This window comes from Crocodylus siamensis, chromosome 7 (genome assembly GCF_052110815.1).
Source record: "Crocodylus siamensis isolate JL-2025a chromosome 7, ASM5211081v1, whole genome shotgun sequence".
Lineage (NCBI taxonomy): Eukaryota > Metazoa > Chordata > Crocodylia > Crocodylidae > Crocodylus > Crocodylus siamensis.
Genome location: NC_143401.1, coordinates 35,473,130 through 35,534,077, shown reverse-complemented (window position 1 = coordinate 35,534,077; position 60,948 = coordinate 35,473,130). Strand labels below are relative to the sequence as shown.

The following is a 60,948-nucleotide window of genomic DNA, read 5'->3' as shown; positions in this document are numbered from 1 at the left end:
ACTGCTGCTGGAAGTGGTTCAAGCACCCAGTTTGAACGCCTTCAAGAGACATTTGGATGTTTATTTTGCTGGGATCCTATGATCCTTGCTGACTTCCTGCCCCTGGGCATGGGGATGGACTTGATGAACCTCCAGGGTCCCTTCCAGCCTGAATGTCTATGGAATCTATGAAATCTATGAAATGTGACATCACATCACCATTTTGTACTGGGCCAGCTACAGGCATTCAGTTTCTCCTGGGAGAGTTGCTGCTCTCCCAGAAGAAACCACAGGTGTTCAGGATTTTTCTCCCAGAGTAAAAATGGCTGCTCCAGGACAAAAATAACACCAGAGCAATCAGGGTGAGGCCAAGAGCAAATGTCTGTACATTCTTTTCTGAGAGGAGCAACAGCATCTTCTTTCAGCATCCCAAGGTGCTTTGCTCCAGGATCCCTCCTCCCAGGAAACAGTGTGCTTACGCCCCTGAAGACAGTGTGTAATTTGCTGGACTCTGCTACTCCAGCTGAACAGGGAGCAGAAGATGCCCCCTTTACAATCTGCACATTGTGCTGCAGGGAGACACAGACTGACTCAGCAATCTGGATCAGTTAATGAGGGCTGCCCTGTAAACTGCTGCCATAGAGCATGCCAAGATATTTAGGTGGCTGCACAGAATCAGCACTGCAAACTCTATTCTTCAGGGGCTCAGTATTTGAATGTCTCTAGGTTAGTATTTCTACCAAGAGAACAAACTGGGGAGAATTTTCCCAGGTTATTTGAACATACGTACAGAGCTTTATTCAGTGCTGTGTGTGGCAGGGCACTGTTGATGCCTGCCACTTTAAGGGCCTGAACCCAGCAGCCAGCAGATGCCTGATTAGGGCAGCCATTTTGGAGTCAGGGCTGCCTATATAAGCAGGGCATTTTGCTGCCTGGAAGGCCAGGCTGCTGGTATCAACTGGAGGTAAGGGCAGGAGCTGTGGGGGATGGATCTGAGGCTCCTGGTCCCAGGCATGACCTAAAACTGCACTCTGCCGAGAGTGGGTGGTCTGGTGGGTCTCTCAGTGGTGCAGGAGCCCCTGGGAAATGCCAGGCCAGTTACCACCCTGGTGAAAGGGAGGTTGGTGCACCTTAACCTCAGCTTCCACCTTCAGGTGGGTCAGGTAACACTAGAGGTAGTGGGGCCAGGCATGGCTGTGGCCACCTGAGCCCACCGAGGAGCAAGGCCCAGTGAGGTGGCGATCGAGTGAAGGGGGTGGGGTGGAGCCCTGAGTGAAGGGGGAGAAGAATCAGAGGGCTAAGGACCCAGTACACATACATACACATAGTGTTACCCTGAAAGTGGCCAGAGTATGCTTGCACCTGGTCAGGTTATTGGCTGGCCACTACCCTGGTGAGGTCATGGGAGGGGCCCAACAGACAGTACATCTGCCACCCAGGGAATGGACTAGCTAGGGTCCACTACATAATTGTCAATGTGAGAAAGAGACCCTGTGAAAGGGGGTGGAGTGAGTGAGTCCTGAGTGAGAGGTGGGTGGTATGAATGTGTGTGTGACTGAGGCCTGGAAGCTGGCCTAAGCATGTTCTGGCTGTAGGTCAGGGGCACTGTAACATCTGGATGCCATCTGTGAGGCTTGGGAGCTGCAGAAACCCCCAAATATTAGGATGCAATAATGGTCAGCCTCCTGCCTTATTTAACAGCTTGTTATTAACCAACAAGGCATGGCAGGTGAGACGGGTAGGCAGCATGCCCAGAGGCAGGTGGGGCGCTAGCTGCGGCTAGCGGGGATGCCCACCTTGCTACACTGAGCATTCACCTGTGTGAGTTGTCACATTTGTTAAATCATAACACCACATTTGCAATAATGACCAAGTTCAAGGGTCTCATCAACTATATTAAGGTTATGCATGTGTGTTTTTTCCATTTTATTTTTTTTACAAGTGTTTCCAGTCATCATTTTTCATGCACTGTAACAAATTTGTTTTTGAAATAGGCTTCCACTAAATTCAGAAATGTTATGGATGAGTGCTTGAAGTCAAAAAAGGTTGAAAACTATTGCTTTAAAGTGTCTTCATTCCCTCCTGCTTGGTTTCATCTGTAGACTGACTAAATAGTCATTCCATTCTAACTGTCACATCATTAATGAAGACAGTGAATGGGACCTGATCCAGGACAGGCTTGGGGAACCTGCGCTTTCCCAATTTTACATTAAGCCGCTGATGACTTCTCTGAGCATCATTATCTAACCAGTTATGTACCTACCTTTCAGTAGTTTCATTTAGACCATATTTTCTTAGCTTTTTTATAAGAATATCATAGGAGAAATAGCCGAGCAATTCTTCACTACTTCTTGAACACTCTAGGATGAATCTCATCAGGCCCCACTGATTTGAAAATACCAGTTTATATAAATCATCTCTAACTTGTTTTCCCTTACTCTTAAGTTGAGTAATTCACCCCCACTCTTACTGCTAACTATGTTAGTAATTTGATAGTTGAACTTTAGCTTTCATTAAAATACATAAATAAATACATTTCTACTTTCTCTTTTTATTTTATTAGCTTTTCTTCTCTATTCAGGAAGAGATTTTGCTTTTCTTAGACTTCCTCTTTGTTCTAATATGTATATGTAAGAAAACGAAGCCTTAGAAGTCTTACAGCCACCTCTGAAAATGTATATAATTGTCTTAAGAATGCTATAATCAATTCAGTATTTTGTAGGAACAAGTAGATGATATATTTTCCAGCTATAACAATCCCAGGATTGATCATTTCTGATGGGAGACAGGGTAGTGAAGAACTTGCCAAAATGGATGATGAAAGCAAGGAAGCACACTTTCCTCCAGCTATGAGTAAAACAAGTAATTAAGGAAACCTATAGTATCAGTTTTAATCGGGATTTAAGAAAGCATGAAGTCAGTTTTGCCTAAAATATAGATTTTGTTAAAATAAGGAAGAGGAAAGACATACAAGTTAGGGAGCAGAGGCAACAAAAGATGTATGAAGATACCATTAGAAATATTGTTTCACTAAACACAACAGTTTGGGGAAAAGAGCAAAATATCTCCTTTCATTTCAGGAAGTTGTAATGTAGAAATTTTCTAACAAGATCGTAGATAATACTGTAGAAATCAACTACAAAGCAAGACTCAGCCTTTCACAAACAGCCTGATAAGACTCTGGAATGACTAAACCTTAGTCATCTTAAAGTCTGAAGCAATCAAGGATTAGTTAGCATTTCAAAAAAAGCACATAGCCAAAAACCAGTTTGAACCAATTAAGGGTCTCTCAAACTGACCTGATATTTTGTTTGCTTTCACAGTGGAAAATTCCCACCTGCATGCGCATCTTGTCTGTAAACTATAAAATGCCTCTAACAGTTTTATTCAGGGCCTCTGAGTTCGCTCAGGGTGCCCAGCATGCTGAATAAATTTTGAGACAGACAGCAACTCTGTGTCTTTGGGAATAGCTCTGCAAGGGGTCACGAACTCCTCAACAGTAACTCAACAGCATTATAATAATGGAGGCACTGTAGCCTAGAGCAGGGGTGCTCAACATCCAGCCTGCAGCACCATCTTATCTGGCCCCATGTCTCCTCACAGTTTTCTGTAAATTTGGTGGCAGGGGATTAGTAGCAATTAACACTGCCACCATACCCCCACTGAGACATTTCCAAGATCTACACAGCTAGACAGGGGCCCTAGCTGGAACTGGGACTCAGGATTCCTGCAACCTTTTCATGGCTCAGCTAGTGGCCTTCCCAGTGATTCAAACTGTGCCTTTTCATGCCTCAGCTTCCCCATCTGTAATTGATATTGGCCTCCTTAAGAAAGTGCTTTGAGATCTACTGCTAGTGTTCCATAAGAGCAGGTGGTAATTCATTCTTTTGAAAACTGATCATCTCATGATCCACATTAACATGTACCCTCAATCTCTACAGCTGAGTGTGTCTTATGTGAAAAAGACTATATTGCAGATATGAAAATAAACTGGTTTTAAATGGATGGATGCACCACTTGACTAAAGTTCCTGTTCTGTATCTGTTCTGTTCCTTTTTTCCTACTCTTGTCTGAGTGTAAGCCCTTACTTTAATCAGGACTTAATCTCCTCACCCTATCTGGAGCCAAGAGTTCTTTAATTACTCTTGACAGCAGTTTTCTATTCTTGTTTGCTCATTAACCCACCATTTTAATAGCATATTAAAAGCTAAGGGGCATTTAAAATGTGTGCGTGCTTATGTGCATGCATCCATACATATGCACACAGTCTATTTAGTCCTCCTATTAAGAGGATTAAATAGGGCTTTTCTTTCTTCAATAACAGCATCAACAACAAACATTTGCAACACTGACAATATACACATGGGCATAAGATCACAATTGTTACATGCATATGCACACACACAGAGTATTTAAGCAGGATGGACAGAATATGCTAGTGTCTCATAGACAAGATCTATTTTTTGGAAGGCCCGATTTGAGCAACAATGATTAGGGTCACTGAGTGGATAAGCCACCTGCTTTGCTTTACAGACAGAAGAAACTCCACAGCCCAAAACCGTAAGAACCACTACACTCACGCAAAAGAACCAGAAAATGTTGATAAACTAAAAGGACAAAATACCATGCAGCATAAAGAATTGTAATTCCTTATTTGACTGACTGAATGCACTGATGTTGGATTGTGAAAAAACGAAGTCACTTCTACAGTTGTCAGGACTTGTAAAATAATAGGGTTGCTGGTTTGGGGACCTGGCTTCCTTTTAAATTCTTAAATCATAATGCCTTAGGAAGGCCACAAAGAAAGCAATTTAAGATCTTCACCATACTATACCTCTATATAAAATAAAGGACTTAGTCCATCTGTCTGTGTTTCTGTCTGTAATGTTCTTGTGGGATGTGGCTCCCAGAGGGGCATGGCTCCAGCCAGTGCTGCATCAAGAATGCCCATCAAGAATGATGGGTGGGGCGTGGCTCCAACAGAGTGGGCCAGGTGGATGCAGAGTTGGGGGGGGAGGGGGCTGGCATGCAGCCGGACACAGTAGGGGGTGGAATGGGGCCAGACACAGAGCGGCAGGAGCATGGGGTGGTGGGTGGTAACAGCTCTGTGTCTGCAGGGGGGTGGTGGTGGCACCCAGGTGGATGCAGAGTGGCGGCAGCGTGGGGTGGTGGGTGGCAGTGCTCTGTCCCCGCCCACTCCTCCCCAATCATTCTTGATGAGCAATTCATTAGTTCTATGTATAAAAGAAAACTACAGAAGTTAAAGGGCTGGTTACCAACCAATTAAGACAGTCAAACTAGTTGACAGTTTTATTCAAGAGCAGTGACAATAGAGTTAAGATATTCTCTGTTTGTCCCTTGAGTTTTACTTCCTACGGAAACATTTAGCTATCCACAAGTTTTGCTTCTAAACTACTCACTCCATTTTTAAAAATATGGAACAGATACAGAGAGAAAGATCAAAAAGAAAAAAAAAACAATTGGAAAATTAATGGCATTTACATTTGGGGAATATTTTGAGCTAATGCATTATGAGTTCAAGCCAATAAATCCTTATAATCGAGGATCCTGTCTTTTTCTTTTTAAAAATTGCAAATTCTCTGATAAAAACTCAAACTCTCCCATTAATCAAGGGTTTGGGATTTTCTTAAAGTGAAACACCACTAAATATTTAGGTATCAGTTGAACACAATGTTTCACTGTTATATTTACAATTTAAAAGCAATTTGGAAGCCTACCATTGCCTCAATCACTATAGTAAAACCGATTCTAAATACCTATAAACTTTAGTGTTTCATTTTGGGTTTTTCACCATTGAAAATCAGAGCTCTCTCCCTGCCCCCTTCACTCACCAGGACACAGGTCCAGCTGTAGCTGTTCCCCCCACCTCACTGCTTTGTGGCACTGAGCAGCCTTGATATGCTGGTCTCCTGCCCCTGTCATTGCCCCTCACTCCCCATGCACAGTCCCCTGCCCTTACCCCCCCCCCAGCCCCGCCAGAGGGGGTCCCCAGCTGCCAGTGCTACTGGGCCAGGGACACAGGTCTGCAGCCCTTCTAGGACTGTTTACATGTGTGTGAGAGTTGGCTGGCAAAGCTAGGAAAGAGATAGGTTTGGTAAAAACCCTAAGGGATAAAATCATAGGGCTCCAACAATGTAGACAGGATGACACTGAGCGTCGACAGGCAGAGGTCCAAACTCTGCAGGGCTCTGCCTGGAGGGACACTAAGGAAATCATAGAACTTAAGGAAGCTTTAGAGGTGGCTAAAAAGGAGATTACAGCCAGATGCAAAAGAGCATTGGAGACAAGAAGCAAAAGATCTGGAAGCTGCATTCTGTGTAATGCAAAGGCAGCATATACAGGAGTTGTCAGAGTGTACGGCTGTTGTTACACAGGAAACTCCAGTGTGCCATGATCTATGCAAGAAAAGGATTTCGGACTTCAAAGGCCAGTTTCGGACTTATGAAAAGAATGTTGTTGAATTAGAGGGGCAGCTGAGAGTGTACGAGAGAAAGTATTGAGCCCGTGCAGGGCCGAGGAAAAAGATAGAGAGTTCCAGTGATTTGAGTTCTTCGTGTGACAGCACCTTTAGCTTGAAAAGTGGAAATAGTGTATTGAAAGTTGCTGAGATGCTGCCTGAACCTGCTGCTTCAGAGGAGAGGGTGCCACTGGCCCCTATTTGATTCAAAGAGGTGGTTAGGACAGGAGTAAGGGGGAGTAATATGGTGAAGACAGCCATCATACCTTTTACGCCCAAACAGGTTAGAGCAGCAGGGAAGCGGATTGGACTACTTCAAAAAGATAATGCTGTTGGGTTGGCTGAAATGGCCATGATGGGAGAGAGTGCTGGTTACACCTTGGTTGATTTAGTGGAGGTCATACAAGAATGTATGGAAAGCAAGGCTTTCGCAGCATTCCTTTTGGCCATCAGGAATAGGCAAGCCCTGAACAGTGTGGCTATGAGAGGTGAAATTTTAAAGTTATTCTTTCCTATGGAGCCAGCTATTGTGCTGTTTCATAGTGAAAAATAGATGAATGGGGAATGTCCCAAGGCCTGTGTGGAGAAGAAAAAATTATTGTTCATAGTAGCACGTCTAGCAAGCATGAATCAGGGCAGATATGACTTTGACATATCTGAATTTAGGCACCCATTAGTTAAGGGTTTCATGGCTTGATTGAAAACTTACTTAGGAGATGGCATTAAAAATACTCCTTTAGATGAAACTATGAACCAAGCTAGTAAGGGATATGAGCTTGAAGCAAGCAGGGGTCTGGAAATGAGACAAGGAAAGGTGGTGTTGGTGTTGCCAGAAAGTGCATACCAGAAAGAAAAGTTGTTTAGGAAGCGACCGCACGGAGTGTGTTTTTATTGACACGGGTGACAGCACAGGCAGTAAGAGAGTGCTGCAGGGACGGCAGTCACATGTTAGTGCCGTGAGAGCATCCGATAGATTTAAGCAGCAGCTGCCAGCCAGAAATAGGGAAGTTGGGAAAGTGCAGAGTAGCAAAGTGCATCACAAAGAGATGGAAGAAGGAAAAACAGAAGTTTTGTCTCTCTCGCTCGGACTTTAGAGACTCAATATGGAAGGAATTGTTGAAATATACCAGTCGAGAGGTTATTCATGGCCTTCCCACCATCCGACTGCTAAAGCTACTCACCAAGTATAAAAAGCAGGATGTTTCTAATGGCAAAAGCAACAAAAGTCTGCCCCCACCTTTGAAGGCAGACAATCAGAGTTCAGACTAAGACAGCCCGGTGCTCCCTGATTCCCAGCTTACTGAATATAATTTGGCACCAATGCATTATGATAGCTGGGGATGTCCTACTGTTCTAGTTTATTTTGAGAATGATTTTAATAAAGGAGTGCTGTGGTACAACCAACATATGCTAATTGACACAGGTGCCACGTATAGTTTGGTCAGTAATGAAAGAGAACCGTTCTCTAAGTGGATACCAGTTTGAGATATCATATCAAGGCTTTGATGGCTCAGAACAGAGGGTAGGTTCACTAGTTCGAGAAGAGAAAAGATTTGATCCCAAATTGGAGAATTCTGTTTTGGTTTGTTCAAACTGGGTGAAGCGGGCATCTTGGGAAGTGATATTATGAGGAAGTGGGGAATGCTTGTGGATTTTCCTAATAAGGTCCTCAGGATTACAGGAAGCCCGAATCAAATGATGGTTGTCCTGACCCGACACAGGTAGGCAGCTGTGAAGGCTGCAGAAGTGTTGACTTTCCCAGAGTGGGAGGGGGATATAAAGATGTTGGCATTAAATTTTAAGCAGGTATGGGCAACACACAAGCTCCAATGTGGTAAAATTGATGCCTGTGTGGAGGTGAAAGGAGAGGACCCGAGGCCACAGCAGCAATACAGGTTACCTTGGGAAGTAGAGCCGAGTAATTGGGAAATGATCGAGGCCCTCATGAAGCAGGGAGTGTTGATAGAGACCCACTGTATGGTAAACAGTCCAATATGGCCAGTGACAAAGGCTGACAGAGTGACTTGGCAGTTGACTGTAGACTACTGGCAGTTAAACTGAAGCACTCCAGCCCTGGCACCTATTGTGGCCAAATATCCGGAGGTGCTGGCGAGTATTGCCCATGGGACGACTTGGTTCACTGTGTTTGATTTTGCCAATGCTTTCTTTGCAATTCCTGTAAACCCTAATCACTGGTATAAATTTGCTTTTATGGTTTGTTCCAAGCAACTCACTTTCACTAGGTTCCTTCAAGAGTATCATAACAGCCTGATGTTGTGAGGTAGCACAGACGTGGGAACGGCTGCCAGAGAATGACAAAGGAAACGTCATCCCCTATGTCGACAACATCCTGGTAACTGTAGCATCAAGGGAGGAATGCATGGACAGGACAAGGATGGTACTGGGTAATATAGAACCAACAGGTTTTAATGTGAACCTGAAGAAGGCTCAAATGTGTCAACAAAGCATGCAATATTTAGGTTTGAAACTTGAACGTGATGGACATAGTCCAGATATAAATATAGGTAAATTAATATGTGATTTGCCTGCACTCACCAACCAGAGCACCCTGAGGTCACTTATGGGTTTAATGGGTTTCCTGTGGGAATTCATTGAGAATTTTGTCAGTGTTGCTGTGCCATTGTATATACTTCTAACAAAAGGAGTTCCTTGGCAGTGGGGCCAGGAACAAAAGCAAGCCTTCATGCCACTGAAGAGAGCTATGGTCCAGGCTCCAGCGCTAGCTTACCCTCACATGGGAAAACCATTTTACTTGGAGCTGGCTACCACCCACGCTCATGTTGGAGCTATCCTGTACCACCAGTTAGGAACAACTAGGAAACCAGTAGCATGCAGTAGTAGGGAATTATCCGAAGTTGAAATGAATTTTAGTCCATGCAAGCGTGAGGTTTTGGCTTTAGTTTGGGCCCTGGGTCATTGGGACTATTTGATAGGTATGTCCCCTGTAGTATTAAGATTGATACACTCACCAGCTAAATATGTAGTCTCATGAAAAGCCAGAGATGCAGGGGTATCGACTCCGCATCTGGCACATTGGACAATTGCCCTGTCCAACCGGAACATCACATGGGAAACTGTTCCTAACCCCTGTGGCACCTTATGCCTTGGTAATTACAGGTAGTGAGCATGAGTGCCTAATAGCCAAGGTATGCTCAGAACCTCTGAAAGGTATTTTTAAGGGCAAGACTCAGCTGAGCAAACAAGTGTTCAAGGAAGCTGACATGATTTGGTTTGTGGACAGCAGTTGTTTTTACAGTGAAGGTTGGGCTATGACCGGTTTTGCTGCCATACAAGTGACCCCAAAGGAGAAAACTGCCCAGAAGATAATAGGCCAGTGTAGACCGCATTCGGCACAGGATGCATACACCTGGGTGCCCTCAGAGTTCAGGCCTCATTGAGAGAAGCAATAGGACAATTAAGAATGCATTGTGCAAAGTGGTCAACGCATATGGGACTGATTGGGATGAGAGGCTGCCCCGCATCCTTATGGCTTTGAAAAGGTTTAAGACTAGCCAGGGGGTAACACCTCCTCTGGCTATGACCAGAAGAAATGTGAGGCTACCCAAGAGATGGTGGGTAGACCTAGATGTCCCAAATGATTGGCAGCCCAAGGTTCTAACTGAGTCCTGGGTAAATGAGCTGATGGAAAAGATCAAAAATGTACCCATGTAACACACATCCTGGGTATAAACAAAACCCAGATGGACAAGTACTTTGTCTGACAAAAAGACCTTATTGCACGGGAGACTGGGGACCTCATGATGTACAGAGCTTTTTCAGAGCAAAAGCATGCTTTTTTGCCTCTATGGTTAGGGTCCTGTTCAGATCATGGACAAAGCTAGTCCTACGGTCTATGTGCTGAAAATAAAGCGAAATAAGAAAAAGATTAAAAAATTGTTCCACTCATCCCAACTAAAGGAGTGCAAGGGACAACAAATAAAGAAACAGTTTGATATGTCTTTTGTTATATGGCTTCACAGGAAAAAATGCAGACAACTATGGTGATGGTGATCATCCTGGAGATGTGCCTGATAACGTGGCAGCAATGAGGTGGCAGTGGTTGGTGGTTATCAGCTTGCCGATGAACAGAGGAGCCCACTGTGGCTACAATCCAGGAAAAGGCATCTGTGATTATGATATCTCAGACATCAAGACTAGACAAAACAGAGATCCTCATGACTATGCAATGGAATCTGAGGCTGTAGTCTATGGTACAACACTCTGGAGTGAATATTATGCAGTTGGGTATCCCAGAGATTACGATACCAACAGGAATGACAGTCATTATTACCTGTCAGGTGGACTGCCCAGAAAATAACATTTTAGTAATTGGTTTAAATATAAGATATATTGGTATAATGCCACTTTTTGTGTATGCAATGTAAAAGAGCAGCCAAGGGTGTGACTGAGTTAAATCTTTGCGATTGGCTATGTATGTAAAGAGTTCATTGGACTATGTTTGAAGCTTTGGAAACAGTTCCTCTAAGAACATCAATATGAGTAGTCCAGGAATTGTTATAGCATCCAGGGTTGGTCAACATGCTGAAAGAAAATTAGATGCAGGTGTAGCAGTGGACATAGTATTTCTGGACTTCAGAAAGGCCTTCAACACTGTCTCTCACCCCATTCTCATTAAAAAACTAGGGGACTGTGGCATTGACACCTACATAGTCAATTGGGTCACTAACTGGCTGGAGGGCTGCACCCAGAGAGCGATGGTGGATGGGTCCTATTCTACCTGGAGGGATGTGGGCAGTGGGGTCCCCCCAGGGCTCGGTCCTCAGGCCCACACTGTTCAACATCTTCATCAGCTACTTGGACGAGGGGGTTTTTACCTGTTCAAATTCGCAGATGACACTAAGATGTGGGGAGAAGTAGGCATGCTAGAAGGGAGGAATAGGTTGCAATCAGACCTAGACAGGTTACAGGGATGGGTGGATGAGAATAGGATGGGTTTCAACACTGACAAGTGCAAGGTGATGCACCTGGGGAGGAAGAACCAGCACCATACCTACAGGCTGGGGAACTCCCTTCTCATCAGTACAGAGGCAGAAAAGGATCTTGGAGTCATTATTGGTGCCAGAATGAACATGGGCCAACAGTGTGGGGACGTGGTCAGGAAGGCCAATCGTACTTTGTCATGCGTCCACAGATGCATCTCAAGCAGGCTCAAGGAGGTGATCCTCCCCCTCTATGCAACACTGGTCAGGCCCTAGTTGGAGTACTGCGTCCAGTTCTGAGCGCTGCACTTCAGGAGGGATGTGGACAGCATGGAGAGGGTCCAGAGGAGGGCCACCTGCATGATCAGGGGACACCAGGGCAGGCCCGACAAGGAGAGGCTACGGGACCTGAACCTGTTCAGCCTCCACAAGAGAAGGCTGAGGGGGGATCTAGTGGCCATTTACAAACTAGTCAGAGGGGACCAGCAGGCACTGGGGGAGTCCCTGTTCCCCCGAGCGCTACCAGGAGTGACAAGAAATAAGGGTCACAAGCTGGCAGAGGGTAGATTCAATCTAGACATCAGGAGGCGCTACTTCACAGTCAGGGCGGCTAGGCTCTGGAACCAACTTCCAAGAAACGTGGTGCTGGCTCCTACGCTAGGGGTCTTTAAGAAGAGGCTGGATGAACACTTTGCCAGAGACATTTGACCCCAATGCTCTTTCTTGCCATGGCAGGGGATCAGTCTTGATGATCTGCTCAGGTCCCTTCCGACCCTACCAACTATGAAACTATGAGAAAAGAGCCAGACAATTGATCGAGGACTCCCATGACAACGAACAAATTACGAGAATTTTGAATAAGGGTTGAAAAACTAGGGAGACACATGTGGTGGGAGCCACTCCTGGGGTGGTCTCCCACAGAACAAAGGTGTTTTAAATTTGATGCTACACCCCGTAATAACATCAATTGTATGTGAAATTATAATGTTCATCTGTATGATTGGGGTGTGGTGTGCCTGGCATAGACTCTATAGGAGAATGAAAGCATTAGTGAAAGACGAATGAACAGATATGACACACCCTGACTTCCCTGGAATCGATGCGGCATATAGACTTGGATTGCTAACCAAATGAACCATATGCATGCAACATAAGGAAAGCTGTAGGTCTGAGGACAGTACTGTCCTCAGTCACCCTCTGCCAGGTGTTGCTCACCTGGGCATTGAGCTAAAAGGAAGCCTGCAGCCCAAGATACCACCCTCTGATCCTTATATTGATGCGATAGGATCTGTACACAATGCCCAGAACCCATCAAGGAGGGGATCTGTTGGATGTGGTCCATAACATGAGATCCCTCCTGAGCATGTGCACACTGATTAGACGTTGAAAGGTTCTAGAATAGCTGACCTTTCCACCTTGATGATGTCAGTGACCCACTTACATCTGGGGAGCACATGCAGTAGCTTGTGTGGCGCTAGAGTGCCATGTGCTACATTTGAGTGCCGAGGGCACAATAGTAGGATGTTGTGTGTACATGAGTATGACTGGTGAGAATGACTGACACATGATGTGATTTTGGTGAGCATTTCAGGAATTCTGAGGAGTGATTCAGCATGCAAATGGAATATGGATGCTTCAGAGTAGAGGTTTGAATGGTGTGAGAGTCTACACGGATGGTGATCATACCTGCGTGTCTGAGGTGTACGAGCAGCGACCGTAGCAGTGAGAGAGAGGGGTGACCTATTGGACCGGGTATAATTGGATACTTACCAGTAGAAGTGTTATTGGGTCAGGACCTCCACCATCCGTTAGACTGGTAATTATCATCCTTCCCTCACTCTTGGTCTGAGAACCTCTTAAGGGAAAAACCCGAGGGCCTGACTGGCACTCCAGCTCTGAGCCTGTGAAGGCCCCGACGCTGCCCTTCACTGCCCCCTGGCAGGCCTGCTTATGGTGTATGGCAATTAACCAATGTATATAGTTAATGCTTGAAGTTAATCTTGTTTTGTTATGATCTTGAGTTTATAACATACTTTTGAACTTTCCTGGAGCCTTGGTTTATTTATAGGGAATATAAGGTGTGGATTTTGGGGTCAGGGATATACATAGAGCTACAGCCCACCCTAACAGAGATAATGCACAAAAGGCCCTGGCTGTCTGAGGAGGCCTAACAACCCTCTGCCCCTTGGATTTCTCATAGGTGGTCAGTGTCCAGGACACCCGGCAGTGTCCGCCTTTCAGGAGAGCAAGATGACGATAGAGAGGACGTCCAGAGATGAGGGGAGGAACTAACCCCAGGGCTTAAAGGAAAGCCCCAGTTCTCAGATTTGGGGAAAAGAGCTAGCAAAGAGATGGAGACCACTCTGTTAGTGAATCCAGTCCTGAGGGGTGGAGATAACCTCTCTGGGATCCTAAAAGACCGAGACACGGACGAGATTACAGGCCAAGGAGGGGTAAATCCATCCCAACCCTGGAGGTAAGAGTAGGGTTAGAATTAAGAGGCAGCTGTCTTGGGACTCGTGCAGGGAAGAATGGGGTAAGCAGCCAGCCTAGAGGAGGACCACTTGACAAAGGAGTCCATAAGACTAGGACTGGACCCTTAGTCCAGCAGGCAAGCAACAAGAAGCTGGGAACATCTGATGTGGTTAAGGCAGGGAATGGGGATGGTGGAGCCCTGCAAAGATAAGCAGACCTCCTGAGCCTTTAATCGATCCTTTTGTCTCCCCAAAGGTGTTTGGTATCTCTCTCTCTCATTAACACCAAGACATGGCAGGTGATTTTTTGGAAGGACAGAATACTACAATTCCATCAGGGAAACAGCTCTATTCCAGGAGGTAAGACACCACCACTTACAGTAGCGTTGGTAAGGTTAGACAATGGATTTGTCCAGGCTAGTCTGGATAAAGGTGATCCTGCTTCAGGCAGAGTGACGGAATACGATCACCACTAAAGGTGCCTTCCAGCCCTACTTCTCTATGATTCTATAATGTATAGCTCATCCAGTAAATTTTGTTGCAAACAACATCAAATGTTTTTGAAAACTCCCAGTTAACATGTAGAGTGACAAGGCCTCTTGCTATTTTTGCTGCTGGATATTTTCATTTCTTGACAGGTCACTCTATTACACATTCCACTTTGTATTAAGTCCTCTGATAAAAATGAAATTATATTTTCTATCAAGAAACAAGCAGGTAACAGCACATGCTGGCAGTGAGAGAGAACCTAGACCTAGATTTTTGGAAAAGAATTTCCAAAAAATAGGAAGATGGAAGTCTGCTTCCTGCAGCATGGAAGCAGTTAATGCCCTTAGACTCAGCATATTTCTTCCCAAGATCAAGGTGAAAGAACCAAAGAATTGTGAAACTCAGCCTGTAATTCTATCAGTTCTAGAATCAATTCCACCTATGAGGCAGGTTAACAAGAACCTTCACGGGTCAGGAAGAGAAACTGCTCAAACACCATCCCTCTCCAAACAAGAGCATGGAAAGAAGCCAATAAGATTCTCTTTTCATAGAGAATAAAAGCTGCAGGTCTCATCTTTCAACCTGGAAAAATAGTTAAGCTCTTTATAATGGGGCTTTAAGCAATTTTGAAAACACATTCCTCTCTTTTGGAATCAGGCAGGAATTTATGAATACAGCATGATTTCTATACAGCATGCTGCTGCACACATTGCCTTAGGCCAGAGATGACTACGGTCTCAAACCAGAACGCTAGCATGTAGAAGCACCAATGATGGCAATTTGAGTGAACTAGCTAATCCGAATTTCTAGGAGCCGTCAACTGTTGAAGAATAAGTAAGGTTCTGAAGTGCTGATATACCCTACATTCCTTTTAGTCTTAAATCCACCCTCACTATTAGTGAGAGGGAAGTAGGTGAAACTAAAGTGAAGTAATATCAGTGAGTGTTCTCTCAGGTAACAAGTAAGTCTCCCATTCAATGGCAAGCAAATTTAGTACATAAAAAGGGTGTATAACATTCTTTACAAATGTCTGAACTTATAATTCTGACACAAGCAGTTTCAATTTACTAGGTCATTTCCAGTGCCTCACTTTTGCTTATTTCAGTGACATGAACTTCCATCCTTATCCCTCCTCTATGCTGCTTTAGTATCTGATCGAGGTCATCTTGATCCTTTGTTATGAAACACAGACAAAGCAGACTTCTTGAAAGTTAATGTAAAATAGAAACTATAGACCAACTTGAAAAACAAGAAAAAGGCATACATATATTATTGTAAAAAATACTTTAAAAGCCAAAACATATGCAAGTGAAAAATGGAGCCCTCCTTTCTTTCTTGATGAAAGATCTGGTGCTACCACTCAGTTTTGATTTGCAAAAATAAACGGGTTGATAAGAAGTAAAAACCATTGCAATGATTTAAAGAGGAGCTTAACAAGGCTACTGAGAAACGTGAGAAAAATCATGAGTATATTAGAACCAGACTTAAGCATTAGGAAAAGAGGGACCAATTGACAAAAGAAAGTGAAAAACTGAAATTTTAAAAAAAAGTTATTGAATATAGACCTTAATACAAAAATACAAGCATCTCAGTCTAAAACAGACCCCTGAAGTTTTCTTTACTTCAACTCTCTGACAATTTGGCAAGTGCTTGCTTTCTTTGTTCTGATGTCATATGTTCACAGGCTTCCAAGATATTTGCCACAATTAAAGTCTGTTGAACTGTTTTTGCCTTTACCCATATTCTTCCATTCATTCCAAGCACTATTTCAAAAGGGTAAAGTTGTCCCAATTCCTGGATGATTTCACAATTAGGAGCTAAAAGTCTGCAAGCAAGGTAAAAAAAGGACATTAGAAGAAAAAACCCCCCCAGCAATATATAGAATGAATATACCCTAGTGTTAAGTCAATACCATACCCACTAATAATTGCAACACTATTTTAAAGGACCTCTGTACCAACTGTAAGGTTTAATACTGGGTTGAGCTAAACCAAAACTAGAGATTTAACTTTTATTCTGGATGAAAGATTTACTTCATCTGTTAATTTAGGAATGAAAATTTAAAATATAAACCAGGCAAGTCAGAGTTAAAACATTAAGAGTCAATGCAAGAACACTAAATGATGAAATTGTGCTTAATAATGTTATATAGAGTGAAAAAACAGCTTTTATAAAAGTTCATTCAAGTGTCATATGTTAAAAACTGACAAAAGTACAGTTTTTCTGTCATTCTTGGAACACTTACTTTCTTATTAGCCCTAAGGAAACTTTGAATAGTAGGCCTTCATGTCCAATTATACCCATTCCATTTGCTCTTCCACTGCTATCTATGCAGACCATTTCTGGTTCCATATCTTTATTTGCTACAGTAAATTGACCGTATATAAGATCTCCCACCTAAAATAAGTAAAAGATAATAGAGAAACTGTTATCACATTTGTGTTAATGTCTTTGCGAGACAGACAAATCCAGTAATTATAAAAGAATAAAAGAAAACTGCGTAACTAATTTATTCATCAACATTTATCCCTTCATTCAGTGCAGCTATCTCCAAAGAATCCTATAACTGTAACGGGCCTAGCAATTCTATATAAATTAATTACAGACTAAGATCCAAATAATTAAAAACCAGGCACTGGAATCTCAAAAATACAAAGTAAAAGAAGCCCAGTAACTTTTTCCTTTAAGGCACCACACACCTCAAGTTTAATACACTGTGGCTACTTGCAGGCATAGGAAAAAACAAAACAAAATGGCACTTTACTTTAAATTCAGTGAACCCTACAGAGCCCAGTGGATGCCCAGAAGAAGCATTGTATTAGCTGGATCTGGCTCACCCTATGTCTGTATTGATAGGGCACTTTAAGTGGGGCTTTTTCGGTGCTTTTATCCAACAGCTGATTAAATCAGCTATTAAAATGAAAGTGCCAAAAGTTGCGCTTAAGCATCTGATCTATAGAGATGCTGCAGAGGAAGGTCAAAGTAACATGCTGCTGCTTCTGGTAAAGTACCTTTCCCGCCCCCCCGGCAAGCACCCTGTATTTTTTTTTAAAGTCTTGAAATCTTCCAAGCTGAAAGTTAAGAGGCAAGGAAAAAGTAGGATAACTGACTTTTCAGAATGAGACAATTTACTTTTGCATTTCACTCATTATAGACAGTGAAAATAGTCTGGTCTTTCATTTTGCTTCTACCACCTGTTGTATTTACTTAACAGATAGGTCAGGTATGTAAACAAAATGTAGCATATACAATTCCCCCACCAAACCGCTTAAAAAAAACAAACCCTATTAGTCCTGAAAAGTTAAAAAGGAAATTTTTCTACTGCCTGACTTTGTAAGAGGCTGTTTTTCAATATGTAACTATTAGGCCTGAATGGACGTCAGACTCAATCTAAGGAACAGGCCTGAGATATCATGAGGCTGTATCAGTGTCAGTGTAAACAAACATTCAATTCCAATTACAGTGGGATCCAGTGGCAATAAATGGAAAGAAAATCCACAGCTATTTAGAAACACATTACTTTAAAAAACAAACAAACAAAAAAAACACACAACTCCAAAAACAAGCAAATAATTCAAATTTTCATTACTATCAACTACAGAAATCTTACCTGAACATTTGGCCTGTTTCTTTTGGTTGCACCCTCAAATGCTAAGAATGACAAAGATGCTTGCTCACTTCCACCAACATCTACCTTGAAGATGTCGCCTGCCTTGGCAGTCACTATGCCTATTACAGGATCTCCCTTCACTGGGACATACTGTGAATGAAAACAAGCTTTAGGATAAGAGATCAAAGGTGCATACAAAGGAAATTAACACACTTTACATACATCTGCACCAGAAGAAAGATCTTGTACAAGAAAAATAAATCATCTAGCATGCCTTTTTTCTGCAAAGAATCATGGGAAATTGGGGTTGGAAGGGGCCCTCAGAGGGTCATCTAATGTAATCCCCTGCTCAAAGCAGGACCATCCCCAACTAGATCATCTTGGCCAAGCCTTTATCTAGCCAGGTCTTAAAAACCTCCACGGACAGAGATTCCACAACCTCTCTAGTTTGCCTGTTCCGGTGCTTTATTACCCTCCTCATAAGAAAGTTTTATATCTAACCTCAACTTCCCTTGCTGCAACTTGAGACCATTGCTCCCTGTTCTGTCATCTGCCACCACCCCTCGGTCAGCAACCAGAGCATGCATACTAGAGCATGGCATGTGAAGCCATTTTGCTCAGCATGCCCCATCCAACACAAGCTCTGAGCAGGCACCTGCCACGGAGCCCAGGCTACTCGCAGCAGGCAGCCACAAGGCTGCACGTGGCTGCAGCTAGGGTCTGGAGCCCCAACCTGGCTTGTTGCAGGCAGCAGCTATTTGCATGCATCAGGGAGTATGGAGGGGGAAGGGGCCAGGGCTGCACTGCTACAAGGACTGGACTCCTTACAGTTGTCCTGACATCCACCCCATGGCACATCAACATTTTCCAAATCAAGGTTCTGGATTTTTTTGGCACTTAGCCCAAAAACACTGCTGACACCTGGTCCTGCTTCATCCTCTTTGAAACCATGCTTCAAATAGTTAAAAATACTTAAATTCCACCTCAGTCTTCTCTTCTCCAGACTAAATAAACCCAGTTTCCTCAGTCTTTCTTCATAAGTCATGTCTCCCAACCCCTTCACCATTTTTGTTGCCCTACACTGGACTCTTTCCAATGTGTCTACATCCTTTCTGTAGTGGAAGGCCAAAAACTGGACCCAGTACTCTAGATGTGGCCTTACCAGTGCCTGCTAGCAATGCACCTAGTTGCAGCCCAGTATGCTTCACAACAAGGGCACGCTGTTGGTTCATACTCAGTTTACTGTTCACTGTAACCCCCAGCTGCTGCTTAGCTAATCAGTCCCCATCCCATCCCAGTGCATGGGATTGTTCTGTCCTAAGTGTAGGACTTTGCACTTGTCCTTACTGAACCTCAAGTGATTTCTTTTGGCCCAATCCTCCAATGCATCTAGGTCATTCTGAATCCTAGCTCTAGCCTCCAGCATATCTACTACTCCCCCCAGCTTGGTGTCATTTATGAACTTGCTGAGGGTGCACTCCATCCCATCTCCCAGATCACTGAAGATACTGAACAAAACTAGCCCCAAAATATTTTGGGCTAGTGAGGAACTGGGCCCCCAGCCCAGGCAGCCCTGACCTTGCACCCTGCCATCTGCTAGGCATGTAAATATCAATTAAATAAACATCTGTTTAACCTGCTGTAATTACAACAGGTTAAATAATTAAATTGGGGATGGGGACGGGCATGGTAGCGCTGGGCTGCAGCCCGTGGCTCTATGAAGTTGGGAAGGGGGGAAAGGAGTAGGATGCTGAGTGCCAGGTTGATACCTGCCCTGCCCTAGCCCACCCTGCTGTGAGCAGCGCAGAGAGCTGGGGGCCAAAGCAGCCTAGGAAGCCCTTGGGTGCAGCTGCCAGCGAGGGGCTGTAGCCACTAGCACACAGCTTCCCAGGGCCAGCTTCAGCAGCACAGGGAGGAACGGAGTGGCAGGCAGCGTCAGCCGTGGTCCCTCGAAGTCAAGGATGACGTCTGTCAGGCTTGATGGGTCCTCAGGTGACTGAGGAGTCCAATTTTGGATGCACACAATCATCAGCAATGGGGGCATGTTGTTGTGCAGGGGAGTGGGATTCACAGCCCCAGGTTATTCTCCTTCTCCTTCCTCCATTGCTGCTATTCCGGTATTGAGTTGTTGGGCCCCGAAGTGGTGAGCGACTTGGTGGACCAGACAGCGCCACGCCGAATGATTAGCAGCTTGCTCCTCCCAGCTGTTGGTGCCAATGCCTTTGTGCTTGAGGGCAACCTTGAAACTATCTTTATAGTTTCCTTTGGCTACCCTTTGAGCATTGGCCAACAGAGAGCTGAGAGAAGAAAATATAGTTTCATAGTTTCTAGGGTCGGAAGGGACCTGAGCAGATCATCTAGTCTGACCCCCTGCCATGGCAGGAAAGAATACTGTGGTCAAACGACCCCAGCAAGATGTTCATCTAACCTCCTCTTAAACACCCCCAGGGTAGGAGCCTGCACCACTTCTCTTGGAAGCTGGTTCCAGACCCTAGCCGCCCTGACTGTGAAGTAGCGCCTCCTGATATCTGTGACCATTATTCCTGGTCACTCCTGGTAGCGCTTGGGGGAACAGGGACTTCCCCAGTGCCTGCTGATCCCCCCTGACTAGTTTGTAACAGGCCACTAGATCCTGCCTCAGCCTTCTCTTGTGGAGGCTGAACAGGTTCAGGTCCCTTAGCCTGTCCTCATAGGGCCTGCCCTGCTGTCCCCTGATCATGCGAGTGGCCCTCCTCTGGACCCTCTCCATGTTGTCCACATCCCTCTTGAAGCGTGGCGCCCAGAACTGGATGCAGTACTCCAGCTGCGGCCTGACTAGTGCCGCACAGAGGGGGAGGATCACCTCCCTGGACCTGCTCGAGATGCATCTGTGGATGCATGCCAAGGTGCGGTTGGCCTTCCTTACTGCCTCTCCACACTGCCGGCCCATGTTCATCTTGGAGTCAGTGATGACCCCCAGATCCCTTTCCGCCTCCGTGCTGACAAGAGGGGAGTTCCCCACTGTAGGTATGGTGCTGGTTGTTCCTCCCAAGGTGCATCACCTTGCACTTGTCTGTGTTGAAGCCCATCCTATTCTCATCCGCCCACCCTTGTAACCTGTCTAGGTCTGATTGTAGCCTGTTGCATCCTTCCAATGTGCCCACATCCCCCCACAACTTAGTGTCATCAGCAAATTTGAACAGGGTGCTCTTTACCCCCTCATCCAAATCGCTGATGAAGATGTTGAACAGTTCGGGCCTGAGGACCGAGCCCTGCGGAACCCCACTGCCCACGTCCTTCCAGGTTGAGAAGGACCCATCCACTACCACCCTCTGGGTGCAGCCCTCCAGCCAGCTGGCGACCCATTTGACTGTGTGGGTGTCTATACCAGAGCCCCCCAGTTTCTTAATGAGAACAGGGTGAGAGACAGTGTCAAAAGCCTTCTGGAAGTCCAGGAAGATTATATCCACTGCTACCCCTGCGTCTAATGATCTGGTGATCTGATCGTAAAAGGCCACCAGGTTGGTCTGACAGGACCTGCCGCTGATGAACCCATGTTGGCTGCCCCTAAGCATGCAGTCCCCTGCTGGCCCCTCCTGGATGTGTGCCAGAATAATTTTCTCGAACAGCTTGCCTAGGATCGAGGTGAGATTAACTGGCCTATAGTTTTCCGGGTCCTCCTTCCTGCCTTTTTTGAAGATGGGGACCACGTTGGCCCTCTTCCAGTCCTCCGGTACCTCACCAGAGCACCACGAGTGCTAATAAAGTTGTGCCAGGGGACTTGCAATGACCTCAGCCAGTTCCTTTAGAACTCTAGGGTGGAGATCATCCGGGCCGGCTGACTTGAATACGTCCAACCCCTCCAGAAGCTCCCTAACTAAATCCTCACTAACCCGTGGCCCAGGTGTGCCTCCCCCGGTGGGCAGAGGTGGCACTTCTTGGACATCCAGATGCAGCAGCCCATCCATCGGAGTTGATTTCTCAAGAGCAAGACTTTGATGCTGATGGACACAGCTTCATAAAGGACACTCACACTGGTCTGGTGGTCCTGCCATCTAATTCCCAGGGTTCAATGCTAGCATCACTGGGGGCCAAAGCGGCTCAGGAAGCCCTGGGGCACAGCAGCCATTGAGATCATTGTGGGGCTGTAGCTACCAGCGCACAGCTTCCCAGGGCCAGCTGCAGTAGCCAAGGGGGAGGGAAGAGGCAAGCAGTACCCAGAACCCAGCACCAGGCCTTACCAGCTCATTCCAGCCTCTGGCTTAGTGCCAGGGAGGAAGAAGGCAACCCCTCCCCTCTCCTTGCAGGTTGTTATAACTCTATTAGGTGTTATAATATCCAACAGTTTCCCTCTGCATCCCCTCCACTTGCCTTCTGCCTGGCATCACCAGGTCTTAAATATGAAATTATCATATTGAAAGCTCAAAATTACCATATTTGCTAAAAAACTATCATACACTGAAAACATATGAAAATACTTTCTTATTATTAACCGTATAGTACTCACTGTAAACTGCCAGTGAGTGAGAGAGAACTGGGTCAAAATTTTACTTTGAAGGAAACAGACATAAGAAAGTGCTGAAGTCCACAAGTCAGTGAAAACTCCCAGAGGGTGACTTGGGTTGTGCATATGCAGCATCAATTAGCTGCCTCAAAAGTTATCCTGTTTTGAATGCTTTACTGTTATTAATTGTACATCCTACAAAGGTTGAAATTGTTGTACAAATACAAGAATTGCTCCTGCCCTACTGCCCTTCGTTTCCTCCTGGGCCACCGCAGGGCTCCACTACCCGAGAGCTGGTTGCGGTTGTCACGGAGCTGAGGGGGCAAATGATGAATCGTGTAACTGTTCACATCCTTAGCGCTGGTGGCCGCAACCCCCAGCCTGGAGCCCGGCGACACTGTACAACTCCCGGGAAGGGCCCGGGGCTCCCCCAGCCCTTCGAGCCCGCGCCGCAACCCCCCGGCCCGGCCCGGCCCCCGGCTGCAGCAGCAAGGAGACTCCGCCCGGCCCCGCCGCTCCCATTGGTGGCAGGCGGGGCCCGAGGGCCAGGCGGCCCAATGGGCGGCGGGCGCTCCGCTCCGCTCCCCGCCCCGCGCTCCTTACCCGCTTCTGCTCCGAATCCACCCAGTAGGCACCGCCGCCTGCCCCGGCCCCTGTCGGCGGGCGGTGGCGCAGCAGCCCGCACTTGGTGACTAGAAGCCCCGCGGCGCAGCGGCGCAGCCCGGGCCCGCACAGAAGCCTGCCCCGTGGCGCCGAGCTCGGGCCCAGCTGTAGCCGCTCCCCATCGGCATCCGGAGCCTTGGGAAGAAGCAGCACATCCCCCGGCAGTACCACCTGACCCACGGCTACCTCGGCCGTCAACCCGCCCGCCGCCATGTTGCCGCGGACCACGCAGGCGCAGAGTAGAGCACGGAGGGGAGGGGCCGTGCCCATGTGTTTGTGCGCGCGCAAAGGCGCCGTGGGCCACTGGCTTTGTTCGGGCTTCCGGGGTTTGGAGTTGCTGCGGGCGCGGTGGGGTCGCTTCCGCCTGGTGTTTAGCGCTGGTAGGATCCAACCGGTCTGTGGGGCAGTGGCGACATCATCCGGCCGCTAGCGAGAGGGGAAGCTGGTCTGGCTCTGGCCGACCTTGGGCAAACACAGACCCGCTGATCTTAGTCTCACGCCCCCGAACCCGCCGGCCTGTTTCCCGTGTGAACATGGTCCCCGGCGCCGCAGCGTCTGCAGCGATTCAGAGCCCCGGAGGGTGGGTGCAGGCACCTGCACGACTCACGCCGTGTCACCGACCTGCCTGGAGAAATCTTCCACTGGCATCTTGCCTCCGGCTGCTCCAGAGCAGAGGAAATCCCGCTGCTGGGCTGGAAAACCATTAGACTAGTGGTTCTCCACCTGTTTGATATCGGGACCCATTTGCAAAGATCATGGCTTGTCTGGACAGCCCACCCGGACAGTGCCCAAGCGCTGGCCTGCCAATCCCTCCTCCCTTACCTTCATCCAGCTGCTAGACCTGCTGCAGGACCCTGTCTGGCTTCCTGCTGGCCAGGCCCCAAACAACCCCTTGCAGACTGGGATGCTGCCCCCTGCAACAGGAAACCTGCACTTTTGCATGTTTTTCTGCCATTTGCTCACACCCCTTTGAAATATTTTTGCAACTCACTTTGCTTCATAACCCACAGGATGAGAAAGGCTGTGTTAGACAATGAGGGAAAGTCTCCAGCTAGGCCTATTCAGTTCAGAAAAGAGGTGCTTGAGGGGAGACATGGTTAGGGGTTTACCAAATACTTAATGGCAAAGAGAAAGTAAACGGGACTTTATTAGTTACAATAGCACACAAGATGAGCTAGGGAGTCACAAAATAAGACCAGTTGGTAGTAAGTTAGAAACTAACAGAAGGAAGGTCTTTCACAGTGCTTCCTTGAAGTGTGGAGCTTGTGGCCACCAGATGTGGAAGCTGGCAGTTTAGCCATCTTAAAGAAGGGATTGGACAAATTACTGGACTACATGAATATCAATAGCTTTTGAGCATGGGCATTAGGGATCCAGCCTCTGAATCAGAACTGCCAAGCCTAGGGGTGGGCAATTATTTCGGCTAGAGGGCCGCTTGATGAGTTTTGGTGAGCTGTTGAGAACCAGAAAGGTGGCCCTGTCACCTGGCCACCATCTTGGCAGCAGAATTCCTGCCTAACTCCTAGCCCCTGACCTTTGCCACCAGAAAGTACTCCTTTTGAGAGTAGGGGGGTTGCCTTCTTGGAACCAGAAACCCCCCCCCCAATCATATACTAAAAGTCAAACACCTACTATAACGTATTTTAATTTTATTACAAAAAATATTTTTGTCACAATTTGTCTTTGTGTAGTATATATAGAGATGATTGCATAACTCAAAAATAAAGTCACTCTTGTATATTGTATGTGGGGTGTGGTTGGGAGTGGGTGTATATGGTGGGAGGGTATATGTGGGGTGAGTGAAGGTGTGGCTGTGTGGGGGGCATAGGGTATGTTGCTGGGGTGTGTGCATGTGGAGGGGTTAGGGCAGGGTATGGGTGTGTGGAGTTTAGGGGTGTAAGGGAGGATGGTGGGGTGTGGGGAGCCCTCCATGTACTTCCTGCAGTGCCCCCCAGTGCACAGCCCCTGCCGTGGGCGGCAGCAGCAGGTGGCAGACCTTCACGGAGCCTGCAGGTTGTATTTTGCCTGCCCCTGGCCTAAACCTTATGCTGGAGGATGCAAGTGAGAAAGGAACAGTGGAAAAAACCCTGGTCACTCCCAGTTCACTCCCACTTCAGCATCCACGCTCTACCACTGTGTGACACAAGGCACTGACAGAAGCGATGTTTTGTTGCGTGACCAGCCCCCTGACAGCACTCTATGTCCATTGCCTGCCAGAAGTGCAGTGGCAGAGTGCTTTAAAAGTGCCCAATTGCACGACAAATTAACCTTCATTACATGAGGGTTCACATGAAGGTGCTTCGAAGTGGAGCACCTTCATTAACTTCCATCAGCTCCTACCCCAGAGGAGGGCTACCCCCAATCAGAGGCAGATTAAGGATTTTTGGGGCCCTGGGCAAGAAGAAAATTGGAGGTTCCCTCCCCCTACGGGAGCTCTCAAGGTTGGCCCAGCCCCTCCCTGAAGCGCTGGACACAGGTATGAAGACAGGCACACACACACAAAGACAAACACGTGTGCACAGACATACATGTGTGCACGCGCACACGCACACACACGGACACATACATGACCCACAGACAGACATACACATACAGACACAGAGAGACAGACACACACAGGGACAGATGCACGCAAATACACAGACACACATGCAGACTGACAGGCACACAAGCACATGCACACCTAGGGGCACACTTTCCTTCACAGGACCTCTTCCATCCTTCACTCAGTCACTCTAAAACTGCCCAACCCTGCCCGCCACTGCCCTGTCTCGAGCTGCCTGTGGCTCTGTCTAGTTCCCAACCCCAGCCCCTAGCTTCCACCCCTGTTCTTCCCTTACCGTGAGGGCCTCAAGCTGCCCCCCCCATGCCCCCGCCCCCTATTAGACTTACACAGGGATCTGCTGCCCGGCTGTGTCACGTACACTTGCACAGATGCACTATAGCACCCCCTTCATTCACTCTAGCCACCCCTCTCAGTGCCGCTGCCCAGCAGCAAAGGCATGGTGCAGTGCTCCTGGCCTGACCCAGCCGGGGCCAAGCCCCCCGCGCCTCTGAGGTGCGGTTCTCCTGGCCTCCCTCTGCCCCATTGGTGGAGGTGCCCCACTTCTGGTTTTAAACTTGGTGCCATTTTTGTCTCTCTGCTGCTGACTGGCTGAGGGGTGGAGAGACAAAAATAGCACCAAGTTTAAAACTGTGGCTTTTGCTTCCCTGCTGATGAGGGTTCGAGGGCTCCTGATTAGTAAGAACCCTAGGCCCGGGCCCAACTGGCCCATCTGTTAATCCGCCTATGCCCACAGTGCTGTCTTCAGGATGGGTTGAAGCTGGTGGGCTGGTGCTGTCTCCAATTCACCCACCCCGTACCCCAGCACAAGCTGGGCAAAACCCGGACTGAGCTCCCTCCCCTCCCTTCTCCCCCTTTCCATCTTGCAGACAGCATTGGAGCTGAGTGGGGAGGGGAGGGAGAGCTAGGGGAGAGAGGCTGCAGACGCACACCTGGCTCCAGACTGGAGCTCGATCCCCCAACCCGCCCCCAGTCCAACAGAGAATGTCTGCTGGTTTGGGGGAATCGCTGTAACTCATGGCACTTCCTTCCAAATGCCATGAGTTACAGCAGAGGGTTGCACATCTATCAGCACCGACAGGCCTACTTGATGTGCTGAAAGATCAAGGACTTAGGCCCATCACAAATACTATAAGCCTCCCTTAATAAGAGAAGCTACTGGAGACACACCAGCTAGTTGTGTGAGACAAATACGAGAAAACAGGAAGGGGAGTGAGTTTATAGGTTAGTAGTGAGGGATCTGGGAGGCAACCCTGAGCAGATCACACTGGCCAGCACCCACTATACCCAAAATGAGTTGAGAGAGCCTGTAGATGCTGACCAGTGAAACTCAGCGTGGGCATGTAAGCAAGGATTGAGAGGAAGACAGCTCCACCCTTGGCCAGGTTTCTCCTGGCCAGAGGCTCCTTCCTGGTCTGGTAGATGGCCAGCTTGGCCAGAGCCAGGAGATTGATCTCTGGGGCTTGGTGGGGCCACAGCCAAGGAGTGCATAATGGAAGAGCTGTGGGAAGAAGTGCAGCTAGAACCTCAACAGGAGGTTCTGAAGGAGGCAGAACAAGGACTGCAACTTGGGACACTGCAAGTAGGCATGTGTCAGGGCCTTCTATTGGTAGAAGGGGCAGGTGTCAGAGGCTGTCCATAAAGCATGCCAGATACACACCTGTAGTGACAGCTCCTTGGAGGAGCTGCCAGCTGAAGTCCCCACATGGTTCATGGGTATGGGATCATGCAGACTTGTCCACTGTGGACTTTGCCCCTGCCCTTGCTAAAGGTGTCCCACCACTTGTCTGGGCAGGATACAAGGATGGGATGATGGAGTGTGCAGAGCGTGAGCATGTAGAGCTTGCCATGATGAGCTGTTCAGAAGCAGACCAGCTTCATTTCCCCCAGCCTTCTGAAATGGCAGGACAAGGAGCAACATAAGGCCTGCTGAGGCAGTGGCCCCACAACGAGCTCTAGAGGGCAGGGGGATATCCGAGCATGAGTACTGCCCTCTTAAAGGACCTGTTTGATATAATTGAGGGCAATGGGTGGCAGGGTAGCTTTTGCCTCCTGGAGCAAATGGCATGGAGCACACAGCATGGGCAGCTCCAAGCTCTGGGCCACTGCAGAGGGATCCATCAACCTCTGCCAGGCATAGTCCCTGATACGAGTGGAGTTGGCCAGAACCATCCTTCAGTGGTAACGGAGATGCCCTGGGTGCAGTCACCAGCTAAGGATTTTTCAACAGGTGTTTGGCTAAGATGTTGGTGCCCTAGGTCAGTGGTCTCCAAACCTTTTTGATCATGCACCCCCATCAGTAAAAAAATTTTGAGCATGCACCCCCAATATATGTATATTTATATAAAAATAAATAGAAGTTCTGTTTTCTTTCCGCACCCCAATGGATCATCTTGCGCACCCCCCCTGGGGTGCATACACTCCACTTTGGAGACCACTGCCCTAGGTGACACTGTTTGGAGACCTGGAGGTGGGGACTAGCCTCCAGGCCCTGAGGAGAGGTCCTGAGAGCAAGTCAGCGGTTGCTCTGGGTCCTGCATTGGGGAGACCTCATAGATAGAAGAGCTGCCAGTCATATCAGAACTCTCGGAGATAGTGGCACAGCTGATCAGGCACCATTCCACTTTGCTACCAGCACCATATAGGAGCCTCCACAGGGCTTGAAGGTAGAAGATGTGCACCTGGCTGCAGATGCAGACCAGGCCTTACCTGACTTCCCACAAAGGGAGGCTCAGGACACTTGCAGAGACCCTATGTTGTCGCAGCCAGAAGAATCCCTATGCCCTTCCCTGTAGACTGGCCAGGAGCTATGGGGGTATGGGCAGGGTGCTGAACAGTGCCAGGGCATGGACAGGACCAGCTGGTTGATGACCAGCACTTTTCTGCAAAGGCAGAGACACTGGGGCAGGCCCATCCATGTCTGCAGCTGCTCACCCAGACCTCCATCTAGTGCCAGTTCTCTGGCAGGTAGGGGTAACTAGTGAACAAACAGACTCCCAGCAAGAGAAAGTAGCCTGTACTCCATCAGATGTTTTGGAATAGAGGTGGGAGCAAGCCCACTTGCTACTCATCACCTAGTCAAACCAGAGCTCCTGCCCCAGTTAACCTGGGCAGAAGAAGCCACCAAGTAGGTGGACTGGCAGGCCTCCACCTGTCCCAGGTTGCCCAGGTCCTGGATGGCAAGGAGTACGTTGGCATCATATACTGCCAGGACCTCACCTCATGACATGTTTCTCAATCACCACCCACTTGCAGAGGAGCCAATAGGAAGTGCTCAAGGGCAATGGTGTAGAGCTGGCCTGATAGTAAGCAAGCTTGACACATGCCCCACCTCAATATGAGGGGCTCTGTCAGTGTCCAGTTGAGCTTGACCAGACACTCTGTACCCAGTAGCAGTTACTCAGAAAAAAATTTATACTGTTAGTCAGTTTAAAAAGATAGGCCTTTATTGCAAAGGCAAATTTTAAAGTTGTTTGTTTAGTTAGTGCCTAAGGAAGGTTTAGTTACTATTGAGTACTTGTCTAAATCATGCATTATTTCCAAAATTAGCTGTTAGAGTAATTCTATTTAATCCAATAAACTTCAGTACATAATTAGTAGAGTAGCATTTCTCTTACCACACACATTTTGAAAATTAAATGCAACAGGTGGCTTAGAATGCAAGGATGTAAGCGATACCAAGTTTAGAGAAAAGGCTCAATACCAGAGGTATGTCTTTTCATTAGTTTCCATATACATGCAAATATAGTCACCAGTACATGTGAATGCACACATACACATTTGGATATGGACCTTAGTATTTGTAGACCATCATGAAAAAGATAAGAGAATTCTTGAACCCTTTTTAAAAAATCCTAAACAAGAGGGAGAATTTATCAATTCATACATTTTTATGTCTTGATATTCATTTTGGATCTCCACAGTATCCATGTTCCTTATGTGGAAATACTCCATCTTTGATGTAATGTCTTTCTGACTAGTAGCTTTCTTTAGCTTTATCAGCAACCTCCTCAGAAAGCTCTAAAGAACCTTTTACTGCAGCATCATCATTTGGGACTTGGTACACAGTTTCATTGTTAACCATATCCAATGCCTCATTCAGATCATGATCTTCACATGTTGAATCACCTCCATTGACTTTGTCTTCTGGTGGTTTTGGCTTTGTCTCAAGAGCTTTAGCTTCCACCAAAATGTCCATCTCTTTTTCTTTACTCCTCTTTTGTTCATAAAAGTAAGGAATTTTATACACACACACACACACACACACACACACACACAAAATGAAAGCCATCATGAATACCTTTGGAAAAAAATCCAGTGGCATGTAAGCACAACCAGGATTAATATACAAACCACATACTATTACACTATTGTCTGGTTTGTAATACTTTGTAAGTGCATATTATGTATAGATAAAAAATATGATAGCACTTATATTAATGGATTCTCTTTTGTTAGTGACACTTAACATTCTATAAAAAAACAAAACTAGGGAACAGCCACTTCTTTCAGGCACACTGTAGCCTCTCATCTTGATCCGACTGTCAGAAAGTTGGTTTATACCCATAATCTAGTACACTTGGGGGTCTCATACCAGGGGGAACTCTGACTTCAAAATTAGTGCAGAGGTGCAGTGACAGCACGCATAGAAGATTGCAATGGAAGGAAGTGACACTTAGGGAAGCAATTGCTTTCATTTACATGAAATACAAATAATTTCTGTTATTTAGCTTAGCTTGTATCTGCTTCTTTCCCAGACCTATAAAAGGAAAGTTTGTCCTACATCTCTCCCAACTACGCAGTTGATCCAATAAAAATATCACAAAAAAACCTCTTGCCTCTTGCAAATTTCCTGGACCATCGTGGCCACAACACGCTAAGCCTACTTCAATCTATTAATCCAGCCTTATGATTCTTTTCTATTTCAGACTGTTTTCTCAGTCATGAGATATGACAGTTTTTCACTTGGAAAAATTTGATTTTATTTTCAGCTATTACTTACTTTCACACAATTGTCAAGGTTTTGATGTATATAGAACACATGATTTTCATGGGTGTGGGTGGGGGGTTGGGGGGGCAGTGAATTAAATTGTATTTCAGGTTAGATTTTCCTGCCCTTAACTATTTTCTACAATGACTCCAGATTTATGGCTGCGAGTGCAGATGTCATTTGAGTCAGTGACTGAAGAAATTAATCCCAGGTGTTGGTTTATTGACTGACATTTGAAAGTAGAGTTATTGCTTCAAATTACAAATCTGTTTTGCTCACGAGGTGTCACTCATACTTTAAACCCCACCTCAAAAGAACACTGATGTTCTCACCTGAGTGTGAGCCAGGAAATTTATAGACAAGACAATATTGAAAATCCCTCCTTTAATCACCTGATGTCAGGAACTTATTTAAAAGAAAACACGCTCAAGACTTTTGCCTGTAAAGTTTAAATTGCTTTTGAAGTGGTATTTTGTAGATGCCTCATTTTCAATTTTAACTCTCATATTAAAAGTCTCCCGGGATTTTTCTTTCTTTTAAATAACTTGTAGTTTAAGTCTTACAAATACCAAAACTGATAAATTCCATCCCTAAGCAACTGAGATATACGCAATATTTCCAACATGCCACTTACAAGGTTTATTAAAAACCAAATGTCTTTTCTTTTGAAGAGACTGAGTACTGTTCAAAACATGAGTTTATTTACCTAAAAATCATAGAGAACTCATTTAAATTATTTTGTACTGGTGTTGGTCTATTGATATATATAATGAGTCACTTTTACAAAGTGTGTTGTGTGCCTGGTTAACTGGAACAGACAGAATATGAATATATGAAACTGAAAGTATAAAAACATACTTGGGCATTATATATAGTTAAGTACAATATAATACTTACTCCTAACACATTCTCCTCAGGCCCTACAACTGTTGGTAAATTAGGGGTATCATATTTCTCAATGAGTTGTGCTGTTGTGGCTGCTGGACACTGATCAGTAATCATCTTCCAAGATAAAAGTTAAATTTGATTAAGAAAGGCAAAAAAATATGACCAACCATATGTATAATATTATTCACTCTAAAACCACTGGGATTTTTCTTTTAATTGCACTGGGAACACAATTAAACCCATGGAGAATATTTTGAAAAAAAATCATTAACCTGTAAGCGCTAATGGCACTCAGTGTCAACCTATGTAAAACATTCAACACACATTACCTAGCAGCTCACATTTAAATTCTTCATTTCTGCAGTGTCCAACTTCATTCATATTGCTGATATAAGATTTGCTTCAAATGTTAATTTAAGAGGCAGCCTCTGGAGTCTTATCTACACTGGGAAATGTTTTAGTTATTGCTAATTCTGCTTTGGCTCAACCAGTGTTAGTGACTTTAGGAACCATGGATGAAATAGCTCAAAGGATGCTGGCAACTGTGGCGGAATGCCGGGCTAGCGGTTCCGAGACTGCTTAGGGGAGCCGCGGGCTTTGCGGAGCTGTGCGAGCGCGCGGCTTGTGGGGCGGGATTGGAGATAGCTTTATAGGCGCCCTCGAGGTTTGCCGAGTTGGCACAAGTAGACGACTTAGAGTAAGTCGTTAATGTTTGTTAATTTATAGGGTGTCCTTTGGTTCACGAGGTTCCTCTTACAAATAAGAGGGGAGGCCGGTTGGAACAAAGCTGCAGTAAATATAAGTATAGCGAGCGTAGATATGCTGTCTAAGCTACGATGAGAGGCAGTCAAGGAGTGGAGTCTCCGATGTTTCTTCAGTTACAATATGCTGGATACAAAGGGGGTCTGTTGGTTCACGGGGTTCCAGAGCCAGCCCTTGCGTTCCAACAGTGGAGCTAGTCCAAAGCTAGGTGCGGCTGCCGGCTCCGTAGTCCCAGAACTGGTCAACAGCTCATGAGTGGGATATACAGTACAAAACTGTAACACGGTGAATCGTTGTTAGTTGTCAGATTTTCGAGGCCTTTGTCTTCGCTGGGGTACGCCCAGACGGAGAGGCTGAGAACCGGTCTATAGGGTGATCGGGCCTATAGAGTTTTCCGGTCGTCGTCTCTGCTGTTTTCTGTTTCTTTGCCTCTTTATAGATGTTGGTTGGACTGCCTCTGTGACACTAACTATGATATAAGCTGAGCATACAGGGATAGGATAGTTTCTTTTACATAGTAATTGCTAGGCAGACTTTTTACGTAAGTTTCATTTCTGCAAAAATAACACTTCTAGATAAGAAATAAAATCTACAAAATGCGCATGTGTAGCTTAATGCCAACAGAGAAAAATACAAAGTGCTCATTTAGATTACTAGTTAAGACTTCAAGGTTACATAAATGTGAGAGTGCCACGTGGCAGTTATACAGAAGAAAAAAAAATAAAACAGTTACAGCAACATTCTATGCCCTGTATTGGTTAGATTCAGCGCTATTAAAGCCCAAAGGGATCATCCAGCCTGACTTCCTATAGGCTGCTAAATTCACCCAGTTACTTATTTATTGAGTTCAATAACTTGTTTTTTTGAAAGATTTGCTTTAGTTAAACACATCTGCTCTTGATCTGAAGATAAGAGACTGAGTATTTACTACTTCCCTTGATAGTTTATCCCAATGATTATTTCATTATTACAAAACAAACAAACTCTGTGACTTATTTCTTATTTGACTTTTCTGGCTTCAGCTCCAACTACTAGTTCTTGTTATATCTTTTTTGGGTAAGGACCACTTTGGTGCCCAACCTTTCTTCCACAAGATATTTAAGTCATTCCTCAGGGCTTCTTTGACAAGCAGAGGTCTTCAAATTTCTTACTGTAGAGCAGAAGTTAGCAAATTTTTACCACTATGGGTCCTACTTGCAACCCAATCCCTGCTGTGCATTGCATCCTTCTGTTGATCAGCAGATGCCACAAAGGGAATAGATATAAAAAGGCAGGAAATGGGACCCTGGGGATGCATCCTCTGTTGCTCGGGCATATTATGAATTCCCTGAACTACAGAAGGCCAAATCCAGGCTCTTCACAGGCTGGATCTGGCCCAAGGGCCAACCCCACTGCAAAACTTTTTTTTCCCCCCCCTCGGGTCTACAAAAGCATTTTAAGGGCTCTCCAGTTTTTCAACATCCTTATTAGACTACTAACGTTACAGCTTAGGGCAGGGGTGAGAAAAAATGCATCCCGGGGCCAAATGTGGCCCGCCAGGCCATTCTATCCGGCCCACGGGGCCCCTAAGAAATTTAGAAAATTAATGTTTATCTGCCCCTGGCTGCTTATCATGTGGCCCTCGATGCCTTGCCAAAACTCAGTAAGTGGCCCTCCGCCCAAAATAATTAAGTCACCCCTGACTTAAGGTGACTATATGGAACAATGTGAAACCTGGCTGGCTGGCTGGCAGGCCAGCTGCCACTGCCCTTGCCCCACTCTGCTGCTGTAGGCTGCAATGCGTCAATGACTCCTTAATGGCCCATTGTTCTTCACTTCACAGGTGTTAGCAATCACCTGTGAAATAACAATTAGTGTTAATAAGGCTTCCTATTTCACAGCTCCTGCAACTTTGCCTCCATGCCCTGGACTCTTGTTTTAATTTTCACCAGCCAACTGGGATGGACCTTTGAAATCTGGGAATGTCCCCACCAATCAGGGACATATGTAGAGTATCTACATGTAGATTAACATATTAGTTAATGTGCATTAAATCTTGTACCTTTGGGCACTTTTGTGTGCGCTCCAGGGGTGGGGAAGCAGCGCTTAAATTAGAGCCGTCTAATTAAAGAACTGCCACGTTTCCTGTATCAGCATCCCTGAGCTTAAAAATGGCAGTGGGCGTGCTTGAACAAGCTTTAATTTAAGTGCTCCCACCACTTTAAGCGCAGGGACACCGATACACGAAACACCAGAGGTTGCTGCAGTGCGGCAATTGCCACACTCCAGCAGACTTGATATGCTGGAATTCCAGCGTTTTGAAGTAGCTTCCAAGCTTGTGTATAGGTGCCCTCCATTGTGAGGTACTAGGAAATGTGCATTAGCCTATTTTAATGGGCATTATCTAAAAACAACAGTTTTCTTTAGTGATGCTTTAATGCACATTAAAACAGGCTGATGTACATTCAAGTGCCCAAGGTCACTCTACTCCAACTCTATATGGTATTCTAGTATCTCTCTCACCAGTATCATTTATAGAGGAAAAAGTTCTCTGTAGTCTTATTTCTTGAATAAGTAAAGTTGCTTATTCACTGTGACCCCTGGTGTTTTTGCCAGAATCTAGAATCTTTTACTAGAATCTTCTGAGTATATATATTGACCAATGTCTTCCTTGATATGGCATGTTGTAGAGTGTTGGAGTTTCAAATGTTATTGCAAATATGGCTGAGGGTCTGAAAAGGAAATTAAAAATAATCCTTTTGTTAATTTATCATAAGCACAGGAAATTGGACTTGATGGCCCTCCAGGATGTCCTTCCTAGTCCAGTATCTTTCAGGAATGACACAGATTCTTTGTTCCTAGATACATAACTTTGCCTTCATTCACCTGTATTAAAAGGCACTTTGTTCCAGATTGCTCTGCATGACTTCACCTTCCTCATCATTGTTACCATTCTGCCAGTCTTTATATCATCCACAAATGTTACTAGTTGTGATATAGTATTCAAAACAGGACAGAATTTATATTTGAAATTCAAATGGTTTTATTGCTGATAGAACTGGACCAGGTATCAGCAATAGAGAGAAACATTTGGAAAATCTCTTCCAATCTAGACAAAACTCTAGAAGCTGCTTATGATTTATGTAACAAGGGAGACAGAAGTGACAATAAGTACAACTAGACTTCACAGAAATGAAGACCATAAATGTGTGCTATCAGATAGCAATATACCAAATGCCATGAACTAAAAGTGATAGAATTCTAAGTACTCTCACATCTATAAAGCAGTTATATTTATTTACCTACCTACTTTAATTGCAGGGGATTGGAAGGATTAAATTGAAAATATTTTAATAAACATTTTAGGTGCGAGTTGCCATATGCTTTCAGATTAGTGCTCTACATACTTAAAAATTCAGGAAAACTTTTAAACATGTCAAAATATTTGTTTCAATTTAATCATTTCATACACAAGTTAAACCTATCAAACCTTGTGTTGCTCTTCAATTTCCTGCTTGATCAGAAGCTCTTCAGCTTTCAGATTTTCTATCAGTTCCAGGTGTCTTGTGACTTTTTCCTGATCTTGTTCCAGCATGGCTGCCTCAAGTTTCCTCTAGCATTGCAGATACATTATGCCATTGACAAAATTAAAAAAAGGATGATTAAAGTAAGTTGTATTAAGGACACATTTCAAAATTGATTTTTTTAAATGGAAGCAAACTTACCTCTTCGCCTTCCTTTATATTTTTCCTGTAGTTGTAAAGCCAATGTGCCAGGTAATCAATGGGGTCTGCTGGCTGATGTTCTGCTACATCTGCAAGTCCCTCAGCCAAGTGCTTTCCAACGTGTTTTCTGAGGTAGTGTGTATCCATTCCCATCTTTTACCAACTGCAGCAAAGCAGGGGAAAAATGAATTTGTCCTGATCTAAGATGAAAGGCATTAAGCAGGACAGACACTACATGTAATGCTGTACATTACATAATTCACTGGGGAATCACCCAAGAAACATTGATTGGCCACATGTACCAAGTAATTATCACCATAAATATGGCTATCCAGCTATAAAAAGAGCCACCCAGGTACACAGCTAGTGTTTGCAAATGTATAACTGTTGTAGAGCTGGTTTCTATCCAGCTTTAATCTGAAGGTATAGTAGGGCCCTAAGGCCCCCTCTCCTTGTTATAGGTATCCAGCAATTAACCGATTAATTGCATAATTACCTTGAGACCAGCTACATATGTGAAGTAGCTAGGATGCCATAAAAAGCTTCAACTGTAAAGTTAGACTCAGAAGTACTGACTTTATAGCTGGCTGCTATCCAGCTTTGAGTTGTGCACATAGCTGCGTTTCCCCTGGCTAGGAGCTGTGGGGCTCCAAGCTGAAGGACCGCACCATACCCCATACCCAGCCAGGGCTGTGAGTGCACGCTTGTGGGGACTCAGCCTCCCACTCTTGGTCCCAGTAGAAGCCCTCAGCTGCTCGGCCCCAGTCCTACAGCATCTGCCTCCTGGTTGGGGCATGGTTGTGATCTCGGGGGGGACGTGGCACGGCAGGAGGTGCCACTGTAGGAGTGGCGCGTTACATCCCCTTGCGCATTTACCTGCTGGGCGCAGGGGTCCCAGGGACAGCGGCCCTGACAGCGCCCCTCAGCTCCGACAGGGGAGCCCGTTTGTCCTGCTACAGGTGATTCAGGCGGGGGGCGGCGGCAGGGCAAGGGCAGCCGCTGTGAGGTGGCGCCACTGGACAGAGCCCAGCGTCTCACGGCACCTCCGGTTAGGGGCCGGAGGCGCTGCGGGCGCGAGGCAACCACAAGCGGGCACCGCTGTGGCCTCAGAGCCGGGGGCAGCCCTGCGTCCGGGCCCACGAGGTAGGACTGCGAGGGGCTCCGCGCAGGGGGCCGTGTTTGACGTAGGTTGCCCGCGCGCGACTCCAGCGCGCTGCTCCCGGGGGCCGTTGCCGAGCGACCGCGACGCGCCAGCTTTACCCCGCCCCTTCCGCGCGGGACTGGCTTTGTGCGCCTGCGCAGACCTCCCAGTTGGCACCCAGCGGCCTGGTCTGGTGCGGTCTATGGGCAGGGTGCGGCGCGGTCCTGTGGGAGGGTTTCGGTCTCTGGGTGTCGCAGCGCTGCACCTACAGCGGCGCAACCGGCGGGAATTTAACTCTGGCCCCGATCCGAGCGCAGTGGCGGCGGTTCGGGGAGGCCTCTGCGGCGCCTTCAGACCCGCGTGCACACGGGCTTGGGCTGCTACCTGCTTGGCGCCCTCGTTACCAGCCTGTGACCAGCCTTGCTTTGTGATTATTTGTCCCAAGTGATCAGTTGTCACCTTTCCTGTAGCTTCCAGCCTCGGAGGGGCCAAGAAGTCACTCCGTGGCCTGAGCCCACGACCCTTAGGGTGGCAGATAGGCCTGTGCGGCCGCCTCACCTTTGCTCACTAATAGCCATGTGAGCTCTTTGGGAAGAGCCTCTTCTTGTGGCTGGGGGCAGGGAGCTGGGTTTGAGTATGGGGTGCTCTACAAGCTCCAACAATAACAGGCAGAGGGAGTGAGGTTGAGGGGAAAATGGGAACCAGGTGTCAGCAGCAGTGCTTAAATACTGGGGGTAGCAGGTTTTAGGGGTGTTGCTTGTAGTTGTGTTGGTGTAAGGACATAGGCAGACAAGGTTCTTTGGGTAAATGTGGTATTTTTCTATTAGACCAACTAAATATTTGAAAAAAATGTTCTTTGCAAGCTTTCAGGCACAAACACACTTTTGAAGGTGTAGGGAGAGTGCTGGTGTTTTGTGTTCTCCTGGGTGGACTAGAGGCCAATATGCAAAATACAGGGCTGTGAAAATGCAAATGTGTGGCAATGAGGATCAGAAGCTGTGAGTTAGTTCATGATTTTTTGTATCCAGTAGATTTATGAAATGAAGTTTGTAGGCTTGTCTACAAAAGGTTTGGGTTTTTTTTGTAGTTCCCTTTGAGGATTAGACCTGAGAGACTGGAGACGAAAAATCTTGGACTAAATATAGACATAGGTTATACTGTGCCATAAATCCAACCTAACATCTGATAACCCCGGGTATAACCTCTCTACGTTTTACTAGCTACATCCTATCACCAGGTCAGCATTCCCCCCTTCCCCTTCCACCTACCTGCTTAACACCTATTATCTCCCATGGCCTCTGGTCCTCACTGCCAGGCATGTGTGTTTTCAAAGACCTGCATTTTGTCAATTGCATCTATTTCACCCAGGAGAACACAAAACAACAACAGACTCCATATGCCTGGAGAAGGGAGTTTGTCCCTGAAAGCTTGCAAAGAACCATTTTTTCCAGCTATTTAGTTGGTCCACTAAAAGATATCACATTTACCCAAAGAATCTTGTCTACTTAGGGACAGCAGGTATGAGACATGTGTTTGTATGCTAAGTACTTTATGCTTTTAATAGAGAATCTTCTTTAACTGTTTTTTGCTGTAGAAATGGACTAAATAAGAAAAGCAGTCCCCCAGAAACAAGTGCTCAAGAAGTCAATGGTCCTGCAGGCTGGGTTGTGAACCCTTTGGGAAAGCGGAAGGCCTAGAGTCCTCATGGAGGCAGCTGTGTCCAGACGTACGTTATTGTGAAGTGCATTTGGACAAAACTGGTGAGTTCCTGAGAAACCACCTGGAACATTGGTAGGAAGCAACATTTCTTAAGTGGAATGTGAATGAATATAGTCATACTGTGTTGCAGTGGGAGCCCTCTCCTAGCTGTTTTAAGGGGAAAAACAGTATTATTTTTATAATGTAATGCAGTTACAAATGTTTACAGATAATTTGCAAACCAGGAAAGCTTCAGTCATCCAAACACGTGATAGACTTATCAGGAGGCACTACTTCACAGTCAGGGCGGCTAGGATCTGGAACCAACTTCCAAGGGAAGTGGTGCTTGCTCCTTCAAAAGGAGGCCTTGCCGGGGTTGTTTGATCCCAGCATTCTTTCCTGCCCATGGCAGCGGGTCAGACTTGATGATCTGCTCAGGTCCCTTCTGACCTACCAACTATGAAATGGGGCTAAATATGGCCAATGGAGCTATGTTGTCAGGCTTACGGGTAGGGAAATTTGGCAGTGGTAGAGTGGTGGCAATTAACACTGCTCTCCAGCTGCCAAGTCTTCGAGCTTCATGTGCCTGGATTGAACCTGGGCCATTGCTGTAAGGCTGCATCTGGTCCCCACTGTGCTCTCCCCATGCACCGGCAGATTTTGTGTACCATGAGGTCATGGGCTTAGGCCCCTCATGAAACATTATATGCATTAATAAGGGAAGGTGCTGGAAATACATCAACTGATTTCTTGGGACAGTTGAAAAGAAAATAGGGAGTGAGGTCATGGGTTAATGACAAGGGATCCAGAACGGGACACTGAGCAGAGCACGCTGGCCAGCACCCACTGCCCCGTGAATGAGTTGAGGTGGCCTGTGGATGCTGATCAGTGAAACTTTGCACAGAGATGTGAGTGGAGGAGCGACAGGAAAACAGCTCCATACTTGCCTGGGTTCCCTTGCCAGAGTTTTTCCATTCACCGGATCTGGCCTATGGACAGACCTGGCACTGCCTATCCAGCCCACGGAGCAAAGATTGGGCAGCAGTAGACTAGGTTACATGGTATGAGTAGCAAATGTTCACTGCAGCCAATTTACAGTCTTCATGCATAAACTATTCACTTGTTGCCCTGAGGGCCAATGCTCAGGATCTCAATATTGTGCTGTTAGACAGCACTGCATGGTGTACAATTGCACATAAACACAACAATCAGTTAAGCACACATACACTCACTAGGTGCATGCACCCATACTAGGCATACACACTCTCACTAGCAATTCAGGTGCACACACATTCAAAATAACCAGTCTCGGTTATCACCAGTTTAAGTCCATACATGCTACACACACCAAATTTAGATAGAATCAGTTACCAACACCTGCATATCCCATACACATACCTGGATTACTAATTCATATACCACACACACACAATGATATCTATGTATGTATATATTTGTGTATTCACTAATTCACATACTTACCACCCACCTATACATACACACAGGTGAGTTCCTAAGTTGGGTGTTGTGATATGTATGAATGTATGTGCTTGGTGTACTTGGGATACTTGGGGAAAGGTTAAGGTAAGACAGTAGAAGTGTAGGGAGTGAAAGTTGCTGGGAGTGAAAGTTACCGGGACCAGGATTAGAACCGGTAGACTAGGGGGGCCTGGGCTGAAGAACTGAGGCTCAGGGGTGACTTTTAGGTTAATTGATCTTTATTGATTAAAAGACAATGCTCAAAGCCTGCAGAACAGGGGAATGATGGCACAGAGGCTGGGACTGCAGCCAGAGCTACAGGGGAGCTGAAAGGTAGGTGGGGTGAGGGAAAATGGGACTGAAGCAAAGTGTGGGTGTTAAAGAGGGGCTCTGGCTGTGGGGATCCAGAGGATGACTCCGGGGCAGCTAGAGAAATTGCAGGGAGCGGCAATAGGCTCTGGGCGCTGGAGAAAACTGCAGGACAACCATGAGGAGCTGGGAAGCTGCAGGAAAGCAGAAAAAGGCAGCAGAAAGTCACAGGGAAAAGGCAGTAGATGGCATGGGAAGCTGAAAGGCAGCAGGAAAGCAAGGAGAGGCTGAGAGGTAGCAGAAAAGGGGAGACAGAATTGGGAGGAGATCGGGCAACTAGGGGGAAGGGAGCTGGAGCTGAGAGAGGGAGAAAATGAGGCTGGAATTTAAGATAGGGAAGGGACTGGGATTCAGTAAAACATGACCCAGCGGGGGATTGCAAATGACAGTGGTTTTATCGAACAGGGGAGATGGTGACACAATGTCTTATTGGTTCCCTTGTGCGCGCACACGCATGCATGCACCCACCAGTGGTTAGAGTGGCTTGGTGCAGGGGCTGAAGTCCACTGAAGTCCAGGAGGAGAGAGAGTCCAAACTGTAGGAGGAGGTGTGCAGGTAAAATCTACCTATCCCAGGCTGGAAGTTGATCCTCAACAGCCAGTCGGGGTCTCCTTTAGCTCTGTGTTGTCCAGAGGTGGGGTTGCTGGTGGGGTCTCTGGGGTGGATAGGTGACATGAAGCTGGTCTGGTCCAGATGGAAATGGTGTTTCCACTGGGTTTGTCTTCACTGCCCCTTTTTATACGGGCAGACCTTGTGTGACCCTAGTGACAGGAGGCATGCCTAGGCAAGGGTCAGCCCCTGCATACTGAGCATGTGTGCTCTATGCAGGGGTGTATAGTTTCAGGTGACTGTAATGGTAGGGTACAATGGTAGAGTTGCTGGTTCTGCAGGGTCTTTTGTCTTTCAAATGCTGGGTTCTTGTCTCTGTTCCTGGGTGAGGTCTGTGGTTCCTGGATGAATCAATGCGAGGTGATGGACCAGTTGTTACAAGCCATTCAGTAGAGGCCTGCTACCATTGTATTTTAGTCATTCCCAATTATTTCTTATTCATCCGGGAATCAATTTACATGGAAGGGGTATGTGACTCATACAGTTGCAACATGGGTTGCCCAGGCAGAGGACACAAGATGGAGCCTTGACATATCAAATGGAAGCTTGACATGACTTTGTTTCACTTACAAACACAGGCCTAAACCATACGATATCCATATAAAACCATAAAAATCAATACAAAATGATAATAATACAATATACAACAGTAAAAATCAATACAAACCTAATAATTATACAATATAAAACAGTGGATATCCAAAACCGAAAACTTGCTATCAAAATAAGAATGTTAAAGCTTACCCTAAGTTTGAGCTCACTTATACTTATCTATAGGGAATAGAGAGGGAGAGAAAAAGTCAGAAATGCTTGGGGAAGGGGAGGGAATGCATATCTATCATATAAATATAAATATGTATTAAAAAAGAAAAACGGGGTTTTGCTACACACTGAATACATTTTTTAAAAAAGAAACAACTTGGTATTTTATTAGTGCTCTAGTCATACTTGTTAGACCCCAGTTGAGATCAGAGTCAACTTGTGATAAGCTAGACATTGTTCAGACGCATGAAAAAATAATTCCTGTCCTGAGTTTGAATAGTTACCATAGATGGACAAAGGAACAGGAGGAGGAGAGAGAAGTAATTTTCCCAAGATAATTGAGCAGATGAGCAGGAGAATGGGAAATAGTAACTTCCAACTCAGAGTCCTGTCTAGCAAACCACTGGAATGCTAATAAAATTCCAAGTCTATCTGCAGAGAATCTGAACAGGACTGATTTAATGGCTACAGGCAGCTTTGCCAATAAATTTTACTTGGTTTAGTAGTTTTAGTTTATTTGTTTTTTTTCAGGAAAGTACAAATGGAGTCTGAGTACCTCAAGAGATCAGTAGGAACATGTTTGGCAAAGGGACTAGCAGAGGTAGTAGAGCTTCGACCAGCAGACCCAATAGAATACCTGGCACACTGGATTTACAAATACAGGAAGAACTTAGATGAAGAGAAAAAGGTAGGCATCTCTGCATTTAACATGGTTACTAGTATCCTGTTGACAACTTTAATGACACTATAGCTGATATGATATCTCTCTTCTAACTTGTTAATGTCACATTATTTCTGTAATGATAGAGAGACTTGGAACGAGCCAAGCTGGAACAAGAACGGGAGGAGGCCCAGATGGAACTGGATATGCTAGAAAAAATAAAAGAAGAACAACTGATGATTGAGCAGAAACTGGCAGAGGAGCAGCAAGTATGGCAAAATATAATTCATTATCATAGCACTAAATTTTTAGCATACGGCAGCAATTTTCAAACTTCCTAAAGTCACAGAACCCTTTCATATCATAGGTTCTATGAGGAATATGTGGAATAATAAATGACATGACCAACCAAAACACAGCTTTGGTTGGAGAGGGAAAGTGATTGTACTATGTTATCTTTAAATATCTGGAACCCTGAGGCAAAGTGGCTCTGTGCAGCTACTGCTGTGCAAACAAGCTTTTGAAATCAACGGTCTCTGTTCTAGATGTCATGTATGGTGATATGTTCTGCAGAATTGGTGTTCTCCCTGTATTGCAGTAGACAAACAGTGGACGCAATATACACTTTTAAAAGGTGTTGCCCTTCTGTGATCAGGAAGCGTGTATGCAGTGGTTCCCTGATGTGTCATATTGTCTTCTCTTCTATCCTATTAGAGCTGACAGAAAAAATCCTGCAAATATTCGTTTGAATTGGAAGATGAATTTTCATTTGACTGTGTATGCATTTTTTTTTTATTTTCTTTCAACACACTGTATACTTGAGCATCATTTCTATTGCGAATATTTATGCAAAACTAAGCTTTTTCTGGAATGTTTGGTTATTTATCAAAAGTATGCTTTGGACTGTGTAGGTTAGTTGCATACAAGTGATGGTTTAAGGTTAAGCAGATGACCTGCAAACAGATGTCTCATTTGAGGTGGTCCTGATTGATCAGTCAAAACCAAGACAAAAGAGGAGCTGCACAGCCTTTTACATAGGTAGCCCTTCCAAGCTTTATTGCTGCTCTGCCAGTAGGTGGCCAGGGGGAGCACACAACCTGACAGACATGTCCTTGGAATGATTGGCAGTTAACTGCAGGGTGGATTTGATTTAAATCACGAGTTAAATCACTAGTCAGGAAGCCCCAATTTAATCATTATTTTCAACAAAAAGTGCATTCTTGTTGTTTGATATCCTTTATTCATTTAACTTCTTGGAACTTTAGAGGAAGGTAAAGGCTTGACTGTATGTACACAAACTTGCAGAGAGACGATGGGTGGGTAATCAGGTCTGTTATCTCTCATCTCCCTATACTGCTGTTAAAAGGATGTTATCTCTCTCTGGAGACAACAAATTCTCTCTATGCCTGAAGAAGGGTGTTTGTGCCCAAAAGCTTGCAAAGAACTATTTTTCCAACTAGTTAGTTGGTTTAATAAAAGAGATCACATCTACCCAAAGAACCTTGTCTGCATATGATCTCTGGAGACGCAAATCCACAGCTTGAGAACTGCAACTAAGCATCACAGAGATGCTTAATGGGATCTTCTAGATGGAGTACTGGGTCCCCTTGAGTAGAGTGGTTTTCTTTAATCTTTACTAATCTATAGAGGAGCCTCTGGGAACCCCATAACATTGGGCCCCTAATATAGTTCATGGCCTGTTGTGACCTATTTATAAAACTTCTAAAATGTTTACATGACTAAATGGTCTCAAATAGTATATAATTATAAGTTATAATTCCTGTTCCATGATGATATCTTTGTGCTTTAACATATCTTAAATTAAAACTATGCTCATTTAAGTTTATTTTTAAAAGCATCTTAAAAAATAAAATATATAATTAAATTTAAAAAATGATTTAATTAAAAAAAATCAGATTCTTTATCTTTAAAAAAAAATGTTGATTTTTATCCACACTGGTTAGGTGGAATAAGCTGTGATTAACTTAGACATACACAGCATTGGAGAGATGGGGGGTACTACTCAGATGGTACTATTGTTTTTTCCTTATTGGGTTCTTTATGTAGCAGACTACATAATACAGTCTCTATGATCTGAGCATATTGCATTCAAACACAGCCAATATTTTGTCAAGTAAATTATCTTAAACTTGTGTTTTTCTGGTTAATTTAACTATGGAAATCTTAGCACAAGTTGCTTATTGTAATTAAATTTTACTCTCTATATTTGCAATTTTACAATCTAGAAACAAGATTGTTTGCTGAAATGTTTTAAATAATGAATGCAGTTAAGAATAATATTTTTGTAGTGAAATCACAAAGAATTAATTGTATAAGTTACTGGTTTTATAGTAATTGCTTGGGCTCTAGCAGTGATGGTAAATCACAGTTAATCCACATTTTTTGAGGTACTGGTTGTGAGTGTGTTGCAGTTTTGAGGAACTGGTTCTGGATTTGTCTAGGCATGATAACTGCATATATCGGGAGAGAGAGAAAGTATTTTATATGGCAATAATATTATTACAAAATATTGTAGTAAAGAAAAAAGCCTCTTCTCTCAATACTTGATTCTCCAGCTCTAAGTGTTTGTTAAATCAATGCTATGCATGCTTAGATTATATATTTATTTATGTGATCCAGACATTATATTAGCAAGATCCTTAATCACCAAAGACTTCTGGCTACTTCAGAAAAAAATGTCTTCAAGTAAACATTAAATAGATCAAAGTTGATGATTGCTTATATTACCACAGTACTTAGGGTGCCTAGTCATTCCCGATTCTGCTGGGTACTGTGTAAACACAGAACACAATATTACTAATTCCTACAGGTTACAATCTAAGTATAAGACAAGAGAGATAAAACGTACAAGGAAACAGTGATACAATAGTTAGAATCTTCCATGAAAGGGTATGTATAGAAAGTTAGGATTTTCAGTTTCTTCCTTTTTTTTTTTTCGTTTGTTTGTTTGGATAGTTAGAGACCTTGATCTCTGTTCTAGTCTAATAGTATCAATAACCTTATCAGTCAGACTGATATTGCAAGAAAGCACAACTTGGTCTTAATGTATTCAGCTATTTTTTGTTCTTTGTATTTTTGTTATATTTTAAATGAGAAAATACACAGTAAATAATGGAGGGGAAACGCATGAAAACATCTGTTGTGCTGTTAAAGTCTTCAGCATAGCTGATTTTACTGGCGCTTGTCTTTTTTCTAATTTGCACTTGCACTGCTTCTATAAAATGACTGTAGGCTCAGCTGAAACGAGAACTTGAGGAGTTGGAACTCAAAAGGCTACTGGAAGAAAAAGCGGAAGAGCTGTTGTTGCAGCAGAAAGCTCAAGAGGTTTGACAAAATTTAATGAGTGATTGATGTCTCAAATCACCACCCTTCCTGCATTCATGCTCTGGATACAAATGTCCCCTTTGAACAGTTGAAAAGTTGAATCTGTAGCCTCTAAACCAGATACAGCTATCAAATTTCTCAAAATATTATATATTGTATTCAGAATATATCGAGGAGGGGAATATCAAAGTCCTCTCTTCAAATTAAAATTTGATAAGACATTGATTATATTGCCATTATGTTCGGTATATATATTTTGTAGCCAGTTGTCAAAACGTTTGTTTGCTTAGTGATGCTGTTGCTATCCTTGACTATGTTATAAAAATGTTTTCATGTGGATAGGAGCACAAGTGAATAGGTTTGTCAGTTCCACACACATTTAGGACTTGTCTGTACTAAAAAGTGTTATGGGTTTGACTGTGCTATGATAGTTAAATCAGCAAAGCCTTCTTTATTGTGGTGGTAGTTACACTGGTCTGAGACAACACTATCATCAGCGTATCTGTTTCTGTGCTCTGACTTTACCTGGGATAACTATGTCTATTTAGGGGGTGGGTTTTTGCTGTCATAGTTATATTTATAAAAATTTCAAATGAAAATCAGCTCTTGGTATGTGAAATCTATCACAGTCTATGATATTACTGCAAAAAATATAAAAAATTATAAGGAAGAAAAAGCACCACATGACAACCTAAAATTGTTCAAAACTCTCTTTGTAACTGTTAAGATTAGCCTCTGTGGTAATACACAGACCTTCACACACTAACTTGTACCAGAACTTACATAAATCTTTATTTAAGCGTCCTTTTTAGCTTTAATTTAATAAAGAAGTATTCAGTCTCAGACCCAGGGACCAAATCTGGCCTGTGGAGCCATGGCATCTGGCTGATGGGGCTTTCCACAGGTCAGGGAATTTAGTGGTGGGGAAGCAGTGGAAATTAAGAGTGCCGCTCCTCCCCGCTGCCAAATTTCTTAGCCTTGCACCGCAGTTCAGAACTTGGCTGTGCTCCTTATCCCCGCAAAGCCAGAGTGGGCCCAGGCAAGCTCCCCTTCCCTCCACATGGCTGGGTTTGGGGCCAGGCCACACTCCCTTCCTCTTAGATGGCCAGATCAGGGCTGGGCCAGGCCATGCACCCTTCTCTTTGAGCGGTTAGATTGGGGCTGAGCTGCCCCCTGCCTCCTCCATGCAGCTGAATGTGTCCTCACTGTTTCTGCCCCAGGCACATGATCAGGACCACTGGCGAGATATGGCCCATGGATAGACAGGGCACTGCTCATCTGGCCCGCTGGGCAAAAGGATTGAGCATCATGGGTATAATGTATAATTAAACTCTTTAATACATACTAAGATTTTTAGAAACTCTTAATATAATTATTGATAAGATAATTATCTAATGAAAATGAATTTTCGATTGTAGGAAGCATCAAAGACAATAGCTGAGGTAACAGATAGATATGGAGCTCCTCATTTGGCCCGAGTTGAGGAGGTAGATGAGAGTGGACAGGATGAGGTAAGAATTAAAACACAAAACAAAAAAGAAGCAGAAGTAAATCACTGCAATTTTCCTGTCCCTACTGACACTTCTAGAATTTAGTCTGTGTCACCTTCTAAATTATCTTAAAGAATAGACAGCATTTGGACCATATGCTGCAGATCAGAGGGCACCTATATATGTACCGAATGTCTGCTTCTACGTGTTCTAATTAGAACGTGGTGGAGCAGATTTGACTAATCAGCATGCTTCAGCAGCCTTGACATCATGTGTATTCAGTGTCCCTGTGCTTCAAAATGGTGGCATGGTGCTTTAACTAAAGCTTGTCAAATGAGTTTTAGTTCAGGCATGTCACTTTGAAGCATGGGATGCTGAATACATGAGAAGCTGTGGGCACTTCAATTAAAGTGGCTTCTGAGAGCCGCTGTAATTAAAGCACTCCACCTTGGAGCACATGTAAAGATGCCCTAAGAAATCTGTGCATGTGCTTGTCTGCACTCATCAGAATGTCCTATCTGGTGTTGGCTGCAAATGGTCGCATGGGCTATTTCATCACATTGGGTTAGCTAGAGAATAGCAACTCCTTATCTCTTACTTGTTTTCTCCTAGCTTGTCTCTGTTCTAGCAACCGTAAAAGAATGGTAACAAGGTTGTGATGTAAAAGGAAATTGTCATGTTTCAGACTTCTTATTTTATATTTAAATGTGTTCCAAATAGAAGCTTCGATATTCCCATGGGTACAGCTGTCTCCTGTTGCTCCTGTAATCTTGATAAATACTTAATGAGGCAGAGGTGACATTTTTTCAGTGTCTAGAGGTACACTGTTCTCACAATACTCCTCGCATACAGCACTATTACTTGAGCCAGCAGTTAGTAGTCACATATATCCAGTTACATGAGTGTTTCAATCCTTATGAGAGGGTGCTAATTTCACTTGAATGTGTGGTTTGTTATTTTAAAATAGAAGACCATAAATCGCAGTATGCGTTTTGATGGTACAGTATATCTCAACAGACTAGTAAAGGTCAGTTTCAATATGCTCTTGTTGGCACTTTTTAAAATTTGTATTTCTTAGGTTGCCCATCTGCTTTTATTGTCCGTAATACAATTTCATCTCCGTCTCTCTAATGCAGGAGGAATATCTTTATGAATATATTATAAATGTAATCCCAGCCTGTTTTAGAAATATTTTAGGAATTTTTTTTTTTTTTTAATATATTATATCTAAGAATATATTTGAGATCACTTTTCTCAAATTAATGTAATCATGCATTCAAAAATGTTATGTATGTAAGCACTCATGTGTAACTAGCCAGTGTAGGTATGCAAATTGGGTTCACAGTTGCATACATATTAGCCCCTTGTTGCTAACACATTCTTTTTACTTTCTGCAGATATGCTTAATGAGGGTGCATAAAACTGCGAGGCCAGATTGATAAGCTGGCAATACTGAATGTTTTAGTGTATATGATAGTCTTTGTTATCAGAATCAGAAAACAAATCTTGATTTTTTTTTTACCAATAAAGGCTAATAAAATTAACATGATGCTTCACAAAATGGAGGAATGCACAGTTATATTGAAAAACTTACAAAATTCTGTTTCTGTTTGCTTTTGTGTATGGCACTTTTACAAGGGAATATTAAAAGTTTCCTTGTTCCTTTTCTTGTATTTTAGAATACAGTGAATGCCATGGGGGAATCAGAAGGAGAAAGTCCCAGCTGACACATGATACTGATACCTGTACGTGTATACATAAACCACTCAACCTGTTAATGCCTGAAGTTCAATGATTTACTGTAAAAGTGTGTTTATTAACAGAATTGATTTCTGAGGTCTAGATTGTATAGTATGTTAATGCAGTTAATTTAAGGTAATGTTAAATAAAAGCAAATCATAACTCAAATCATATTTTCCATGAATTTGAACAGCAGTTGATTATCAGAGATTGAAAATATTCAACCTAGATTCAAAGGAACTATAAGATTGTTTCCAAGGGAGACAATTACAACCTTCCAAAGTTGATAAATTGAGTTCTATGCAGTTCACTGGAGGGACTTTCAGTATCACAAAGCCTCAGTTCTGTCTGATCTACAAACTTATGAAAGATCCAGAGGTAATCGTCTTCTCTTAAAACAAGTTTGATCTTGTAATGTGTTCTGGTCTCTAAAAGAAATGAGATTAATCACATATTGAAAATTTTGAAAATGCTTCATTGCTTTGTATGTGGCTAAGCATTTGTTTTATTTTTTTCTTGGATCAGTAGCTTATAGCACTGAATCCAAATGCTAGTAAATGAAAGATGCTGTACAGTTGTACAACATTAGAAAACAGCTCTGCTATATGATGGATTTTTTGTAGTAATGGGCAAAACTTCAAAGGCTTCAAAGTTCACTTTAGGTAACCAGCAGATAATCATAGCCCATTTTACCCTGATTTTTCAGACTGGAGATTTTCCTTTTTCTTTTGAGATTTCCATTATCTTCTGGTTTTGTCTAGGTTGGAAATTCCACAGTAGTAATCTTCCTTTTTGTATTACAAAACATATTCCCAGCCAAAAACAGAAAACAAAACCAAACTACCTTTAAACTTTGTGTTGAGTTTTGGCAGGATAATTGGTTTGGCTCATGTTTACCCAGCTGTTTTGGTGTCCATAATAATTTTTTAACAAGAAAACAAGTGCATAGTTATAATGGTTACAGATAATCAAAAGCAGTAACTTCCATGCTCTTACCAAGTATTTAGGTGACACCAAAATTTAGAAAGCAGGTGACTTTTGGTTCTTAGAATCATAGAAGTAGGGTCGGAAGGGACCTTATAGATCTTCAAGTCTGACCCCCTGCCAGGGCAGGAGAAAAAACTGGGCTCAAATGATCCCAGCTAAGTAGGCATCAAGCCTCCTTTTAAAGACCCCAAGGGTAGGAGCCAGCACCACTTCCCTTGGAAGTTGGTTCCAGATCCTAGCAACCCTAACTGTGAAGTAGTTCTTACGGATGTCTAATCTAAACCTACTCTCCAACAACTTGTGGCCATTATTCCTTGTTATGCCAGGGGGTGCTAGGGGAAACGAGGTCTCTCCCAAACCCTTCTGGTCCCCACCTAGTGAGTTAATAGATGGTCACCAGGTCCCCCCTCAGCCTTCTCTTGTGAAGGCTGAACAGGTTCAGGTCCCGCAGTCTCTCATTGTAGGGTCTGCCCTGTAGTCCCTGGATCATGCGGGTGGCCCTCCTCTGGACCCTCTCAATGTTGTCCACATCCCTCCTGAAGTGGGGCACACAGAATTGGACACAGTACTCCAGCTGGAGCCTGACCAGTGTTGCATAGAGGGGGAGGATCACTTCCTTGTCCCTGCCAGAGATGCACCTGTGGATGCATGACAAGGTGCGGTTAGCCCTGCCAACCATGACCTCGCATTGTCGGCCCATGTTCATCTTGGAGCCAGTAATGACTTCAAGATCCCTTTCTGCCTCCGTGCTCTCAAGAAGGGAGTTTCCCATCCTATAAGTGTACTGCTGGTTACTACTGCCCAAGTGCAGCACCCTGCACTTGTCAGTGTTGAAGCGCATCCTGTTTTTACTAGCCCACCTCTGTAACCCATCCAGGTCTTGCTGTGGTCTTTCCTTCCCTACTAGCGTGCTCACTTCACCCCAAATTTTGGTATCGTCAGCAAATTTAAACAGGTTGCTTTTCACTCCATCGTCCAAATAGCTGGAAAGGAAATTGAACAGCGTGGGCCCAAGGGTTGAGCCCTGGGGGACTCCGCTGCCCACTTCTCCCCAAGTCGAATATGACCCGTCCACCACCACCTGCTGAGCATGATCCTTCAGCCAATCTGCAATCCATCTGACTGTGTAGGTATCAATGCCACAGTCGCCCAATGTTTTAATGAGGATGGGGTGGGAGATGGTGTCAAAGGCCTTGTTGAAGTCCAGAAAGACTACATCCACGGCGATTTATATAATTAAAAAGTGCTTTTCCACTTCTGTATCCTGTAGCTATCCAAATTAGCTGAGCAATAAACATTTTGTTACAATCACTGATATATAGTAAAATACTATCTTGTCCACCAGCATGGGGTTGCTTTAATTTGTTTGACATTTTTGTGTTTTGGAATGTAGAGTGGGTTTTCTTAAGACAAAAAATAGTTTAACAGTTTAAAATATTTGTACTAATGCTGGCTCTGGGATTTCTTCAAGCTTTGGTAAACTAGAGTGTAAACCCAACCAGCAAAAGTCAGTGTAGTAAATATTTCTCTGCCTTGATCAACTTGCTTTGTTCATGTTTGAGCTAGTGCTCAGCCAATCTAAATTGTTACACATTTAACAGTATCGGTTTATAATGAAAACTCTTCTCCAGGAAAAATAAGAACTCTCTTCTATTGATTTTTCCATAAAAGTCTTAGCATCAGTATATTAAAGTCCATGGAAAGTGGTATTTGTTTGATGGTCGAGGCATAATTTTGCTAAGTGCCAAAATTATGCATCATAACGAGAAGTACAAATGAAGTAAAATGGTCTCTCTCTTACTTGATCAGGTACTGAAAATCCTGTGATGACCAATGAGTTGAGAGCCTGCATTACAGAGTATATTTGCCTGGTTGGTATTTCAGTGGAAGCATGCAAGTCTTGTTGGTAGTTAGAATAGAAACACTTTAGGTCAACATACTATCTTGAGCATCTTGTTTCATAGGCTACCCTCTAAATTATGCCTCTAAATATTGTACAGCAGTTTCTTAGGGAAATTTCATGTGGGCATGCAAAAGAGAAGCACTTGAATATGGGAGCTGCATATACCTACAGCTGCTATTGTTCTTAAATATCTCACAGAAACATTCATATATCCTGCTTTTGTGCACCAGGCAGTTTTATACCATTTTTCAACCATGTTCTTAACAGAATGTTTGTTTGAAGTGCCAGGTATTTTTAGACAGAGATTTTCAAAGTTGGTTTTAGAAACAACTCACATTAATTGTGATGGTTGTGTCTTTATCTCCTAATTGCTTTAAAAATCTTGACCTTAATAGATAATTGGGAAACAACTGAAATACAAGACTTTAACATGCTGCTTAGTAAGGTTAGCATTGTAATTTCCATGCCTCAGTGACTCAGTGTCTGAATTGTAGCATTCAAGTGTGTTCTTATTTTAAATTAGATAAAATCTTGATCTTGTTATTGGTACGTCCAGCAGGGTATATATTACATATTGACAATATGTGCTAATATTTATAATATCAGTAATAATCTGTAAATACAATTTATTCAGTCCTTCATGATTTTTTTCTTTTCATACTTGTCAGTTTTCTTTGGGTTTTTCCTTCCTAAAGTTTGTCTACATTCTCATCTAGAATTTTTATCTTTCTTATGCCAGCTTTTTAATGCTAGCAATCAACTTTCTAAAATAAAAGACCAAATTCTGACCCCTTTTCCCCACAGTTGCTACATGCTGCTGTAACAGTAAACAGGGATCATAAAGAAGTTAAGGTGACCTTTAAAAGAATTCCCATACTGTAGGAAATGGTGCGTGGTTTATATATGTAGCCTGGTCTGCTCCCTTCCCTGTGCTGTTCTCAAACAAGCCATTCTTGGATCAGGACATGGGAAGAGAAGGAGGGAGAGGGAAGTGGTCATGACACTATTCTGGATCCAAAAGAGCCTTATATTTAAGAAGTTTGGGGAAAGCTGCTCTAATTTACTCCATGGATCACAGTCAGGCCTAAGCAGTCCCAGCATATAGCATACAAAAGAGGCTTAATGTCACTTTTCCCTCTCATACAGAAGTTACACCTTCTGTGTTATGTGAAGTTTCTGTAATGTCACATATTTAAGAGCCCTATGGAGAAAATGTTAAAATTATAGTAATTACATGGCTTGGTAGAGTTTGAAGACAATACAGGACTCTGTGCATAGTGGTTACGTAGGTTCATAGTTGGTATATATTAATGCAATTTAGGATATATAACTAGTCATACAGTGTATGCCAGCTGAAGTCAAGTGGTTAGAAAATGTCAGTGCAACACTGTAAGGAAGACAGAAGCCAAGACCCCAGTCATGGTAACTATGGTACAAGGTGGGTTGTGATTGTATATGGATTGTAAGGAATTTGTAATGGTTGGCTTTAGAATGTGGTATACAGTTGTGGGATGGGGAATATTCAAAACCATTAGCAGTCTTTGCAAGACTGCATGGGTTGGGAAGATTCAGTCCATTCCCTGTCTTTGCACCTTTCCCCACTCTCACTTCATGCTGGTGATGGCCAGTAATGTTTGACATAGATGTCCCTTGATCATCTGGTAGTGTCAGATACCATGAGGCTGGATTTTTAATTCAGGCATCTAATTCATGATGTTTAACGAAGAAAGGGTTTGAATAAAGCCTGTGAATAAAATGGAGGATACTGTACTGAAAAAAAAATAGCAGATGAAACTCAAGCTGCAGTGTGCCTTCTTACTGAAAATATTTTGTGGGACTGGGGAGTAGTGAGTAATATTTTCAGGCGTGTGATGGAAAATGCCAGGTTATACTGCCAAAATATTGACAGGAGTATTATTAAATCATTCCTTTTTTCCTTTCCTTAAAATGCCTGCATGCTTGTTTAGGCTAATGTAAGTGCCTCCTATAGAGACCTTCCAAGGAATGTGCTGACAGTAATGTGTTCCTCACAGCTGTTGTTCCACCAGGGCTGAAGCAAGTATAGGATTGAAAGCAGATATGAGGCCCAGAATAAGGGCTTAACTATCTTCTTCAACTAGCCATCTTTCAAAAAGTGGAAGCTCAGTTACTCGGTGTGAAATGCTCATCTAGGAGGAAAGGAATATATCATAACAAGCATGCTTTGCATAGTCAATTTGAGTACGATAGACTTTGCCACCTTGCCACCCTTTTTTCTGTAATAGTTTTCAGACAATATTATTTGCCTTTGTATCCCAAAGGTTTTAATTCAACCTTCCTGTAAACAAGGGGTTTACATGTAAAACTCACAAGTGTCAATGGGAAGTATATGCATAAATCTTTGTACACCATTGGAAATATAGACCTTTGAATTTAAATCAGAATATTGCCAGATGCATGTAATTCACAGTCATAGTCTGGATTAAGTTTTAAAGAAGGGCTGATGTGCATTTATGTACCACCATAACTAAATTGGTTAGGAGGCTGATTTTTTTTTTTCTGTTGATATTATGCTTGTAGAAGTCCTAGCGTACACATGATTGGTTATACTGGAATAGCTTATTTCAGGCCCCAAAAAGAAATAAAATATATTGCCCAACACTTTAAGATAGCTATCCGTGTATGCTGGCATAGTTAAAACTGCAAGTTTTTTGTGTTGTTTTTTTTTTTTTAAAGCATGGGTAAGTTTTTTCTCTGTTACCTTCAGCTGTTGAATTTGTGTTCCCAAATGGTGATTGCCCATCTTTATACACTTTGTTTTCCTTTGTTCTACCCTTTGAGTCCTTCATAACACTGCAAGCCAAGAATCTGAATTGTTCTGTTTTATGCTCCATTTTTTAGAAGCACTGAGGACCAACAACTCTTGTTTGATTTCTACTGGATTTACAAAACAAAAAAAAAATCCAGCCTTTTTACCACTTTAACCCATCTGTTCTTCAATTTAGCCATTCATAAAAGTAAGATAATTATTACACAAAGGCACTTTTAAAGTCTTGGGCTCTAAACAACTTTCATTAATCTCAGATTAGGGAGTTTTATAAAAAATACTGAATGATATTTACTTACTCACAGACCTACAGGCAAATAATTTAAATTAGCAGAGAAGGATCTTGGTTGGACCAGAGTTCCCTAAATAACTAATACCCTGGGAAATGAGAAGTACATCCAAAATAGCACTCCAATATCATCCTTTGTAGTGCAGGGTTTTTCAGTTAGCTTCAACTCCATGCTTTAATTCATTTTAATTAAATGTTAACAGAAAATTCTATACCCCTCATGATAGCATTGGAGAAATACACAGATCTAAAGGAAAGATTTGGACTTGCATTGGCTTGACAGGGGCTTGTTAATTTATGTTTAAATGTCTAATAATTCCCAGAGTTTTACCAAAAGTGGGGCTAGAAGGAGAACTAATGCTTTTATGGGCATTTTTACACATGTTTCCAACGTGGCGCCTAGTGCTTTTAGTTAGCAAGGCACACTAATTAAAAGTGTCTGTGCGTCAGGTGGCAACATGTCCCTGCACTGAGAAAATGGCAGCAGGGCGCTTTAAACTAAAGTACATGTAAGATGTTGTATTTCAAAGTGTATCACTGCCATTTTCTCAGCACGGAGATGCACTGCGCCACTGATGCATATGACGTGGGAGGTTGCATCAATTTACATGCTCCAATGCACTGGATTTCCAGCACGTTGGAGCAGGCTCCCTACGTATGTGTAAGTGCTAAGTCATCACTGTGAGAAAAAAAAAAAAAGCTGAAAAAAAACCCTCAGGCAAAGCTATAATGTACCTTCTCAGCAGTTTGCAGAGTCTGTTATGGCAAGTGACATCATAGTTTTACCAGAAGATTTCCAACAAAAGAACGTCCTGGATTATGCTCTTCTGATCCAGTAGTCTCAGACAGCTAGTTCTGAGTAAACTTTTGCTAACTCCCTGGTGCAGATGAGAGGGTTGTTGTGACCAGAAGCAGTATTTCACAGAAAGAGATTTTATAGAAAACAGTTCTGGAAGTTAGAGGATTTAGAATACCATTTCTTTACCATTTGCTAGTTTCAGTAACAAAGAGAGACCATGAGTAAATTGTGTTGCTTCCAACTTGTCCTTGGCTGGCTCTTGTAATACATAACCAAAAATGAGTATTTTTCCCCCATCCTTATGCATCTAGAAAACTTAAAGCAGTAATGGGTAACCTTTAAAAAGTTCATAACATGAGCTTTGTTCATATAAACTTTCAATAGTTTTATGTATCACACCAAGCTTACGTGAATCATCCAGAACTTGATCTAAAACTGGCTAGGGAATCCTGTGGCAACAGACTTTCATAAACGATTCCTGTCACTTCCAGCCTTAAATCATGGCTAGAAATAATTCAAGAACTGTCATCTATTGTGTCCCACCCTGACTGAAAAACAGAAAGTGACAAGTCTTTATTAATAAAAGTACATTTTGATTTTACTTGACCATGAAGAATGGTCAGTACAAGCACCAGTCAATCACATCATCTCTGACCCTACTCTGTTAACCAGGATGTAATTGGCCACACCATTATTGGGCACTTCTTAACCGTTTCGAACTAGACAGGGTCACTGTGCTTCAAACTTATACCGATGGGGCCTTTGCAATGACAAGAAATGCCCTTGTGGACAAGTTCAAACCATGTCCCACATTGTTGACTCCTGTCCAGTTACAATGCTACTTGGTAGCCTTCAAGCTCTTCACACTGGTGATGACATGGCCTTAAGATGGCTGAAACAATATGCTGAAACTGCATATACTAAATACATTTTGATTTTAGTTTAAGGATTAAAATTGAACTGATTCCTTAAAATTAGAGAAGGGATTCAGCCAAAATCATAGATCTGAACACCGATGATTTTTAATAGGAAGGAAGGATGCTATCAGGACTCCAAACCTGTATCTGAAACAAAATGTCACAGTCAATCTTTGCCATTTGTAACGGACTGAAGCAAAACCTCAATTGTGAATAGACCTGAAGTTTGGTGTTTTCAGAATCTTGCTCTGAGTCTTATTTTCATCCTCACTCTACACAAAGTCTTTATGAGGAGAAGCTCAATCCTGCTTTCATTGACGTCAATGGCAAATCTCCCACCCACAACAACTAGCAGGGTTTCAGTACATTCCCCTTTTCAGGTTTTTGGGACATGGTTTTTTTCCTCTATAGCACTGTATGTTTGATTGACTCAGGCTATATGTGGACAGAAACCAGAGGAGAAATGAGATTAGTTGTTGCAGGGGATGGGGTAAGAGAGAGAATTCAGATAATAAATCACTCTCATTCCAGTTCCTGGGCATTGCAGTCCCCCTCTGCTCTATCTCAAGTAGCATTTTGGGGTGTGTAGCTTATGACCATCCAATCATAACTCTTCACTCCCTCCCCACCTTCTAAATGGACTTTTGTCCAAGAGCTACTGGCTGCATTTGAACACACCTATATTTGGTTCATTATTATCTCAAACAGTTTTGTTTTTGCCATTAGTGTGTTTAGGAGATAAAAAGGGAAGAAATCAGTATTTATTTAGCTGATAATTTTTATCATGGAAACAACACTCTTCTGTTGCTTGTAATCCCTGCTGGCTTGGTAATGTTACCCAAGGGTACTAACAGCTGAAAATTCCCATGGCTGAGACCATTTGTGCTGAAGTTTTGCAGCAGCTGTTTTTCAGTAATTTTAGTCTTGGGGGGAGGAGGGGCCTGAGGGTTGTGTAGTAGCCTGTAGAGGAACAAATTCCAGTTCCTAGGCATTGCAGCCCCCCTCTGCTCTATCTCAAGTAGCATTGGGACTTCAATGAGCTAAGGAGAATAGTCAGGGAAGCACTGAGGTCCCAGAGGGGATGGGAGACAGATGTCCAAGGAGAGTGGTCGCTCCTTAAGGAGACGATCCTCCAAGCCCAAAGGGAGGTAATCCCAACATGGATCAAAGGCAGCTGGAGGGCACAAAAGCCCCCATGGCTCACCAAAAGCATCCGGGAATGCCTCCTAGCTAAAAGTACACCCAATTGTACACCCAATGGAAGGGAGGGGCCATCACCAGGGAGGACTATTCTGCAGTTGCTCAGAGATGTAGTGGGGCAGTCAGGGAGGCCAAGGCAGAGATGGAACTGGGGCTAGCTTCCTGGATCAAGGACAACAAGAATTCCCTTTTTAAATACATAGGGGGTAAAAAGAAAGTTCCGGGTAATGTGGGGCCCCTGCAGGACACATTAGGAAATTTGGTTGTCACACCAGATGACAAAGCCAACATATTTAACGATTTCTTTGCCTCCATTTTCTTAAGCAGGGACTGGAACAGTCACCCCCCTGCTGGGCCCCCCTCAGGCCCCGGGGGAGGTGCACCTAGGCTGAGGGTTAGTGAGGAACTAGTTTGGGAACTTCTGGAGGGACTGGATGTATTCAAATCAGCCGAACCAGATGATCTCCACCCTAGAGTACTAAGGGAATTAGCTGAGGTCATTGTGGGACCCCTGGCATGGCTTTACGAGCATTCGTGGTGCTCTGGTGTGGTGCCAGAGGACTGGAAGAGGGCCAATGTGGGAAGGGAAAGAAAAAGGGAGGAAGGAGGACCCGGGAAACTATAGGCTAGTTAGTTTTACCTCAATCCTGGGCAAGCTTTTTGAGAGAATTATTCTGGCACATGTCCACGAGGGTCCAGCAGGGGAAATTATGCTTAGGGGCAACCAATATGGGTTCATTAGAGGCAGGTCCTGTCAGACCAACCTGGTGGCCTTCTACAACCAGATCACCAAATCCTTAGATGCAGGGGTAGCAGTGGACATAGGGTCTCTGGACTTTCGGAAGGCCTTCGACACCATTTCTCATCCCATTCTCATTAAGAAACTGGGGGACTGTGGTGTCAACACCCACACAGTCAATTGGGTCGCCAACTGGCTGGAGGGCTGCACCCAGAGAGTGGTAGTGGATGGGTCATTTTTGACCTGGAGGGATGTGGGCAGTGGGGTTCCGCAGGGCTTGGTCCTCGGGCCCGCACTGTTCAACATCTTCATCAGTGACTTGGACGAGGGGGTAAAAAGTACCCTGTTCAAATTTGCTGATGACACTAAGATGTGGGGGATGTGGGCACGCTAGAAGGGAGGAATAGGCTGCAATCAGGCATAGACAGGTTACAGGGGTGGGCGGATGAGAATAGGATGGGATTCAACACCGACAAGTGCAAAGTGATGCACCTGGGGAAGAACAACCGCCACCATAGCTACAGGTTGGGGAACTCCATTCTTGTTAGCACGGAGGCGGAAAAGGATCTTGGAGTCATCATTGACTCCAAGATGAACATGGGCCGGCAGTGTGGGGACGTGGTCAGGAAGGCCAACCGCACCTTGTCATGCATCCACAGATGCATCTCAAGCAGGCCCAAGGAGGTGATACTTCCCCTCTATGCGGCACTGGTCAGGCCACAGCTGGAGTACTGCATCCAGTTCTGGGCGCCACGCTTCAAGAGGGATGTGGACAACATGGAGAGGGTCCAGAGGAGGGCCACTCGCATGATCAGGGGACAGCAGGGCAGGCCCTATGAGGACAGGCTAAGGGACCTGAACCTGTTCAGCCTCCACAAGAGAAGGCTGAGGCAGGATCTAGTGGCCTGTTACAAACTAGTCAGGGGAAACCAGCAGGCACTGGGGAAGTCCCTGTTCCCCCAAGCACTACCAGGAGTGACCAGGAATAATGGTCACAAGCTGGCAGAGGGTAGGTTTAGGTTAGATATCAGGAGGCGCTACTTCATGGTCAGGGCGGCTAGGGTCTGGAACCAACTTCCAAGAGAAGTGTTGCTGGCTCCTACCCTGGGGGTCTTTAAGAGGAGGCTAGATGTACACCTTGCTGGGGTCGTTTGACCCCAGTACTCTTTCCTGCCATGGCAGGGGTTCGGACTAGATGATCTACTCAGGTCCCTTCCGACCCTAGAAACTATGAAACTATGAAAATACAGCATTCCTAGCTCAATACCAAGAGGAAAAATGAGTAAGGAATTATTGTATTTTAAGTTTATTTTAAAGCTATTTAAACAAGTTCTTCAACAAAAAGTTTAATCAAGTCACCACCCCTCTTTCCTCCCACCTTGTACAGAGTCAATGCTTTTACAAGTATTGATCTTTTCTATTTTTCTAACAGTAGGGAAAAAGGCAGAGCTATAGGCAGGTAGGACGGCAACAACTGTAGCTAAAATGAGCAAACTACAGGCTTCCCATTGAGCTAAGGGGACACACCTGTGGCTGCTCAGAAAGTGTGGAGCTCAAGGAATATAAACTTTGGTTCCCGAGCTGGGGTGGAAGTAGTCTGGCTCTGGGTTCTGCAAAGAGAAGAGCTCATGTAAACTGAGACTGGGCCCTACTTGTGTGTCCTGGGGACGGAGCTTTATAGGACTGGAGATTTGGGTGTAATTGTAGAGTGGTTGGTGGCTGGAAGGAGTGCCTGAGAGGTATCCTGTGCTTTGACCCTGGCAAGGGCCAGGGGCCTGGTGGGCTGAGCAAGTGAGGGAGCATCCCTGCAAGGGTCAGGGTGAGTTGACGTGAAGGCTGAGTCAGAGAGCCCAGTAAATATGGGCATGGCTATGGCTAGATGCCACAACTAGTGTCAAGGAGGTATGGAGTGCTTATTAGTAGGACTCTAGAAATTCTGAAGTTGTGACAGTGGGCAGAGTAGCCCAGAG

At 44.3% G+C, this 60,948-nt stretch overlaps 3 protein-coding genes across 9 annotated transcripts; 1 reads left to right on the top strand and 2 right to left on the bottom strand.

Annotated features, from left to right (window-relative positions):
• Positions 1 to 1,045: 1,045 nt before the first annotated feature.
• EXOSC3 (exosome component 3) lies at positions 1,046 to 24,768 on the bottom strand. 2 transcript variants are annotated; one of them, XM_090058368.1, is made up of 4 exons: positions 23,960 to 24,768; positions 17,992 to 18,141; positions 16,627 to 16,778; positions 1,046 to 16,206 (listed from the first exon to the last, which is right to left on the bottom strand). In XM_090058368.1, exons 1-4 carry the CDS (start codon positions 24,077 to 24,079, stop codon positions 16,005 to 16,007), a joined length of 624 nt encoding a protein of 207 aa, XP_089914494.1. In that variant the 5' UTR covers positions 24,080 to 24,768; the 3' UTR covers positions 1,046 to 16,004. The 2 variants fall into 2 exon arrangements, with proteins under 2 accessions (XP_089914494.1, XP_089914493.1); XM_090058367.1 differs by lacking the exon at positions 23,960 to 24,768 and adding an exon at positions 23,078 to 23,371 and having other exon boundaries at positions 1,057 to 16,206.
• Positions 23,438 to 49,506, top strand: DYDC1 (DPY30 domain containing 1). Of its 6 annotated transcripts, XM_090058376.1 has the most exons (7): positions 37,319 to 37,378; positions 38,780 to 38,945; positions 42,634 to 42,790; positions 42,910 to 43,032; positions 46,016 to 46,108; positions 47,527 to 47,619; positions 49,278 to 49,506. In XM_090058376.1, the coding sequence occupies exons 3-7, from the start codon at positions 42,644 to 42,646 to the stop codon at positions 49,323 to 49,325; spliced, it is 504 nt and encodes a 167-aa protein (XP_089914502.1). In that variant the 5' UTR covers positions 37,319 to 37,378; positions 38,780 to 38,945; positions 42,634 to 42,643; the 3' UTR covers positions 49,326 to 49,506. The 6 variants fall into 6 exon arrangements, with proteins under 6 accessions (XP_089914501.1, XP_089914500.1, XP_089914502.1 ...); XM_090058375.1 differs by lacking the exon at positions 37,319 to 37,378 and adding an exon at positions 23,438 to 23,517 and having other exon boundaries at positions 47,527 to 49,506; XM_090058374.1 differs by lacking the exon at positions 37,319 to 37,378 and adding an exon at positions 36,951 to 37,187 and having other exon boundaries at positions 47,527 to 49,506.
• Positions 29,164 to 37,060, bottom strand: LOC149859683 (uncharacterized). Its single transcript, XM_090058370.1, has 5 exons — positions 36,921 to 37,060; positions 36,045 to 36,207; positions 35,810 to 35,932; positions 31,588 to 31,692; positions 29,164 to 29,916 (listed from the first exon to the last, which is right to left on the bottom strand). Exons 2-5 carry the CDS (start codon positions 36,195 to 36,197, stop codon positions 29,677 to 29,679), a joined length of 621 nt encoding a protein of 206 aa, XP_089914496.1. The 5' UTR covers positions 36,198 to 36,207; positions 36,921 to 37,060; the 3' UTR covers positions 29,164 to 29,676.
• Positions 49,507 to 60,948: the final 11,442 nt, after the last annotated feature.

Bases quoted from the DNA above. Each gene is read 5' to 3' on its own strand.
- EXOSC3 (XM_090058367.1), bottom strand. From the start codon at position 23,350: ATGGCGGCGGGCGGGTTGACGGCCGAGGTAGCCGTGGGTCAGGTGGTA. The intron at 18,142-23,077 runs GTAAGGAGCGCG...TTTCATTCACAG, and splicing joins TGGATTCGGAGCAGAAGCGG to TATGTCCCAGTGAAGGGAGA. The intron at 16,779-17,991 runs GTAAGATTTCTG...TACTTATTTTAG, and splicing joins GAAACAGGCCAAATGTTCAG to GTGGGAGATCTTATATACGG.
- LOC149859683 (XM_090058370.1), bottom strand. From the start codon at position 36,197: ATGGGAATGGATACACACTACCTCAGAAAACACGTTGGAAAGCACTTG. The intron at 35,933-36,044 runs GTAAGTTTGCTT...CTGCAATGCTAG, and splicing joins ATATAAAGGAAGGCGAAGAG to AGGAAACTTGAGGCAGCCAT. The intron at 31,693-35,809 runs GTTTGATAGGTT...TTATCTTGGAAG, and splicing joins AAATTGAAGAGCAACACAAG to ATGATTACTGATCAGTGTCC.
- DYDC1 (XM_090058375.1), top strand. From the start codon at position 42,644: ATGGAGTCTGAGTACCTCAAGAGATCAGTAGGAACATGTTTGGCAAAG. The intron at 42,791-42,909 runs GTAGGCATCTCT...CTGTAATGATAG, and splicing joins ACTTAGATGAAGAGAAAAAG to AGAGACTTGGAACGAGCCAA. The intron at 46,109-47,526 runs GTTTGACAAAAT...TTTCGATTGTAG, and splicing joins TGCAGCAGAAAGCTCAAGAG to GAAGCATCAAAGACAATAGC.